The sequence below is a fragment of the Phaethon aethereus genome (genome assembly GCF_964289735.1).
Source record: "Phaethon aethereus genome assembly, chromosome: 5".
Classification (NCBI taxonomy): Eukaryota; Metazoa; Chordata; class Aves; order Phaethontiformes; family Phaethontidae; genus Phaethon; species Phaethon aethereus.
The window spans coordinates 22,540,245-22,612,333 of record NC_138579.1 but is presented as its reverse complement, the minus strand read 5'-3'; positions in this window follow the sequence as shown (position 1 = coordinate 22,612,333).

Genomic DNA, 72,089 nt, shown 5'->3' with positions numbered 1-72,089 from the left:
CAGAAATTTTATCTGTTATCTCATGGATGACAATGTGACATTGAGCTTTGTTCTCCACATATACTTTATATGGATATGTAGGGTTGCAATGGCTCCAGACCCAGAACTTAGGAAACACAGATCATGAGATGCATTCTCATGAAAAGACATCCTTTAGAAAAAGCTGGTAATACAGCATGTATAATTACTGCAATGATTTTTTTTAAATAAAGAAAATAAAAAAGATTTTTTTTAAATAAAAGAAATAATTATTTACACTTTTTTTTTTTAAAACTGATCCCTTTAGCAGAAACTCAGGAAGCAAACAGAGTCCAATGTCACCAATTAATATAAGTGCATTTGATATTGTTTATGCAGCTCAGTCCGTCCTTTGTTTTGCTCCTGAAAAGTTATGGGAAAAGTAGTTTTCTCCTTAACCCATTACAAGTGGTAAAGTAGCAGATGTTTCACAATTAAGTCAATTTTCAGAAATGCAGATGGACAGATAATGTAGATAAGTATATAATGTTTAGGTTATGAATGTAGTTTAAGCTTATGCGAAGTTGACCCATTCTTAATTAAATTACGAGAAAAAGACAAAATGTAACAAGCAATTTGAGATGGCACCTGACCTCTATTTCTGAATAAGTGCCCAAGTTGGTAATTAATTCTGTTTAAGTTCATAGACATGTAAACAAAAAGCTATTAATTAGGGAAAGAGAAGAGTAATTCCTCTTAATTAGAAGTAATTGACAGAGAATTGCCTGACCAAAATTAAGTTAATAATTTCTTGGTTTTGTTTTTTTTTTTAACTTCATGTTAAATAAAGCTTACTGCAAGACAGAAATTTAGTCTGGGCTTCTTTGTCTAGTGAATGATCCAAACCCTAGCAATGTCAGCAAGAGTTTTTGCACTTACATCATTACATTAGGCCATGGTCTCCCCAGAAGCAATGAGCCACAGCAACACTTGATTCCAGCACTTTCAAGTTACCTCTTTGAAGTGGCACCATAGATAAATTTAGACTGTTCTATCAATGTCTTGAATCTGAACTGTAACCTCAATTCAACTGAGTGAGCTTTTAAAAGACATTATTGTGATAGATGATTTTTATTTCTATGTTTGCTTGATAGTAGAAATGTAAAGAATATTAAGGTGCTTTAACTTTTCTTTGACATTCTATTGTTTGTTTTGCAGGATTTATTGTTTGATAAGTGGTGAGTCAATCTTGGGCAGTGCAGAAAGGAAGGCTTGTTTTATTTCTTGTTGTACATAAAGAAAGCACAACACCAAGATATATTATCCTTTGCTTCTCAAAATGCCTTGCTGATGCATGTTGGCACATGCATGACAGAAGCTTACGATGGTTATTTACTTCAGAGTTCCCAAAGTAGTAACTTAGTATGGATTCTTATACTTTTGCTAATACAGCTGAATCTGGATCCAAACCATGCTTCAGATCCTACTTTAACTAAAACCCAGCTTTAATAGGGTGTTCCACGATGCACTAAAATGTTCTAAAATACAGGACATGACCCATCCAATGCCTCTGTTCCCTAAATATTGACAACATTCCTGTGTTCAGACTAACATCAGACCCATGAATGACAGATATTATCTATAAGCTGACATGCTAATATTGCCTCTGAGTGAATAAAATAAAAATTTTCCTAAAGAAAAGATGCAATCGGAGCTGAGCTGGTTAAAATATACTAATGACTGTAAAACATTCTTTGTGAAAAGAAGAAAAATCACATATGGACGGACAACCAGGATGCCAATTTATAATCCAAAGAGATTCAAAGTAACAAAGACATAAGCTTACATCCCATCAAACGATGTTTTTAATGGCCAGGAATTATGTAAATAGGGTAAGACTTTAGCTAGAATTGATTAGTCATATAATAAAGCTATTTAAATCCTTTGGTACTTCCAGCAAATCTATAACTATTCAACCCTAGAAACACTTATATAATTGTCATTTTGGACAGTAGTCTTCTCTAGAGCTAGTACATTAGAAAGCAACAGATAAAAATGTCATTCCAGAGGCTTCCTATGCTCTGGAGAGGTTACGTTGTCCTAGAGTTCTTGTGAGTGACAATATCATGTATCATTTAAATTTTCTGTTGATGTCATATCTTCAGTGGACTCAACAACTGACATCATGATATTTGGTTGACAAGCACAAAAGGGAACCTTCAACTCCTAGGTCCTTGAGGTGTTCCCCTTGTAGTAGATTCACTGATTCAAGGACCGTCTACATGCTGAAATAAATATTCAAAAGATGTTCAGACTTTTCAGAGTCCAGTCCATTACAATAGCCAAGTCCTTTTCCACTAATCACACCAGCCGTACACTGAGAATCGCTGCAGTGAGGCAGGAGATTCCACTGACTGTGAAATGTGATTCTAAATCAAAACAAATCATCCATCAATTTTTTCTGAAGGAGAGTAAACCACAAGACTACTTTTTCAATCAAGTAGATTTAAATCCTAGGTCAGTGCTGACCTTTCTTTACCCATCTTTGTCACCACTGTAGGTGTAGGAAGAACTATTTTTTTCTCTTTTACCTAATAATATTATACTGATTTTACCCCATTTCTTTCACTAGGAATAATTACCATCATTATCTTCATCATCATCTATCTGGTCTTTGTACTGGGAATGTACCTATGAGTGACAGAGAGACAGGACACCTATCTCTAGGTAAAAAGTAGAAATTCATACCACTTTGTTGGCCATCCAAGTAACCACAGTAGAAGGCATTGGTGTCTCATAGTACTGTGTACCAAAAGTGTGTAAGTGTAATCCACTACCAACAACAGCAAAACTTAGATCTCTGAGGAGACTTTCAGAATTACATAATCTCCCACTACTTTCAGGAGAAACTGTGTATTGCATCTTCTTTCAACCTAGGGATTTGTTTACCTTTTTAAAAATATAGCTGTATTTTAGGTATGACAAAATGCTTAGATATCCCACCATGTCATGGCTAGTATGCTTAACTGACAGTTTGAAATAAATGAAGGCAGGCAAATCCTAACCTTTGATGTGAAATCTTAATCCTTTAAAATGAAGAAGATTTTGCTCTCTTCTGTTTTATTTTGCAATAGGTACAATAGGACAGAGAATTTATTCTTGATATGTTACTGATGTACTGTGAAGTCTTGGGTGAGTAAAAATTCCACAGAGCTGTAGTTTGTTCTTTATTAAGTAAAATAATATTGTAATGGAAAACATTTTCTTGGCTTAATAAAACTAGTGTTTTTAATGTTCTGTGAGATCTCTGGAGAAAATACCTAAAGCTGCAATTATATGCTTTTATTATCGCTGTAACACCTTATGTGTGTTTCATTCAGCAGTAAAAATGGTGTAATCTTTATTTTTCAAACTAACAAACCATATGTAACATAATGACAGATACTGTCAGAGAACTCTAAGGTAGACAAACAGACACAAAAGACAGACAGTTTAAAAGCACAGCTAGAGCAATGCAGTACAGTGCTATTGCTGAGCAGGATTCTAATTCTGAACGTAAGAACTGAAATGGCTGTGGTGGGCAGAAAAAAAAGATGGGCTCAGAAGTGACGTTGATTCACACCACCTTTGGCATTACAGTTTCAAGTACCCAAATGTGGCTAAACCAAAGACAAAACAAAAGCTAACTTTAAAATCAAGTCTCATCATGTTAAAATACGTACTGATTAAGTCTGTCTTCATTTTGCAAGGCAAAATCATTCCTAATATAAACCCCATCCTAATATAAACAGAGCTTATACCAGACGTGAGTTCAGCCCTGGATGTTAAAAAACTCTGAAGTACAACATGAAAAAGTCTTTCTAACAGGTAGCAATTTTATTCACATGCAGAAGGATGGGTAACAGACATCTGGCTTAGCAGGAGTGAGCAGCAGCAGTGGCAGCATGAGCAACAAGTTTTGTTATTATTAGCAATTCAATAAGGTATCAGATTGGTGTGGTATTTGAATCATTCACCAGGGTTTGCTCCAAGGCTAAAACTTTCTTTCTGAAAGTTCTGTAAAATTTCAGTCAAAACACTTTTCCTTTTCTCCATAGAACAAAATAAAGGGAAAAGAACAGAGAAAAACACATCAAAGGAGACTTTCCAAGAGTATTAAGATTTTCTGATGTTTAAAACATAATTGAAGTATTATTTACAATCTAGAAATTTGGTGCAGTCCCAAGTCTAATAGAAAATTCAGAAGTAGGTTGCTCTTGGATAGTTCTCTGACTTCTATGTACACGTGAAGCTTTAAGTGATTTGCATGCTTGGAAGAATCACCAGCTTTTCATCTTTGTTATTAACACTCCAGCAACCGTCTCATTAGAAACTCTTATTCTTTGATTACAATGCGTAGACTTACTCCAAATGGCTGTTTCTCCTTATGAAATGATCTTTCAATACTGAATCCTACTAAGACAGTCAATTACTAGCCATTCTCCCCTGTCAGAGCAATGAAGCATTTCTGTACTTAAGATATTCTTGTCTGCAACTTTAACTCTAAGTGCTCGCCTCACCTTCTGAAATTCCTTGCTTTATCAAATGATTTTGTTATATAAAGCCATTACTGGAGGAAAGACTCTTTCATTATTCATCACTTGCTAGCACCAAAAGTCTTGAAAGTATAATAGAAAACAGTCTCTGTTTCAGCATTCAGCAAGGCAGAGAAACCATTGTCTCTGTACATTGGGGGAGACACAGCCAGAGTGTATCCCATTTTAAGCATCCATGAATGCTCGCATGGTGTCATGGAAATTTGGGGACGGATGTGAATAGGTAGCCAGATAAATTGTGTCTCTGGAAACATAGTGTGCTGGCAGCCAAAATGGCTAAGAAGCTGGGGAAATTTTGGTACCATATTTCCAAAACATCAGTTCCTGTAACTCAGCTAGCACAAAACGAGTAGTCACGTGCCAGACTGAATTAGTAACAGTTTACTTACTTCACTTCAGCTGAACAAACTGGAAAATATAAAGTCACAATCTGCTCCACAACATTTTGATAACACAAAACCACATTTTAAATTGGGGGATTTTTTTTTCCTTTTCATTTTTTCTAAAAGGCCCCTTAAAAACTATCAACAAGGACCAAAGCCTATGCCCACTGATTTCAATAGTTCTGGCTGGAACCAGAGTTAATTATGTACTGTGTTCAGCTCTGGAGCCCTCAACACAGGAAAGGCATGGACCTCTTGCAGCGGGACCAGAGGAGGGCCACAAAAATCATCACTCTCCTATGAAGAATGGCTGAAAGAGGTGGGGTTATTTAGCCTGGAGAAGAGGAGAAGAGAAGGCTCTAGGGAGACCTTATTACAGATTTCCAGTACCTAAAGGGGGCTTATAAGAAAGATGGGGACAGACATTTTAGCACAGCTTGTTTCAATAGGACAAGGGGTAATGGTCTCAAACTAAAATAGGGTAGATTTACACTAGATAGAAGGAAGAAATTTTTCACAACGAAGGTGGTGAACTACCAGAAGAGGTTGCCCAGAGAGGTGGTAGATGGTCTATCCCTGGAAACATTCCAGGTTAGGTTGGGTGGGGCTCTTTGCAATATGATCTAGTTGAAGATGTCCCTGGTGCTTGCAGGGGGGTTGGACTAGATGACCTTTAAAGGTCTCTTCCAGCCCAAATTATTCTATGGTTCTATTTTATGAAATTGTGAATAAAGATGAAAGGAAAAAGGCCATTCTTGGTCCTCACTTTACATTTCTGATCTCTCTTGAATTTTTTGGGTAAAAATAAATGCCGTGATGCCATTAAAGTTCTAAATAATAGTTTATATTTGATTCACATTCACCATTTGAAGATTTTCACTGTACTAAAGAATGAAGAATTGAATTGGGGAAAAGAGGAGAGGAGGGAATTAAGAAGAAAGAAAATACTCTGATCCTGGAAAAAAAAAAAGAATTGACATAATCTACTATTATTTTTCAATTTGCATGCAAGTATAAGCATATTTTATGCAGTCTTTGACCTTAATACAGAAATAAAACAGCACCTGAACTATTTATATATTGACAGTTACATCTGTTCCCCATCTAAAAGGAAATATTATTGAATTAATTCAGCTTCCTGCATCTCAGCTACTTTTGCTTTCTCCTCCACCTCCAGGTACCAATACTTGTTACGAGGCTCTTTATAAGTTAGCTCCATTCATGCATAACATAGTATTACAACAAACAAGAAATATTTGCTTTCTAGTCACTGTATATTTACCATGCATGTGCTATGCAATACACTGTGACATACTTTAGCAAATTGCTGAATTTCACTCGTGTTCAGAAAATACTTGAATAACTCACATCTCTGTGATTCTCTCACTGCTATAATGGATTAATACATGGTATTCTTGGGAAAATATCCAGACATAATTTACACAGTTGTGTTCTGGTGGGGCTTTTACAGAAAACAAAGATATGCTGCAAGGAGTCATTGTAGTGATCTTGTCTTTGTAATGATGTATTTGGTTGAGAAATTAATATAGGTCTACTATCGTAGGTCCTCACTTTGCCTACCTCATATGTCTACCTCAAGAAATAGCTGCATAAATGGGAATAAAAGATTTAACAGTGTCTGCCCCAAAGAGCCTAAGAAAAGCGAAATAATAAAGGGGCATTGCAACTCAGGAATGAGGTAAATTGGCAGCTAGAAAATTAATTCATATTGCTATGCAGCTTGGCATATATGCAAAAAATGAATTTGGTCACTTTTTTGTAGTGCATCATGTAGTACAATAAATTGAGAATGAAGCTAAACAGAGAATCCACCTGGGATTTGTAGCTCTTCAGTTGCTTATCCAGCATATCAGCTGCTATTTCCACATTTTTTTTTTTGGCCATTTTTATTTTATTTTTAAATAGAAGAAATCAAAGTGCTCTTTTGATTTATCTTCCTTACAACAGGAGCTTTAGTTTCATTTCTAATCTCCTGACACTCATTTTTCTTAAGTTGCAGTTTCCTATTTGTACTCTACAGGCTGTACACAATAAGTACCTGTATAGAACAGGCTCTGGGAATTTTGCCATAACCAAATAAGTGAGGACAGAACTGCTGTCTCATCTTTCCACTCCCCATATTCAATTTCTTCTTTAAAATTAGTTACTAATACCTCAAACTGCATTAAAAAAAATCAATTCTAGCAAGTGGAGTAGCTTGCTTTAAAATGTCTGAGGAGAAAAATAAAAATAAGGGAATAAACCCATTGTATTTTCTTTAAGTGTGAGCTTCCAAGCAATTTCTTGTATGATGTTCCACAATATTGCTATTGGACATGCACTAATTAGACTAATTGTCATGTCATTTATCCACCTCCTTTCAGAAGTGAGAAACTCCCCTCTCAGCCCAAAATTTTTACAAAAACCTCAATATAAAAACAGGAGAGTGAAAATTATTGATTAGCTAAGCCACTGACTGTGGAATTCTCATCCTATGATTCAATTTAGCAGGGAACAATTGACGAGAATAAGGACTGCTAGCAGGAATAAAGATACGTAAGCATTACTGCACTGCAGTTAAAAGCAACACATGAGCAAGGGTTAAATTGCCGGCATCAACATAGCTCTTGCGGCAGGAAGTTCAACACAGCCTGAAAAACTTCTATTTAACAAACCCTATGCTTCAACAGATTTACGCTCTGCATTCAATACCAGACAGAGTTAGGTTAAAGCTCACTTTGATATACCTACGGCATTGCAGCCGTCCCTTTGTCTGCAGCTGAGGCATGCCTTGTGAGATGGAAAATCCCAGAGCACATGGTGTTATGAGGCAACAAATCACTTGAGGAACCTCCCTGTTGTACCTGTGCTTACATTACTAGTCCCATGCCAGCAAAAGGGAATGTTAGCACAATCGGTTTGTCAAAAAGAAATTATTTTTTCCATGTGGCTTTTATTTCACAGTGGGAGCCAATAAAGGAAGGAATATTGAATTCAGTATGTGTGCACTTTACCTTTAGCAATAATGCATCCTATATTCCAAAAAAAAGGAAAACATCATTACCGATTTATCTCACAAGTATGATACCAGTCTTCTTTTTGGTGACAAAGATGTTTTTCCACTGTTTCTAAAAAAAAAAAACAAAACCAAAACCGACTAACTTTTTCTTTTGGTGGCTCTCCGAGAATAAAATACTTTCAGGGTAAACACTTCTATTTTGGAGGTCATCTCCTCAGTGTAGTTCTGTGAAGTTACCTCAGGTTACAACACAGTTTTAATGGTACCACCTCTGAGTTACCAGTGAAAGACAGGAAACACAAAGAGAAGAAAATTTTGTTTAACGCCTTTAGAGTTCAGAAGCAGTGACAAATATCAGCCGCTGCATTACGAGAGAATACAAATGTACTTTTTTGTTAACCATGACTACAGCACGTATCGTAATAGTCAGAGACCTTGAATGAACGAGTCCTAGATTCAAAAAAAGGAAAAAAAAAAAGGGAGAAGAAAAAGGAGAAATATGGCTCAGTTGGAATCTCATAAGATTTTAACAGCTGGGTGAATTTCACACCCCTTTAAATATCACCTATGGGATGGGAAAACTGCTCATTTTCTTTGCCCTGCAGTCTGACAAGCACAAAAAGTGTTTCTTTTAAATGACTGCTTGGACAATTTGCATGATGGAGGTTGTAACTGCCTCTCTGAAACATAGTGAAGTACTTAAAATATTGCTTTAGGAGTAGGCACAGGAGAAAAACACAGGTTAAAAGAAAAAAAAAGAGAGAGAGAAAATGTGTTTCAAGCCTTCCTACATTTTTTTCTCTGCTCTAGAATTTGTTCTTTCATTATCAAAGGCATAACATTTCTGATCTGTTGCATTACACAAATATAGCCAGCCAAAAATGCATTTTACACAGTCTTGCAAAAACTGCCTTCACCAAACAATAGTAATGCAAAAGGCAGGAGGAGATCTGACATTTTCCTAAGGCAAATACTGCTTAATTGAAAACGTTTTAATGTTAAAAACAATAGAGATTATTACTCTCATCTACTGCTATATTTGATTGCAGTAAGCAGAAGTTTTGGTCAGATTCAGATAACATGAATTAATCAAAGAGAATGAAAACCAATTTGTCTAAATGACTAGGGGGTCATATTTTTAGGCAAGAAGAGACCCGGTCACTACAATATTTCCTGCTAGTGATTTCTGGACAATTTCAAAGTCATGCTGAGACTGGGATGCAGCAGAAGTGTCAGAAGTGGGAACAGTGCCAGTTTGAAATCTGGCTTGTGTGCTGTTAGGCACCAGGGATGTCCTTAGGCAAAGCAAGAAGTTGCCTAGAGCAACAGCGTGATGGGATTTTGATGGCAAAACCTGTACAAGTGGCAGAGCAGCTTCTGCAGACAGCAGCCTCCCAAGAATAGCAGTTCCCTGCCTCAGCAGTCCTTGGCCATGGCCCCTGCTTTTGCACATCCAACCCGTTCCTTTTTTCACCCCTAAAGCACTCTTGTTGGGGAGAAAATATATTTAAATAGCAATTTATCCCAGCAGAGGGGTAGAAGACAGGAGTGAGGCAGAGGGATTACAGTATGGTCCTAGACCCACTATCTACCTGCCTAAAAGCAGAGATGCTATCATATCTCAGCAAAGGGTAAAAGCTGGGGACACAGGCATAAAGTTTATGGCTGTTTATTGCAGGGGCTATGGAGCTTACCCTGTCTCAGGACACTGACTTGTTTGGGGAAAATTGTCCTTAAAGGAACTGCTTTGCTTTCACCATGTAATTTTCCACATCCACTTGTCTGACCTCGCCTTTGTGAAGGCAGACTTTGATTTAATCACCGGTCTGACTGGGATCTACCTTGTCTGCAGAGGTGGAAGCGAGGTCAGGATGTTGGTGAGGTGTGGCTATAAGCTGGAGAATGAGTATGTCCACCATGTGTTGACGAAGTACACGGGGAAGGTATGACAATAACATCTGATCCTTCTTTGAGAATTGGAAAGAAGCATCTGTGGGAGGAGAGAAAATGGGTTGAGCACAGAGAAGGGACCTTGATTTTGAGAAACTAAGAGCATGAAGAAATGGTTTATGTCAGTAAATATAATGTCCACTGCTGTCATAACACCAGGAAACTAATATTGTAATCCCTCCTCACAGGTCAAAACCAGGCAAACCTTTTTTTTTTTTTCTGTATCTGTTAAAAAAGAAAAAAGGTTCTGTATTTTGAGGAAGAAGATATGTAAAAATTCTGGATAACTTCTATCTGAATGGGTCTGTTGCACTGATATGAAGCATTACTTTTTTTTTTTTTAGCAGAACTTTAATCCATTGTTTTAATCAACTAACCATTGCTTATGTGGGTTGGTTCCAAAGCACATTTATGCTTTAAAAAACTTTTATATTTTATAATGGGATGTTGAAGCATAAAAATAAAAATAGAATAACCAGAATGCAATGTCAATGATTATTGAAAATTACTGTTTTCACCATTCATTTGCTGTGAATTCTATAGTACTAGAATTAACAACCATGACATAACAACCATGGACTGGATGTACATACATTTGAAAATTGCAACACAGGGAGCACCTTCAGAATGGTTAGTCAGGGGTTAATGTCTGTTACCAAGAAAACATTTAGGCATTTACTGTGTGAATTAGGTCCCTAGTTCCTGAGTGTCCTGAGCTGGGTCGTTCTGTCACCACACACTTCACATGCATTGACAGGATTAGCTTCTGCAGGGACCTGCGGTTACAGACTCCACTTACCTCTAACATACGCTGGTGCTCAGTATTGTTACTGGTTTGGGCATTGAATACACTACTGGTCAGAGCACTTGCGCAGCACAGAGAAGACCTGTGCATTCATTGGGAAGAAAGACACCTTGATGGTTAGGCTGATTCTTGAAAAATGCTGAAGGACTTTTGGAAATAAAGCTGCAAACAAAGGCTGTCACCTGGTAGCTAAATGCCCAAGTGTCCAAGCCATGGCCTCCCTTGCATTCCCCAATTGTGATTTATTGTTTTTCATCTTCAGTGAGAGCAGTAGTTGAACACTCCCCTCTTGCTCTCAGAATAAAATGTACTCAGTGGGAAAAAGTCTTCTGGGAGGATAGCTGGGAGTGCAAGCCCCGCCAAGCCAGGAGATGAACCTGATCTTCCTGCTCTCTGCACAAGTTACTTGGGCTGTCACATAAAAGTGGCCTTATTCATTCTATTGACAGTGTTTGGACAGTGAAGAGAGGCCTTCAAGCTGTAGATCCCAGCTGAGATGGAAATTCTTGCTCTATAACACTAACCTGTGTGCCTCAGGTCCAGACAGATTCCAAATACAACCCAGTGCATAGCCCAGGCAGCTAATTGTTAAATTTAAGCAGCTCCATGCTCAGATGTGCCACTTTTCTGCATTCCAGTCAGAAGTCATTCACCTCTGCTGGTGTGCTCAAACCACATTACTGAAACACAAGGCTGGGTTGTGTTTTAAAGGACTGAAAGTTTGTGTTACTCTGAAGATATTTTAGGCACTCGAGTCCTCTGTTGGATAGTGCAAAAACTACTATTTGACATGATCAGGAATTGTTAGCTCCAGGGCCTTTATTAAGAAAATTCATTGAAAAACACAAACTATACTCTCAACTCTCAAAAATAGACAATAACACATCCAAACATACCCACATCTCCTACTGAAGTTATTCTTCCAGAACTGGTGTCTTGCAAGAGATTTCAGTAATATCCTATTTCCTTTTTAAGTGTCTCTACTGGTAGGGTGCCATGACTCAAATGTTTAATTATTTAACCTGTTATGTAAATTATAACAACTTGTAGTTCTAGGTTACTACCAATAGATGGCAGTAGTAATTTGTGGATGCCCTTCTTTTAGGCATAGATCTACCTATTTTTTCTCTCATTTTGGTGTTTGGACAACATTTTTAAAATACGTGTACATATGTGTGCATTTCCAAGTAACTAAGTGGCTAATTAAAGATTTTCAGATTTCAAAACAAAATGTGGATTGAAAAAAAATTCAAAATTTTGCAGTTATTTTAGAGAGAATAACCACTTTCTTGCCAACAAAGAGTGCATAAATATTTCTGAGCTGCATCTAGTCTCACGTACATTTTCATGTTTCATTTCTAGAGCAAGAATCTGCAAGAACTGTGTAGTACACTGGGTTTTACATAGGCCAATACCAAAGAAGACTATTTGTTTATGAATAGTGATCTAGAATGTTAAAATCCATGTTTGCATGGAGTTCATGCCCCATTTTGAAGTGGAAAATTGTATGCAACGTTAAGTCCATAAAATATATGGAGCTTATGGGGAAATTTCAAAAAAAGACAGTCTATGAATCTAGGTTTGTACCTTTACAATATTGCACCATTTTCTACCCAATGTTACTGAAATAGAATGAGTTGTAGGCCTATATATTCTCCATTAGTGGGATTTGGGTTTATAGGACAATAATGCTGCTCTCCATTGTCTTTCTGTTTACAAAGGAATAAGCTATCTTTTCCTATGAGGGGACAGATTTCTGGTAACTAGAGAACACCTTTTCCATGTAATTGGGTGCAGATTTGTCTTTGTGTTCTCTCTTCTCATAACTGTGAATATTTTATCTAGTAATTATTGCTGTCTGAAACTTCAGCATCCATAACATCAATACCTTGTGAGACCCCTGTGAATGAGAGTTATATTTCTACTAGACAATCACTACTTACTGTAAACCCTAAGTTTTTCTCTGCACAAAGAAAGTCTCCTCATACTCTAAAGCAACCCTCACATTTTAGATAATATTTTCCAAGGCTGACCTTTACATGTGTTGCAAAACTGAAAAATAATTTGTGGATAGGTGTAGTTTAAATTAATTTAATTGTAGTTTTAATCTGCAAGCTGTTGGCAGCAATTGAGCTCTTAGATTAGCTATTTGGAGTACGACGGGAAGTTTAGGTGGAGTTACTTTCTAAGATCAAGAACCTGAAAAATTCTCTTGTGTTCATAAATCTTTCACTTCAGTATTTGTTTTGCTGTTAGGTTCCAGGAGTTTTCACTTCCTTCAATACCTTTATGTGTAACAGCTGGTGTTTGAATTTACAATTAGGAAGTGCTGTGCTGGAAAGTTGGCAAATTGTGAACAAGTGACGAAGAATGGAATTTCAAGATTTTGTTGCCTTTTTTTTTTATATTGATTATAGATTTAACATATAGAATATGAAAATGGGCAATAAAAGCCAAGCCACCCAGAAGACATTGAAAATTAAACAACCTCAGCTTGAAGCATGTATTCCAGCATCTGTTGAGTTTGATAACGAAAAAGCCCATTTCTGTTAAGATGTAAGTACAAATTTACATTAGTAATGAGACGCAGGGTGCAATACTGTGAGATTCAGATCCCTCTGTAATGACCAGGTTTCTATACCCAAAACTGAGAAAGCAACTCACCTTGTGCTGTTAAGAATGTTCTCCTGTGCCAGCATGAAGAACATGAAATACTTCAAAGTAAAAAAGTTTATCAGATTGACATTTACTTGTGATTTTTTTTTTGTTTGAATAACCATAGGATTTTTTTATTGGTGTTAATTAGCATATCTAATACTATGGTATTTTCAATCATAAATATTATAAAACCATGAAATAGGCATCTGAAAATCAGACTTTTTAAAGATCATGACTTTTTTTTTATTTCATTTCCACTTTTTTGCTTTCTAAAACAATGAGAGATGTAAAATTATTTTATAATTAAGGTAAAGCCTGCTAGATAGAAATCTAACAACTTTATTGTCATCAGAATCTTTCCAGTTTCTGCTACAGGTGTTGACAAACATATCTCCCTGGTGGAGTACAGCTTGTATTTTCTGTGAGTTTCAGCAACTGTATTTTGTCAGGACTGAGTCTTATGTACAAATGCAATAAATTCCAGATTCCAGTATTCTCACAACTTTTGGTCTTACTTGGCAGAGGGAAGGGAAACTCATTCAACCACGTACCTACCCCATTTGCCTTTCCATTACTTATTCCTTCTCAGTGCAGTACCTCCTCCTGAAAACGTGGGAGGACCTTGCAACTTCACTCCCCAGGCATCAAGAAAATGCTGTATCGTACCAGAAGGAACAGGAGGACAGAATAGGAAGGTAAAATTAAATGAGGGGGAGGATCTGCTTTGCAAATTTGATGTGAAAGTAGAGGGCTGAGACAGAACAGATGCAGCATCTGACAGTATATGATTGATTTGAAATTTGGGTGGGTAGAAGTAATCTCTGAGTAAGAAGTGAACATTTGTGTAAGTAAGACTTCTGACAGAGCCATAGGTATTGGGAAAATAGCAACATCAGTTATCAGACCAGCACGCTGGGGTGGGGGTACAAAAAATCTAGAAAATAATCCTTGCAGAAAAAGAAACCAACAAACCAGCAACCAGTTGCTGGAAACAGTTCTTTTAATAAAAGACTAATTCGATTCTACATGTGAGATCTCTTTAACATGATGACCTAGCATGCAATACAGGAATCAGTGACTACATAATGAAATAGATGCTACTTCTATAAAATATACGGTAGGGAAACTGGTTTATTTATTCTTGCTCACTTTTCGCTACTGTGATCAAACATGTGATCTAAAATTTTAGGGAACAGAAGATTAAATTAATGTAAAACTATAGTACCAATCTCTCTGTACCACTCAGATGCCTGATTGCTCTTGTTTATCAGACAAAAATTCTATTTGTGCAGTGCATTACTCCACAGAAGTGATGAAGAGACTGATGACCTGTAAAATATGCTGTCCTTTTTTCAGAAAGGAGGTGATAACAAGAGGAAATTACAGTAATAATAAAAAAGAAACAAGACTCTTTAAAACTTCATTAACCTAAGGTTTTTCGTGATGTTTCTGGTATGAGAAATCAGTTTTATTTAGACCAAAAGATTATTTTTAAAAGCTTTTAATCTGAAAATTTATCTTTTTCTTTAAATAACAAGAAAGAGGTAATCTTGCAGATAATGTAATTTCTTTCCTTTGATCTATTTGCCCAAACAGATTTATAAGTTGGATCTCACACTGCCAGTAACCCATCATAATAATTAAGAAATTACAATTTACCAGTCAGCAGTGAAATAAAAAATTAATGATGCTGTGACATGTATAAAAGGCGACATGTCACAGGAGTAGCTACACAGAGCAATTAGAACTACGGCAAGAATAATATACCAATATCAAATTATCTCATTGCCTTATATATTTTCACTTGCCTCCATCTTGATTTGTCCATCTATGTCCATGCACATTTCTCTGTTTCTCTTGTGAAAATAAGAGCAGGGAAATGAAATGTACCGCTATCAAAGCAAAAACCTCCTGTCACGCTTAACTCCATTATGTGCCTGTGTCCCAAGCCTGTTTTTGATCTTACCAGAGGGCAGCAATCTTGAATATCTTGCTGGACTTCTCATGGTGCACAGTCACCAACAACTTTAAGCTTGTGCAGACTATGTCAATGAATAAGACATATTTATACAACCAGATGATAAATGATCCACTGATATCCTGTTTTCCATTGACTGATAAAGTACATGGGCCCCCTAAAGGTTCAGGGAAGAAACGTTAAATAATGTGTGCTGCAAATGTGTCATTATCCAGAAAAAACGTTAAAAGAGCATTACAGCTGTTTCAGGAAATTCACAGTTCAGGGTGAAATGTACCATATGTCCATCAACACCTAGGCACTTCAGGGTGCATTAAAAAAAGCTATTTAGGTGGTTCCCCATTGTGACAATGCTTTTGAGAACATATGGTACTTTTCACCCTTGACTAAAATTTCTTTTCATTCATTGTTTTCTGTAGCCACCTAAAACATTCTTTGAATGTCATTTTTTGTTTCCAGATAAATATGTATATGTGAATGAACATGTGTGTGAGAAAGAGAGGGGAAGGCAGTTTCCTCTTAGAAGACTTCATATTCTTGGAGATTGAAAAATTCTGTGCCAAATTTGGAAATCCTCATTGCTTCATAGGCAGGGAAAAAGTGAGTTTCTGACAATATATTAAAGGGAACAAAAAAGTCTCAACCTTAAACCAGAAACTGAAAATAGGACAATAAGATCATAGAACCATAGAATCATAGAATCTTTAGGATGAAAGGGACCTTTTAAGGTCGTCTAGTCCAAGCCCACTACAAGGAGCAGGGACATCTGCAACTAGATCAGGTTGATCAGAGCCCCACCTAACCTGACCTGGAATGTTTCCAGCGATGGGGCATCTCCCAACGCTCAGGGTAACCCCTTCCAGTGGTTCACCACCCTCATTGTGAAAAATTTCTTCCTTCTATCTAGTCCAAATCTACCCTCTTTTAGTTTAAAACCATTACTCCTTGTCCTATCACTAAAGGCCCTGCTAAAAAGCCTGTCCCCATCTTTCTTGTATGCTCCCTTTAAGCACTGGAAGGCTGCAATAAGGTCTCCTGGAAGACTTCTCTTCTGGCTGAACAACCCCAACTCTTTCAGCCTTTCCTCATAGGAGAGGTGTTCCATCCCTCTGATCATTTTTGTGGCACTCCTCTGGACCTTCTCCAACAGGTCCATGTCTTTCCTGTGTTGAAGGATCCAGAGCTGGATGCAATACTGCAAGTGGGTCTCACCAGAGTGCAGTAGAGGGACAGAATCACCTCCCTCGACCTCCTGGCCACGCTTCTTTTGATGCAGCACAGGATGTGGTTGCCCTTCTGGTCTGCAAGCGCACATTGGTGGCTCATGTCCAGCTTTTCATCCACCAGTACCCCCAAGTCCTTCTCGGCAGGGCTACTCTCAAACCCTTCCTAGCCCAGTCTGTGTTCATATCAGATGTTGCCCTAACCCAGGTGCAGGACCCTGCACTTTGCCGTTTTGAACCTCATGAGGTTCACACGGGCCCATTCCTCAAGCCTGTCCAGGTCCCTCTGGGTCGCATCCGGTCCCTCAGGCATGTCAACTGCACCATTCAGCTTGGTCTTGTCTGCAAACTAGATGAGGGTACACACAATCCCACTATGTCATTGATGAAGATATTAAACAGTACTGTTAAACACTTTCTTATTCCCCTTTAGTTTGCCCAGCAGGTTTTGACTCAGCCATGCTTGTCTCTTGCCTTCCTTTCCTGATTTCTTACACCTGCGGATCAAGAGCTCTTGCGTGCTATGGAAAGCCTCCTTAAACATCTGCCAGCTCTGTTCTGCTCCCTCATCCTTAAGCACAGTTTCCCAGGGGGTTCTATTGACTAACTCCCTGAAGAGCTGGAAGCGTGCTTTCCTAAAATTCAGAGTCCTGACTTTACTCTTCACCTGCCCCATATTCCTCAGGACTGTGAACTCCACCAGTGCATGATCGCTGCAGTCCAGGCTGCCTCCAATCTTGATGTCACCAATTAGCTCACATGTTGGTGACCAACAGGTCCAGTATCACGTCCCTTCTGGTCAGGCTGTCTATTACCTGGCCTAAGAAGTTATCCTCCGTGAACTCCAGGAGTCTCCTGGATTGCCTACAGCTTGCCGTGCTACTTTTCCAGCAGACATTGGGGTGGTTGAAGTCCCCCAGCAGGCTGAGAGCCTGCGACCATGATACTTCCTGTAACTGGAGTAAGAAGGCTTTATCCACAGGCTCCCCTTGATCCGGTGGCCAGTAGTAGACACCTGCCATGAGGTTCCCTTTGTTGCCTTGCTCCCTGATTCTTACCCATGAGCTTTTGCCCTGCTCATGTCTATTCTTCAGAGACAGCTCTTTGCACTCTATCTATTTCTTGATGTAGAGGGAAATGCCTCTGCTCTTCCTTCCTCACCTGTCCCTTCTGAACAGCCTGCAGCCGTCGATAGCTGCATTCCAGTCATGGGATTCGTCCCATCATGTTTCTGTAATGTCAGCCAGGTCATAGCTTTCCAACAGCATGGTGGCTTCCAACTCCTCCTGTTTGTTGCCCATGCTGTGTGTGTTGGTGTAGAGGCACTTCAGCTGGCTGTTGGCTGTGTCACCCTCTTAGAGGAACACCTTTTAGTTCCGTTGAGGTCTTTCTCTGGTGCAGCTGGCTGACGGGCCTCACTAGCACCCCATCCCTCTGATCTTGCTGTGTCATACAACAGCTTGTTGTGGGTAAGCCTGATTTTATTCCCCTCTCATTCCAAGTCTAGTTGAAAGCCCTGTCAATGACCACCACTAGCTTGGGAACAAAGACTCTCTTCCCTCTTTGAAAAAGGTTAATTCCATTTGATGCCAGCAATCCAGGTGCCATGTAGGCCATCCTATTATTATAAATCTGAAATTGTGGTGGTGGCACCAGTCATGGAGCCATGTATTAATAGACTGGGCCCGTCTGTTCCTTCCTATGTTGCTGCCCGCAACTTGAAGGAGGGAGGAAAAAATAGCCTGTGCTCCAGATTCCCTTACCACCTGTCCCAAGGCCCTGAAGTCTCTTTTGATCTCTCTTGGGCTATGAGTTGCCGCTTCATCTCTGCCCACCTGGAAGAGCAATCTTGGGTTCATGACTGGAAGATGAGATAATAATAACTCCAATTATAGTAACAGCAACAGCAACAGCAATAGCAAAATAAATAGCAATAACAGTAATACTACATCAACCATGAGTATTTTTGCTAATGGACTGTAATGAATTACTTACATAAATTTATAGATAAACAGATAATTCTCTCTTTAGAATGTGCATTCCAGATGGATCATTTATCTCCTTACTCGAAGTATTCTTGATGCCTAATGTCCCAGTGAGGGGAATGACCTCTCAATTCTGTTTTCCTTTTTATTTTTCTAGAAAATGATAAACTGAATATGTGCTAGATCCTTGAAGCAAGTAAGTTCTTTGTGGAAAGTGCCAAAATTCTCTTCTATCTTAATGTTGTCCTTCTAGTAGATCTAGATGACCTGCTACACCACCTGGACACTCACAAGTTTATGGGGCTGGATGGGATTTACCCAAGAGTACTGAGGGAACCAGCGGAGGAGCTTGCCAAGCCAATCTCCGCTATGTATCAGCAGTCTTTGTTATCAGGGGAGGTCCCAAACAACTGGAGGCTTGCCAGTGTGATGCCCATCTGCAAGAAGGGTTGGAAGGAGGATCCAGGGAACTACAGGCCTGTCAGCCTGACGTCTGTACTGGGGAAGATCATGGAGCGGCTCATCTTGAGGGCCCTCACAGGGCATGTGCAGGACAACCAAGGGATCAGGCCCAGCTAGCATGGGTTCATGAAAGGCAGGTCCTGCTTGACCAACCAGATCTCCTTCTATGACCAAGTGACCCACCTAGTGGATGAGGGAAAAGCTGTAGATGTTGTCTACCTGGACTTTAGTAAAGCCTTTGACAGTGTCTCCCACAGCATTCTGTGGAGAAACCAGCGGCTCGTGGCTTAGACAGGTGTACTCTTTGCTGGGTAAAAAGCTGGCTGGACAGTATAGTCCAGAGAGCTGTGGTGAATGGAGTTAAATCCAGTTGGCGGCTGGTCACAAGTGGTGTTCCCCAGGGCTCAGTTTTGGGGCTGGTCTTGTTTAATTTCTTTATTGATGATCTGGATGAGGGGATCGAGTGCTCCCTCAGTAAGTTTGCAGATGACACAAAGCTGGGTGGGAGTGTTGATCTGCTTGAGGGCAGGATCCCTGTGGAGGGATCTGGACAGGCTGGGTTGATGGGCCGAGGTCAACTGTATGAGGTTCAACAAGGCCAAGTGCTGGGTCCTATATGGGTCACACCTACCCCTTGCAACGCCACAGGCTTGAGGAGGAGTGGCTGGAGAGCAGCCCAGCAGAAAAGGACCTGGGGGTGCTGGTTGACAGCCGGCTGAACATGAGCCAGCAGTGTGCCCAGGTGGCCAAGAAGACCAGCAGCATCCTGGCCTGTATCAGAAATAGTGTGGCCAGCAGGAGTAGGGAAGTGATTGTGCCCCTGTACTCGGCACTGGTGAGGCCACACCTTGAATCCTGTGTTCAGTTTTGGTCCCCTCACTACAAGAAGGACATTGAGGTGCTGGAGCGTGTCCAGAGAAGGGCAACGAAGATGGTGAGGGGTCTAGAGAACAAGTCTTATGAGGAGCAGCTGAGGGAACTGGGGTTGTTTAGCCTGGAGAAGAGGAGGTTGAGGGGAGACGTCATCACTCTCTATAACTACCTAAAAGGCGGTTGTGGTGAGGTGAGTGCTGGTCTCTTCTCCCAAGTAACAAGCAATAGAATAAGAGGAAATGGCCTCAAGTTGTGCTAGGGGATGTTTAGACTGGATATTAGGAAAAATTTCTTTACTGAAAGAGTGGTCAAACATTGGAACAGGCTGCCCAGGGAAGTGGTGGAGTCACCATCACTGGAGGTGTTCAAAAAGCGTGTGGACATGGCACTTCAGGACATAGTTTAGTGGCCACAGTGGTGTTGGGTCAACGGTTGGACTTGGTGATCTTAGAGGTTTTTTCCAACCTTACTGATTCTTTGATTCTATGATTCTAGTATATCTTGGAATAAGATGTTTATCTGCACCCTAAGACGGTGCATCAGGATACGTTGCAGATATTTATTACTGAAAAGTAAGGAAGAACTATTCTCTCCATATGAAGTTACAGAGAATCTGAGAAGCAGATTCAGAAAAGAGCAACGTATTGCAAGAGTGATTATTGCAGCACCCAGTCTCCAGACTTTCTAATTCCATGCATCTGTATGTTTGAGGTGTTTACTTCTTAGCTTCATGCCTAGAAGGAATTAAGCATCTGGGAGCTGGATACAGGAAAGCTATCCTAGTAATGTAGTCAGATGCCAAAGAAAGTCAAAAGGATGTCAGAAGACGATGCATTAAGCTCAACCGCTTTGAAGACCATGGTGGTTTATTCATTGCTATGAGAAGGTTCTTATCCCTCAAATGGGATATACAGACATCTGCCTGTTCGCAGGTTAAGTGCCAAAGGCAATGGAAATCTGGTATCCACTATTCATTATTTCATTGATTTCTTGTCCCAGGGAGTGAAAATTTGTTCTGTCAGAGGATTTGACTTTACTTCCATAGAAAAATATTAAATGTGATATAATTTCATAAATAGTGAATTTTCATTTTCCCCTGATGTATTTAATTCTGTTTTCATGAAATGACCAAGTATTTATGCTGGAGAGAAGAAAAGAATATGCATGAATTATTCATTAACTTGACTTTCAGACCAATTGCTCAGGGGAAAGACTTAGGTTCAAGTTCTTACTTCCAGAACAATATTAAAATAAAACATCTAAAGATTTAATAGCAGGCTGAGTGGTGGTAGCAGCCTAAACAATTACCCATTATTTGTGGAGATCTGTTCCGTGTAGTTTCTTCTATCCAGTTTCTGTCATTAATTGTTTTTCTTCTGAAGTCTCAGCACATTACTTTTAAGGCTCTTATTGTCATAAAAAGTAGAAGAAAATATACCACTCATCACCCAAACTCTTTTACAAAGTGAATTGACTTCCTTCTGTGCATCAGAGACAGGAATCATAAAAACCAGACTAGGGATACACTGAGTAAAAACTTCATTCTTTTGATTTGACAAAATACAGGAACATCAATTAATCACTTACTAGGGAAAATGGTACAATAAAGTTCAAAAAGGCACTCACAGAAATAAATAGTCTGGAACAAAATAGAAAATATACTGTAACTGAATCTGGAAAGAAACATGGTATGCATGAGAAATGGTTATTTTTTGAATCTTCTAACAAAAAAAAATCCAAGAAACAAAGAAGAATGATGAAGAAGAAATCATATTTATTCACAGAATCACAGAATCACTAGGTTGGAAAGGACCTTCAAGATCATCAAGTCCAACCATTAATCCAGCGCCACCATGTCCCCTAAACCTGAAGTGCCACATCCACCCATTTTTTGAACACTTCCAGAGATGGTGACTCCACCACCTCCCTGGGCAGCCTGTTCCAATGCCTGACCACCCTCTCAGTGAAGAAATTTTTCCTAATATCCAATCTAAACCTCCCCTGGCGCAACTTGAGGCCATTTCCTCTTGTCCTATCACTAGTTACTTGGGAGAAGAGGCCAACACTCTCGTCGCCACAACCCCCTTTCAGGTAGTTGTAGAGAGCGATAAGGTCTCCTCTCAGACTCCTCTTCTCCAGACTAAACAACCCCAGTTCCCTCAGCTGCTCCTCATAAGACTTGTGCTCCAGACCCCTCACCAGCTTTGTTGCCCTTCTCTGGACATGCTCCAGCACCTCAACATCCTTCTTGTAGTGAGGGGCCCAAAACTGAACACAGGATTCAAGGTGTGGCCTCACCAGTGCCGAGTACAGGGGCACTATCACTTCCCTACTCCTGCTGGCCACACTATTCCTGATACAGGCCAGGACGCTGTTGGCCTTCTTGGCCACCTGGGCACACTGCCGGCTCATGTTCAGCCGGCTGTCAACCAGCACCCCCAGGTCCCTTTCCACCGGGCTGCTCTCCAGCCACTCCTCCCCAAGCCTGTAGCGTTGCATGGGGTTGTTGTGGCCGAAGTGCAGGACCCTAATACATACTTCAACATACTTCGCAGGAGAGTTGCAGCAGCAAGAACTGCTGATCTACATCAGCTGCATACACATGTATCCTGTGCTTAGTTTGGTCTGAAATATAGTAAACAAAATTTACTGGATACTAGATATTTACTCCAAGCTGATTTAGCAAATTATAGCTAATGCTAGAACAGTAGACAGCTGGGGCCAATATCTTTCATATTCTCTGCTCCTGACATAAGCTGGGCAATGATTAGAAAGCACATTATGAAGAATATATTGTATCTGACCACTATTTGGATATACTGGGGACCATGGCTGAACTAAAGTTGGCAAACACTTTTAAGAAATGAGTCATTAATGAGCCATACCTAAGATACAGGAAACTGAATCTCCCCTACATATGAATGATTAAATCACCCACCGAAAATGGTATTAATGAGCTAAAAAATTGGCACTGTCGAAAAAACAAATCTAGTGATATATGGTAGCTCATGTAAAATTCATACCCCTCAAGGAAACTTTTCTCAGACTTTGAAAAGTCAAGCATCTTGGCCAAAGAACTGAACACACTCACAGCTGCTCTGTGTTTTCAAAGACCTATCTTTCCCAAATGTACCCTCTCTGCCTCTCTTCGTTAATCTGTTTGACAGATCCTATACACCAAGAAATTTTGTTTTAAAGGGTTTTGGAAGTTAAGAACTTGACAAAACCCCATTGGTAGTTCCATGAAAGGGGTTTTAGCTGATTCTCTATGAGGTGAGGATAAGGGCAAACTATGAGAAATATGTGTAGAATATCTTACGATGCCGACAACGAAATCCAAACTTATAAGGAAATGCGAAAGTGCTGAAGTCTATATTTCACTTCAAAAATAAAGTAGAAACAGGATTCTTTTTTTATCCTCATTCCTTCTTACAATCAAAGCTGGTTTCTGGGGTTTGGAAAGAGGAAGGAAGATACTAAGATGGATTTTCTGTGCCCACATGGGCCTGTCCTGTCCTTCTGTTCCCATTAGGAGATGAAGAATTTTCATGGAGGTTTTTAAAAAGCCCCCTTTAATCCATCTGTATTCTACTGATTGATGCTACATTTTGTTACCGACTTCAATGACCCTATATGAGAAAAGCCTTGTTTTTCACCTTCCCTTCCCTTCTCCGTCCCCGTCTCCTTCTCCATCCCTGTCCTCTTCCCCTGGGAAACCTCAGTACATCATGGTGGAAAATGTTTTTTCTCATCCAACAATTTCATCCAGGATTTAATTTTTCCAAGATTTAATTCACTGGATCAGAGAAAGTAACGTTGTCTATTTAAGCTTCTCTATTATTATATAAAATCCATATTCAAACTTATGACTTTTATTAGGGAAATTAGGGACTGTGATCTAAGTTTCCTACCACCTGAATATTCAAACTATCTTAATATTCTGAGGGGTGGACAAAAACATGATACATTCCATGTCGTCTTGGATCTGATAAATCATTTCCCAAGAAAGGTTCCATTGGAACTTTAGCTTTCAATAAATAAGTTGCATCTATTTGGGAAACAAAAAAAAAAAACCAAACCAAAAAAGTTTTGTTCTAATTCCAAACAACTATATTCATCCAGTTACTTTGGATTTATATCACTATAAATAAGAGCAGAATTTGTCCCACCAACATCATCAATGAGTTAAAAGTAAAATAAATACAAAAATAACACCAACAAAAATAATGTCAACAAATTAAACTAAAAAGTCTTCTGAGTTCTTATTTAAATTATGCATCAAATATATTGGTTTCCCTTCCTAACTCCAGAGAACCTGGTAATTTTTGTTCAGTTTTATATTTTCAATTTTCTGACTATTTAAAAGACCAGAATTCTTGGAAGTCTCTGAAGTTTCATTAAACACAGAGAACATATAATGTTATAACAGGCCAAAGAATAAATATATATTTTTTATATATATAAAAAAAATAATATAACAGGCCAGAGAATAAATAAATACTTAAATTAACTTAATCCAAGCTGTCAATAAAATCATCATTCCCTTTGTCTCCATAATGATCTGCTTCTATTTAGGAAATTATTTCATGTAAATAAATCATGCTAAATACAGAGTAGTCACTAGAAATTAAAGAAGCAGGATGAATCTTCTTTTCAAAATATGTGGGTAAACTGATTTAGATTAAACAATGCATTCATTTCAAAATTGTCAGACATTAACATCTGTAATCTGTACAGTGGATAAGAAGTTTATTTACTTTGCATTTAAATATTTCTGGAAATCCAGTACTGTAAATCTCCTTTAAAACTTTTCCCCTGCTTATAATATTGACCCTATTTCTTTGCATAAATCTAGTGGAGAAGGTTCTTCTTCCTTCCCCTCCTACCACCCTCCACAACAAATGTGGAATAAAAGACATAAAAAACCCCACGCAAGAGACAAAAGCAACGAAACATGAATAAGCAAAGCCCTAAGGCTATTCCAACTTCCACTAGTCTTCTAGGTGGAGGTTTTCAAAAGACACCAAGGCTGTTGACATGAAAATGTTATTAAAAGTCATTGAGGTTTGAGTACCTTTAGGCTTCTTTGAAAATACATCTTGATTTTTGCTTTAGTATCAAGATACAAGGAGAATTAAAGAAACGTACATTTCAGTGCCTAGACCTTGTGTTTGAACAGAGCACTACTCCTCTCCTCTGAGTGCAAATTCCCAGTAGCAAGCCTTCAGCCTGTATGCTTTATTGTAGTTAAAATACAGCCTCTCCCTTCATTTTAATGAAAATCAAAACTGAATCATATAAATTACCACAGCCTTCAGGAAAAAAAGCTCTTATAATCCCATTTAATACACTGGCTTGCAAGAGTGATTCCTAGAGTCGCTGTGTTTCTAACTCTTTCTTATATGTACATATCTTTCTGACTAATTTTCACAATAAACATATATTTTGCCATCCCCAATTTTTATTAATCCCCTCTTTTTTCTTGTTTCCTTTTCCCTTTGTCTTAGTGGTTAGCTCTTAGTATAGTTACTCAGAACAATACTAAGTAACCACAGTAAGAGAGCAGGCATCCTTTTCAGCCATATACATGCCTGTTTAATGTGCAAGTTCACACTAATTCCCTTGCCTGGGGTTTTATCTTCCTTTAGGGGGTAACAATTCCAGAGGCTTAACTCTGTCTGGGCTGCTGAAAGTTGAATCACATTGCTGGTGGCTTTGGTTGTGCTTTCCTCACTCACAGGCAAGCCTCTGGAATTAAACCACAGCCTCACTTGACAAAAGCAACGGGTTTCAAAAAGCAGCTGTTGATTTGAGGGAAACAGTGAGGTTTGGGTAGTAGCTGCTCTGTTTATTTTCTATATGTGGACTTCAGTGATTCTTTCCTGTAAGGACAGAAGTAGAGCAATAAAGAGCAAGGCTTGGACAAAACACTGAAGGACATCAATAAATTTCTGTTAACAGCTTTGCCCTTTGTACACATTTCTCTTTATTGACTTTTCCCTTTTTAACCTGCAGTTAAGCTATGTTTGATTGCCCATCTGTTGAGATTGCCCACCATTGAAGGATGAGACAAAATGTTTCTACTATTGTCAGAAAATATGGCACAGCAGATTGTCAGAAAGTAACTGGGAATTAATTTACTGTCCTTCATGCAAATACTCCATTTAGTAACAATGACTAAACTACTGAACTTGGGGTGCTTCTGACCACCTCATAGAGATATGCCTTCCAGATACGTTGTAACTCCTGACTATTCACCAGCCAGTCTCAACACCTTAGAGTATTAGGAGGGAAATCTATATTTAAAAGCTGATGACAGTCATTGTGCACTGGTTCTTCAAGTGAGAGCTATTCATGTTCCTGACCACAGGCTGGTAGACTGATACACCAGGGTTCGCTTCAGTTAAACTGAACATTGATAGCGAGACTGAATATACCTTACAGACATTGCCAATAAGTTATCAGAGCTTTGGTAAATCAACACAGCTCCGTTGCACCAGTTTATTTGAGTAGGAGTGTTAGTCTCCTATTTGTGTGCTGAACAGGAAGATTTCTGTCATGGATGTCAATAGAAAACTACTCTTTGTTTTGCTGGAACAGCTGATGTTTGGGTCATGGAATGCATTGTGTAGAAAGGAAATAGATGGTGCTAATGACATAAAGACCTGAGTATAATGAATTTTTACAAAGAGAAAAACATTAGATTCTTTATATTTTTAAAAAACTATAAATTAAGACTATATAGCTGCATGGAAAATAGGGGATTTTTTTTCCAAGTAATTTTTTTTTTTTGTCCTGAAGTTGTTTATTTATATGAAAAAGAGAAATGCATGAAAGAATCTGGTATTTCTTCCATGTATTGGTGTTTACATACAAGAAATGCATGGAAAATTTTCTGTGAAGAAAACAGCCAAACTAGTTTCTTTATTCCTTTTCACACATTGTGCAAACTTTTCTAATCTGCTTATCAATCAGCCATGCTGAAAAAGATTTCCTGGCTGTGTTTGGTGGCTTTTGTCTTTATTTTTATATTTCTGTGAACTCTTACTTTTTTTTTTTTTTTAATTTAAATAGACAGTGTAAGCATTCTCCATCAAACATCTTAGAACATACGATACAATTACTACTTGAGATTTCTCACATGCCTGGGTATTGGTTAACGGTGCCAACAGTTTCAGCCATGTGATTCTGTAAAGGAACTTGGTCGTTCCTCATACCTCAAACTGAAGACAGTGGCTATGATTGCTGAGTTCAACAGTGTTATTTAGCAGCTTCTAACCACAGCTAACACATATCATTTAGTCAAACACCATTTATCAGGATTAGAACAAAATAAATTACAAGGAAAATTCATGGCTGAAACTTTATGATCTGTATTATATAAGACCTTAGACCAGATAACTTTTAGTACCCTTTTGGCTCTAAAATCTACAGATTAGAAAGAATAGCTCTTTCAAAGTACTGAAACAACTCCTCCATTTTTCGTCCAAAGCCTCATTATCTGATGTGAAAAACTATTGCAAAAGGAGCAAAAAGTTGAAATAAAATTACTGTAATGTTACACCCTAAGTACTGTAACTATATATGAAAGTGTAAAATTAATGTATTGGGCATAGGTAGCAAGGTTTTGGTAGTGGGGAGGGGGAGAGAAAAGGGGATGAGGCTACTGGGGTGGCTTCTGTGAGAAGAGGACAACGTCTACCCTGTGCCAGACACAGCTTGCTCCAGCCAACTCCACAATCAACCCACCATAGAAGACAGGTGAGCCTATCAGCCAAGCTGGTGGCACCTCTGGGAAAATGTATTTAAGAAAGGGTAGAAAACACTGCACATAGAGAGGAGGAGGGAACAAAAAGAATGACAAACAATAGAGAAAATACCAAGCTCAGAGAAGGAGAAGGAGGTGCTCCACTGCAGAGTAGATACCTACTGCGGCCTGGGAGGACTCGTGCTGGAGAATTTAGGTATTCCTGAAGGAACTGTCGCCCATGGAGAGCCCACAACGGAGCAAAGGAAAAGTCTGAGAAGGAAGGAGCAGCAGAGAGAAACTACTATGTACTGACTGTAACACCCCCCCCACCAAACACACATCCCCACTGTGCTGCTCAGAGTGGCTCACTACTCCACAGCAGTGTGGAGGGAAGGACCTGGAAAGAATGGGAAGAAAGGTGTTGATTTAATGTTTATCTTCTTGCTTCTCTACCCAAATCAGCAATAAATTAAATTAACTTTCCCCAAGTTTAGTTTGTGTTGCCTGTGACAGTAAACTGTAAGCAATCTCCCTATCTTTATCTTGACCCACAAGCTTTCTCATCCTCTTTTCTCTCCATGTCCTGTTGAGGAAGGGGGGTGAGTGAGTGGCTGGGTGAACATTTGGCTGTTAGCTAAAGTTAAATGACCATACCTATGAATGACACTTAAAATCTCCATAATAAGGCTTTCAACTCTTAGCATATCAGAGGACTGAATCCATCAGTAAGTATTAAGCATCTAAGTAATTAGAGACAAAGTAATTGAATAACAGTCACTAAGTGGTATTAGTGAGTTTGACAAGATTACTAAATGGACTTTCAAAGATCCTACTGGATGCTCAATAACACTTGCAGAATATTACACTGTACAGGAGGAGCTCTATACAGGAAGAACCAAATGGCAGTAGAAATGGGATGGAATTAAATAATAAAAAGTGAAAGATCACCTGAAAAACCAAGACCTCAAAAAACTCTCTGGATATTATCAAGTGAAAGCTCCAAGGTTCAGGCAGATGTACAATACAGCTCTAAGGGTGAAGGATCTTGTTTGTGAGGAAAAAAAAAAGTTTTTCTGGAAAAACAAGTGGGAAAAAACCCCAACCTTTGCATACCTTTGCATAAGGTTAATATTTTTAGACTTACGTGACAAGAGGAGAATTGAGATTTTAGGATGTGTCTCCAAAAACGTGTGCATAGGTGCGTGCCCACACTATGCCAACCAGATGCTGTCCAGCCATGTTAGAGAAGTGTTATTCCCAAGACAATAAGATCAGCTGAAACAGTGAAGTTAACTGGCTTGGGCATTACATGTACACATGCAATTAGGCTGGAGCTTGCTTTTTATATGTGGTCAGGACACAGGCATAGCAAGCTGAAACATGTTTATCCACAAAGATACAGACATGAACACATGGGCATACACATAGTCAGTCATACATTTCTGTGCACAGACTCAGGAAGGTAATTTAAGAAGACATAAACTTGTGAATTTCAAACTTGATCCAGGTCACTCTTCCATTCTTCTCTTGCAATATGTTGTACTTAGCACTAGGGGGGAAAAACATCAGCCTAATATTTGTGTTATAGCTCTTGTTAAAAAGAATGCCATAGTTATTAATATGTAGATAGCTGTATGGGGAAGAACTAAAATTACAAGATTAAAATAATGTATTTTTATTTATTTTCCCAGCAGGATTTGTCAACTTGTTTTCCTTACAGAGGGATCAAGTAAAAATTCTGGTTACTGTGTTAAATTCAAGTTTTTTATTTTTCCCTTAAACTTTATTAACTTTTTTTAATGAATATGTGTGCACAAAAAATATGTAAGGGAGGCAGAATTATAATTATGCATCTACATATGCTAGGGCAGACAGTGTCACCTGGAGGACCTGTTCTCCAAGACTGTCTGAGAAGTTCTTTCCCTTTGTAGGTCTCTATACCTACCCAGTAGATACACAGAATGACCCAGCTCACAACATCAACCAGTTCCCTCAGGACTCTGGGATGCATCTGGTCAGGTCCCATACACTTATGTATGTTCAGGTTCCTCAGGTGTTCTCAAACTTGATCTTCTCATACGGTGGGAGGGACTTTGTTCCTCCAGTCCCCATCTTGCAGTCCATCCCCTCAAAAGGTGTGAGAAGAGAGATTGCCAGTGAAGATAGAGGCAAAGACGTTGCCGAGCACCTCAGCCTTCTCTTCGTCCACTGTTACCAGTCTGCCAGTCTTGCTCATCAAGGAGGGCACACTTTGTTTGACCTTCCATTTCTGGCTGATGTACCTATAGAAACCCTCCTTATTATTCTTTGCATCCCTTGCCAAGTTCAGCTCTAGCTGCGCTTTGGCCCTCCTGACCTCATCCCTACAAAACTGGGCAGCATCCTTGTACTCATCCCAGGATACCTGTCCCTGCTTCCATTGCCTGTGCACTTTCTTATGCCCCTTTAGTTTGTCCAGCAGGTCTTGACTCAGCCATGCTTGTCCCTTGTCTTCCTTTCCTGATTTCTTACACCTGTGGATCAAGAGCTCTTGAGCTCTATGGAAAGCGTCCTTAAACATCTGCCAGCTCTGTTCTGCTCCCTTGTCCCTAAGCACAGTTTCCCAGGGGGTTCTATTGACTAACTCCCTGAAGAGCTGGAAGCGTGCTTTCCTAAAATTCAGAGTCCTGACTTTACTCTTCACCTGCCCCATATTCCTCAGAACTGTGAACTCCACCAGTGCATGATCGCTGCAGTCCAGGCTGCCTCCAATCTTGATGTCACCAACAGGTGACCAACAGGTCCAGTATCATGTCCCTTCTGGTCGGGCTGTCTATTACCTGGCCTAAGAAGTTATCCTCCGTGAACTCCAGGAGTCTCCTGGATTGCCTACAGCTTGCCGTGCTACTTTTCCAGCAGACATTGGGGTGGTTGAAGTCCCCCAGCAGGCTGAGAGCCTGCGACCATGATACTTCCTGTAGCTGGAGTAAGAAGGCTTTATCCACAGGCTCCCCTTGATCCGGTGACCAGTAGTAGACACCCGCCATGAGGTTCCCTTTGTTGCCTTGCTCCCTGATTCTTACCCATGAGCTTTTGCCCTGCTCATGTCTATTCTTCAGAGACAGCTCTTTGCACTCTATCTATTTCTTGATGTAGAGGGAAATGCCTCTGCTCTTCCTTCCTCACCTGTCCCTTCTGAACAGCCTGCAGCCATCGATAGCTGCATTCCAGTCATGGGATTCGTCCCATCATGTTTCCGTAATGTCAGCCAGGTCATAGCTTTCCAACAGCATGGTGGCTTCCAACTCCTCCTGTTTGTTGCCCATGCTGTGTGTGTTGGTGTAGAGGCACTTCAGCTGGCTGTTGGCTGTGTCACCCTCTTAGAGGAACACCTTTTAGTTCCGTTGAGGTCTTTCTCTGGTGCAGCAGTCTGAGTCTTGCTAGCACCCCGTCCCTCTGGATGTGACCATCCAACCAATTCATCCACACAACAGTCCACCCATCAAATCCATGTCTCTCTAATTTAGAGAGAAGGATGTTGTGGGGCACCGTGTCAAAGGATTTACAATGTTTCATATGCTTACATATGCTTTATATGCCGTCTCTCTGAATATTTTTATGCATACACCATGCTAGTTAAATCTCAGTGAGTGTCAACATAGCTCCACTAAAGTGTCTAGGGAATTGCCTGCTTTCACATAACCTTGTTTATGGCAATACCTATGAAGGTATACTTTTCTGAATCACTTTGATTCAGTAATCAGGACAAGCTAGAAATAAAATCAATATTTTCTGAAAACTTTATAATGATTCTCCATTCTGACAGCATTGTATATTGTAGGAGAACATTTTGCTCACAATATTTACATCAATGTTGTTTTAGATCCAGATAAATGCAGTGAGATGAAGAGGAAATAGCTTAAAACTTATTGGAATATTTTTCTCCACCTTATATATCTGCTCTATCTTAAAACCTGCACACACACATAAGCATGTGTACAAAATAAGTCCCATTTATATCTAGAAGAATAGAATCAACTTTTGATCATAAATCATGGGTGTTTTGTCTTTGACCTTGCTCTCCTGCACCCTGTCCAATAATCTCAGCTGGATCATATTTAATAAGATTCCAAACTTGTTATAATTTTTCTCATGCCTTCATTGTTTCATTAAAATATATCCACCCAAACCAGACTGTTGCTTTGTTTTTCTCTTACTGTCCCTCCACCCTTTAAAAGTGGATGACATGAGAAAGAAGAATGTAACACTGCGTTTTTGCTATTTCACCCTTGACCACTGACAATTTTAAGGTCAATGCACCATTACAAACAGCGAACAGTAACATATAAGAATATAGGGAGCTGAAGGTATTTAATGGTAAAGAACTTTTACTGACATTCCCTGTTTGCTGCCAAAAAACCCCATCTAATTATTGTTATTGCTATTCTCAAAATTTCAGTGGCACATCTTATAAAATATTGAAATATTTTTAAAAATGAAGACTAAATTTTCTGTCTCTTGTAACTAATCCAGTTCAGCATAGATATGTGTGTGTGTGTAAATATAAGTACGCCTGAGTATAATATAGGCATATATGAATATGCATGCATAGCCTCACATACAAACACTCACTCATATGGAATATCATTGCCAGGATGGATCCATGCATGTCAATATGACACTAAGGCACTCCAAAGTGATAAATCAACCTTTCAACAGAGGGATATAATATGAGAAAAACTAGATTTTTCTGCTTTTTATACCAGGATTCCTAAATGTTCATATGAGTTCTCCTACGAATTAAACTAATAGAATTTAGAGTATACTGTGAAGATTTTTGAAACAAAAAATTAAGTATTTTTTCTGTCTTATTTGTTTGAAGAATGAGATCTGAAGGGTACCATACTGTATTGGAGTACCTACAGACAAGTTTTGCCAAGTGTGGCTTTATTCATCTGGCATGATAAATTGTTGAAGACATAGCATAGCATAGCATAGACCATTTCAGTTGGAAGAGACCTACAAACGTTCGTCTAGTCCAACTGCCTGATCACTTGAGGGACAAAAGTTAAAGCATGTCGTTAAGTGCATTATCCAAATGCTTGTTAAACACTGACAGGCTTGTGACATCGACCATATCTCTAGGAAGCCCGTTTCACTGTTTGACCACTCTCTCAGTAAAGAAATGCTTCCTAATGTCCAGTCTAAACCTCACCTGGAACAGGTTTAAACCATTACCCCACATCCTAAACTAAATTAGCATTGCTGGGGGAGGGGAACCTCCATCCATCCCACTCCTACCAGTTTGATGCCACTGCCAACAATAGATGCCCAGAGCCTGGAGGAAGATCACAGGTCAGCAGAAGAGCACTCGAAGAGCAGCACAAAGGAATTCCAGCCACTCCAGCCCGTAAGTCAGCGTCATCAGGGGTCCAACTTAAATGCCTCTATGGCAACGCATGTAGCATGGAGAATAAACAAGAGGAGTTGGAGGTGTGCGCATGCCTGCAGGGCTGTGATCTTATTGGCATCACAGAGACACGGTGAGATGGCTCCTGTGACTAGAGCATTGCAATGGAAGGATACAGGCTTTTTAGAAAAGACAGGTAAAGAAGATGAGGACATGGTGTCACTTCCTATGTCCCGTGACCAGCTGGAGTGTATGGAGCTGTGCCTGGAGATGGATGAGGAACTGACTGAGAGCTTATGGGTCATGATTAAAGGGAGGGCAGAGACAGGTGACAGACAGGGGGTCTGCTACAGGCCACCTAACCAGGAAGACTGAGACAATGAGGCCCTCTATAGAAAAATAGGAGCATCCTCACGTTCACAAGCCCTGATCTTCATGGGCAACTTGAACCACCCCAACATCTGTTGGAAGGACAGCACAGGAGGGCATAAGCAATCCAGGAGGTTCCTGGAATATGTTGATGATAACTTCCTTCCTCAAGTGATAGAGGAGCCAATGAGAAGGAGTGTTATACTGGACCTGGTTCTCAGCCACAAGGAGGGGCTGGTGCGGAATGTGAAGCTCAAGGACAGCCTTGGCTGCAGTGACCATGAAATGGTGGAGTTCAAGATCCTTAGGGCAGTAAGGAGGGTGCATAGCAAGCTCACTACCCTGGACTTCAGGAGAGCAGACTTTGGCCTCTTCAGGGCTCTGCTTGGTAGAGTACCATGGGATAAAGCCCTGGAGGGAAGAGGGGCCCAAGAAAGCTGGTTAATATTCAACGATCACCTCCTCCAAGCTCAGGAGTGATGCATTGCAACAAAGAGGAAGTCAGGCAAAAACTCCAGGAGGCCTGCATGGATGAACAAGATGCTCCTGGACAAACTCAAATACAAAAAGGAAACCTACAGAGGGTATATTTCTCTGTATTCCTGGGAAGAATACAGAGAAATTGTCTGAGCAGCCAGGGTATTAGATATCTAATAATGGAAAGTCACTGTTCCCACACGTGTGGTCCTCTGACTCTGGGGACCGGGCAGCCCAAGGTCTATCAATATTATTAGAGACTGAGGCAAAAAACTCATTGAATGCCTTTGCTTTTTCTTCATCCCTATTAGACAGATGACCATCTTCAACAAGTATCAGTCCAATGTTTTCTTTAGACCTCTTCTTTAACATACTTAAAAAAGCCCTTCTTGTTATCTGACATAACATTGACCAGTTTCAACTATAATTGAGCTTTGGCCTTTCATGTCTTCTCCTTGCATAAATGAACCACAGTCCTGTAATCTCCCTGCAAAGCTTGACCTCACTTCTAGAGACCATACAATTTATTTTTACTCTTGAGCAAAATGAGGAGTTCTGGTCTTCTGCCCCCCTTGTTTGACTGACGACAGTGGAATTTCCTGTTCCTGTGCTTCAAAAACGTGGTTCAGAAAGACTGACCAGCACTTGTGGACTCCTAAGCCCTCAAAAGCAGATTCCCAGGGTACTCTGCTAAATAGTTTCCTGAATAGCTTAGTTTGCTCTCCTGAAGTCCAGGGTAGCAACACTGCTGTTCTTTTTTCTTATTACACTGAAAATTTTAAACTCAACCATTTTATGATTACTGTGGCCAAGACAGCCACCTACCATCAGATCCCCCATGAGTCCTTCTCTATTCACAAATAACAAGTCTAGAAGGCCATCTTTCCTAGTTGGCTCACCAAGTACCTGTGACAAGAAGTTCTGTCTTACAGACTTCAAGAATTTCCAAGACCTGCTTATCAGAGCAGTATGATGCTCCCACTTGATGTCTGGGAAGTTGGAATCTGCCATAAGGACAAGACAAGGATCCAGAACTTTCTTCTAACTGCCTATAGAATAACTAACTCATCAGTGTTTCCATCCTGGCTGAGTGATCAGTAGTAGACACTCACTACAACATCTCCTTTGTTTTCCATCCCCCTAATCCTCACCCAGAGGCTCTCAACCACATCATTATTAACTATAAGGACGGTACAATCAAACCTCTCCCTTACATATAGTGCGACACCTCCACCTCGCCTGCCCCGCCTACGCCTTCAGAACAGCCTGTCTCCAAACAAAGCCATGTTTTTGTGTTGTTAAGATAGAATGGCTATTCTATCTACTGGCTGTTCCATCTTGCTGACTTTAGGGGGACCAGTAAATAAATGAGTCACTCTTGGTAGTGTAATTATATTAATATTACATGTTTCAGATTCTGTGTTACGTAGAAATCTGGATGGTCTTCAATGTCCTTAAATAAAAGTAGATAATCATTTACAAGATCACTTATCATAGATCTGTACAAATTAATGTACTTCTCATATATGCACTTACTTAGTTCTGTTCCCCCAAGTTTAGTTTGCAAGCTTCTGAGAATGACACTGCAAATGTTTTTAGTGTTTACTGTATAACAATGACACTACATGGTCCAAAATCACTTTCATATAACAAGTACACAAATACTTCCAAGATTTTTTATTTCTGCAATTGGCACAACCCCTCATAGAGTCCACTGTGGCTGTTATGCTGGGAATCTGTAGGCTTTCTGAACTTAACCTGGTTTTGTTGAGAAAACCTTAATTTAGGATTTATATGTGAAAGTTCCAGGCTTTTTTTTTTTTTTTTCATCTTTACTATTTACATGTGATATTACTTTTCAAGCTCACACAAATACAACTTTATGATACGCCATAAAGACACACTGAAGACTTTAGTTTTAATAGGTTTCTCAAAGAAAATAAATTTTAATTGTACTATCTGTCTTACTGTGGAGTTAAAACACCCATGAAAAAGTGAACTGAATATATGCTTGAGAGTCCAAAATAAATGTAAGCGAAGGAAAAAGTCACATCTAAACTCTAACTAAATAGTAAGAGGTTTAATATTACCTGTCAGTAATAATGTTCTAAAATGTTTTACAAATATTAATGACCTCATAAGATTTTCAAAGACCTTCTGGATTGTATAATACCTTTCTTTCAGTTGTTGTAAAGTTCGATGAGAAGACAGTAGCAGTTTTAAAAGAAATGAACTATTTTCCAGCCTCTATATTTTGAAGCTCTGATAGTCTTCTTGCCATCTTGTTTTAGACCAATTATTTCTCTCTATAACAAGGTGAAAAGACTCAGTGACACAGTGGTTTCCTAGTCATAAAAAGACTCACAGACACTGTAGTGTCCTAGCCATAAAATAACCACTAAATCAGAACATGTTACAGTGTCATTCTCAACAGTCTGCAGACAGAACTTTGAAGGACAGAAATAAACTTTATATTTAGTCCCAGTGTTCTGAACCATTAAACTCGTGGGCAAATTATTTTCTCTCTCAAATGTCTGTTTGGCTCTAGTTGAGGCACAGGTTTATTGTTGACCTTTTTATTGTTTCCTTTTTCCTCATTTCAAATAAGATATCATTGTGAAAAAACAAAAGATGATGAAGAAAAAAGAAAAAACTCTACATTATTGCAGGACAAAACATAGCTGGCAGATCCACCTACAGTGATCCACTACACATCAAAGCTTATTAAATTTTCTATCCAGATTATAAAAGCCTGTTTAACAAAGTGGATTATCAGCCAATATTTGTCAGACTCACTCAATACACAGAGAGTGAGTGCAGCTGTGATATATAAGTATATATATCAGCTGGTGGCTGTGTTGAATCTTACACTACTACTTATTTATAAGTATCAGATCAGAGAACTTTTGTATGCACCAATAGACTGAAAAAATACTTTGCAGTACACAATTTTATAGTAAATAAGAAAATTTTCACTCTAAGACCAAAATTTAGAGCATATGCTAACATCTTCAGTAAGTCCTTCTGGCCAACAGAGAGCACAGATTTGAAAGTCCCACACCAGCCTTGACTGTTAATTCAATGGCCATGATCAGTCCCCTCCAAAGTATTTGCTTCTCAAGATTTCCTTGGCCATAGGTTTGGTTGGGTTCACATGTCCAGAAAGTGTCCACAAAATTCTCACAGCTCTTAGTTGAGGGACGACTCAGCTCCTCAACTACTCTTAAATCAGTCTGTTAGGTAGTTCCTCTAGAAAGGACTAGGAAACATGGGGTTTTAAAATGCTAATAAAATAAATTTATCATAAGCTTATTGTTAAAAGTCACAGAGAAAAATGTGCTATGTATTGACATGGGAAAATGACATGAAAATTAATGAACTCACATTATTTTACAAGTGTTTTTCAGGTGATGTTTTTTGTTTTATTTATTTTGGTTTCTAAGCAAGTAAGAAGGTTGGGGTACAAACAGGCTTGTCACAGATGGCAGGAGAAAAAATCTGTTTTCAGAAATATTTCAACCACATGACAAAGGCATATTATCTGCATGTAAAGGCTTCTAAATTGTAAAATAATTATAGAGCTTAACATTAATTTTTACCGTTTTCATGACATTGATTGTGGCTTTGTAGTTTCCTTGATTCTTCTGGACAAATCTCACCTTACATTTAAAAGCTGCTTATGTGATATTTACACATTTCAGATTCACTTTGCCCTGTGTTCTCTCTATAAAAAGAAGACAATTATTAACAAATTCTAAAATGATTACTTGACTGAAATGAGCAGTCAGTAAAAATAATTGTCTGATATGAAACTATTACATAGACTTGTAAAATGCTTATTCAGTTGCTGAGATGGCAGATAATAAGGATGGATCAGAGAAATACTGTGAACACAGACAATCACAACAAAACAGACTGTGGATTCAAAGAGCTGACCCACATGAAAAGTTTAGTCTAGTTTTAAAAACTACCTGACTAGGTGATTGGACTAATAATTATAAGGTCAGAAAAATGATTAAATACTTAAATTATTTGTGAAGTTTTTACTTCAAGATCTCAAAGAAGCTATAGTAGTATATTAAATCATATGTAAAATCCCTTATATCATCCTGAATATTAGCTGTTCCATGAACTGCTGTAATGTAGATATCGATCACTGAGGTCAGTGCCTTACCACCATAGGCAAGATGTGTGCTCTCTTAAAAACTTTTTGAACTCCCTCTAAAGCAGGTCATTGACCACACATGCAAATGCTTTAGTGTGATGTTACTTTCTTCAGCATGTACTTTGAATAAGGACAGTAACATCTAATGGCAATCAGTTACAATTACATCCACCTCATATTTGGTTATACACAAAGCCAGAATAACTACAATGCCTATGTCTACAGCAACATACTTGAGACAGGTGAAGTGCATAATGAAGTCTTTCCCTTCCCTAACATTCCTGTTCTAACAGTTGAACTTCAGACATCACTGAAGCTCCAGTTCTTTTGCTCCATCTTACTTATTCCTTCAATCTTAAGGTTTTTCACACATTCATACTCCCGACTGACCCGAATACACTGCATGCAGTTTGATCAGTTTGTCAGATTTCAGTGGCTAGCACAGAGATATCTAGTTTTTTTGTTCTTGGGTTGAAAGCAAATGTTCCTGGGGACTATTGTCTTTATCAACAGGTCGTTGTGCTAGAAATGTCTCGCCAAAGAAAAAGCAATTTTTTTATGCTGTGACCTACACATGGATGACTTCAGTATTCTTCACTTTGGAAACCCATTCTTTTATAGGTAATTGAATATGTTCCTCTCATTCATGAGCTTTGGGCACTGTTTATAAAACATACATGCTATAAATATATCAAATAAAATATAAATATATCAAATTAAAATTCATCCATCTCTCCACTTAATCTAATTATTAGATATTTTTCTTTCTTCTACCTATATTTGTATCTCTTTTTCAGATTAATACGTTAGAATTATGGGACTATTTAAGCATCAAAAAAAGCATTTTGCTTTTCAAATAGAGGAGATGATTCTCTGGAATTTGCAACTATTCATTGGGGTAATTTATCAGTGTTAATGGATACTATTAAGTTGAGGCCTGAAATTTAGATCATGTAAACCAAAGAATTGTTGGAAATATAATAAAAAAAGAAATTATTCCCTATGCTGACATAACTACAATTTTGCAGATAATTCCAGTATTTTGGTACTGAATAGGATTTGGGATGTAGTTTAAGAAACAGTGTCAGAGAAAACTACATCTGCTTAGTGACTTCTCACAAATCCATGTGGCCCCTTGTACTGGTGCGTTTCCTTTTAGTCTTCACACTTAAATATGTTCAATAGCTTTGTGGCTTGTGAATGTCCTCTGACTTCTGTCTTTTTCTGAGTGCAAAACATTTTTTCAAAATCTGCTAATTTTTTTTAGACAGCATATCCTAAAGCCTTTATAGAAAACCTGTCGTGGTTAAAGCAACCTTATGAGCATTAGTATCATGCTGACCTTATTATGGCTTAAAATGCATGGCAAGAACAGCCCACAGTGGAATGTCATCAAATTGATTCAAGTTCTGTTATATCTTTCTAACAGCTTTCTGACTACATTTAAGCATTTCTTCTTTTCAAGACAGATGAACACAGCCAAAATCCAATTTCCATCCATGGATTAAAGAAAGCCTAATTAAAAGTGGTTATTGCTGATATAATTTTTATGTTGAAAGTATGTAATACTTACCAAATTGTTCACAGCTCTTGAGATTCTGGCTGGGTGCTAGTATAATGTTAACTTAAATGGTTAGCCTGTTAATCACCAGATGTGACAAATAACATTTAAATTTCTTAGTGTATTATCAGTGCTATGACCTAGTATTTTATTCTGTGGTTTTGTCTACTTAAGTTACTTAATTATACTAGAGTCCTGCAAGAATACACAAATGCGTAACTAAAAGAAAATTTTCCATTCTTTCAGGAGAATGGTTGCTAAGGACGCAGTGATTTTTATATGGACTTAATACATTACTTGAGTGGTTTTGTTTTTTTGGGGGTGGGTGGGTATTTTTTACTTGATTACTTATTTGATTTTCAGCTGTTTACTAACGCTGATGACACTGAGAGTTGTTGATGGTCACCATTTCTGAAAACCAGGTCAGGCATATTCAAATCCTTAAATCTCGATTTAGGTGTCTAATGCTGACTGTTAATCGACTCTTGAAAAAATATATTGACTTTTGAAATTTCCTGCCTGATTTTTTTAAAGCTCAGAACTCTTAAGAGGAAAAGAAGAAAATTGTGGTAGCTTAGTAAAGGACATGGGAAGGTTGCCATCAACATACAACCTTGCCAAGAGCTTGTTAATACTTTTTTTTTTCTTCCTTGACACCGCAGATGGTAGACCTAACCTTTTCTGTGTTTTCCAGCAGTGCCCTAACTTTGTTATAGATTAAAGCAAATCACCAGTGCTCTGAAATTTGAGGCCTTCACATTCCAGATGCATATGAGGAATCTGTTACTTCAGTCTGTATCTCAGACAAATGCCTGGTAGTGTGTTAATTAAAAAAAGTAGCAAAGTTTCTGTTGGACTCACTGGAAAAGGGCTAGGTCCTTTAACACTTTGTCACCAGTCTGCAAAGTTGAGAAACACCTTTGTTTTTACTCTGCCCTTAGAGCAAAAAGTGTGTTGAGTTCATGAGCAAATCCATATTCATTCTGACCAAGGAAATGGGGAATGAGCACTTCATCTGTGATCTCATTGATTGAGAATGGAAGAGCCAGCTGGGTTAGCAAAGTAATTGATTGGAACGCTGCAAGCGTACATTTTGTTATGTAGGTCAGTAAAGACAGGAGTGTTATCACTCATTTTGTTTGCTTAGGCATAATACAATCTTTAAGTGGCATCGAGTAGTGGAAAGGGTTTGTAGCACTCAAACCCATTTATAGATTCTATTCTTGTCCAAGATAACAGTAGCTCCAACCACCAGCCTGCCCAGATGACTATTATTAATTAATACTGCTGGCATTGCCATTCAGTATTTTGTCTCCCCATGACTTTTGGTATTAAATGCAATCTCCTCAGTACCTAATAGTCCTTTTGAGTTTGGCTTTTTATATCCAGCATATGCACTGTATTATTGCTACTTAGCCTTCTCTAAAGAAAAAGAAAACAGTAAAGTTAGCACACCAGATAAAATAAAGCATAATGCTGCTGATTATTAAGACATGGCTCAATGTACCACAGATTGAAACTTTTTCACTCCAGGTTTTTGAAAATGGCTTGGTAACTCTTGACTGAAGAACACTCCTTGAATTACTGGAAGATATACAGCATGACCTAAGGTTTTATCCGATATTTGCTTGCTGTTATACATCAAGGAGAATGTATTACCAAGTAGAGGAAGTCTGTCTCCACTCTATTCTGTGATTTGGCCATTTAAAGCATGGGCTAGCATTGACTATTCCCCCAGCTTGAGGAAAATCCAGTGTAGACCAGTTCCCATTGTGTTGTTAACTTTGAGAATTAGCAGTCTAAGAAACGCAAAGTTCCCTCCTTCTCTTTCAAGATTTTTAATGTTAATGTATCTGTTCCTCTATTAAAGACTTATAATTATGAAGTACCAACATTACCTTCTTATGAGTTACATGCTAAAAGTATGACACGACATTCACCTGGGTTTAGAATGATCCCCATGCTCCACTGTCATCTAGAAGATGCAGGATTATGTTCGTATCAATCCTGATAATTAAGCTGGATTCTACACAAGAGGAGACAAACTGGCTAATGCTTGTCAGAGCTTATTCCGTTTAATATAGTTTCCTGAAACGATCACACTTTGTATCACACACTTTGTGTATCCCTTTGCTGTTCCTGCAGTGCTTCATTTCATGCCAGTTTTATTAAACTTGTTTAATGCACTGTTTTCACATCAGTCACTTGAGTACAGAGAGGGCATTGATCTACAATATTACACTTGTAGTTTTTTTACCCAAGAAGTTGTTTAGTGAAGTGCAGATGATAGAAGGTAACTGACTGTCTTTTCTTGCAAGTTTGCCCCAGGTTTGTGCCATACATGTCTATAGTTAAGTCACCAATAATTGTACAATGCTAAATATCAGTTTTATTCCTTATTATCATAATTTAGGTTATCCAATACCTATAACATTAACCAAAGGCATGCCTGCACTGTAAGCTGAAGAAGACTAGCAAGAAGAAATAAAATCACCAGGCTGAAATGGGTGGATGGGTAGGTTATTGCATCCAATCCTTATGACAGAATGGAATGTGATCCTGCTTTCTAAACCATGGAAAAGGCTTAGATTTTATGCATGTTTTCCCTTGCTTTGTTTTCTGATTGAAACTCCCACTCAGAGGGCTGACTATCTGAAGCTGCGGCCAGCTACTGGCTCTCCAGTCATATGGAGTTCATAAGCAATTCAAATACAGGCTCTTTTCTAGACCTACATTCCTGGGTGTGGGACTAAACAAGATTGCTGATGACAGGCTTTGGTAGCTTTTCTGAAATTTAGCCAAAAGCCAGCCCTCAAGTCTCAGGATCCCTGCAGAACTACCATCTCCAGTCTCCTCTGTAATATAACACTCATGTCTCTCCAAGGAATGCAATATGTATCTCTCAATTATGTAACAATTTTGATATGCAAGTACAGAGTGAGGGAAGTTGGCTGCTTCTGTTACAGACTTTCTAGCTGCTTCACTTCGGTGATGTTTCTTAAGTGGAGCAGACTGGTATTCTTAGTCTGAGTGTTTAAATGAAGCCATTGAACTACAATCTTCTCCCTTCCTAATGTATGATTATAACAGCTCCATATTGGCAAGAAAATATCAGTAAACACTTTAGACCTGATACTAAGATAAGTTTCTGTCTTCTTATCGACTTGTTTCCATCTAGAGAGATATTCTCTCTCTCTCTGTCCTCTCTCCTCTTCCCCCTTTCTCCCCTCTCCTCTCCTCTTCCCTCATTCCTGCCACACCTCCTCCCTGGTAATACTAAATGAGATGTTCTTTTTGCAAGTATAAAGATTAAACAAAGCTTTGATGAGTCAATTTTTCATTATCATTAAGACAAGCCTTTGATCTTAGCCAACGTGTGATCTCTCAGAGTCTCTCTCTGTATTCCACAGATAGACTCCACCCATTTCTTGAGAATCTTCATTATCTCCACATGAAGCCAGTTTTGATATGGCCAGTGCATGAAATTATGGACTGTATATACATAGGTGGCTCACTAGGACAGTGAAGTAATGGGAGACGATTAAGTAATAACACAGTTTGTCAGATGTGTAAATTATTGTAAACCATAAATCTCATGCAGTACTCATTCTGTAAGAGAAAAAGCATTCCAATACCATCATGTGGATATATGACTGCCAGAGACCTCCTAGGTCACCAAGTCCTATCTTCTGTTAGCAAAGACACCTATTTTATGCATTCCTTTCTGTAAAAATCATACAAGAAGTTGCTTTCTAGATAAGTTCACTAAGTGTAATCTGTAGAAAAAATGAGTCAAATCCAAATAATATATAGTTTACTGTTGCTCTAAAGCATTCTTATACACCAGGTTTTAGAGTCAGACTAGTGAAAGGAGACTACAGAAATCGTGAGTGAAAAAGTATCTTTATAAACCAGGTATTGTAAAGCTGTGCATTAAACACTTTCAAACTTTTTGAATTATATATTCCCTCAGGGGGAAAGAATTTCAAAGTCAGATATGAAGTTTAAAGTTGCATAAGTACCACTGAATTTGATGTGAGTGAAGATATGATGCATGAAGTTTTCAAAATACACCTGTTTAAATTAATTATAGGTGTTTCTGTGATGTGCTCTTTTGCTTACTTTAATCTTCATATCAGACATCATGCTCATAAGCATTAGTTTTCCTTGTTTGAAACAAAAGCTGGGGTTTTTGCTCTGTTATCATAAGAATTATGATTCTCCAGAATTTTTATTTCGAAATGATCTTTCTTTTCTAGTTTTGGCATCACTATGTGCACTATCTTCTTTATAATTCAAATATTTATAAAAACAAAAAGGTACTTGTGAAGAAAGAAAACAAACCTATTTTTGCTTGTTAAAATTTACTTGCTGGTACAATCACCAACAAGAAGAATCCTAAAATTACATTACCTCCATTTCATTCTATTTTCTTAAGAATGTGCTGCACCAAGCGCAGCAAATCTGAGTAAAGGACCAGACAGATCATGAAGGAGACAGCTAACATAGCAACTTGAGAAAGTCAAAACATTAAATTTTAATTAACTTTCTTTTTTATTTTATTTATTTTCTTAATGAGATCCTACTTTCATTTACTGCAGGGTACAGGTATCCCACATTAGGAACTCTGGAATTAATGTTTTAACAAAATACAGCTGTTGTTACAGCCATTTCGCTTCTGCTTTTTGATAGTGCAGGGAGTGGAGCACAGGCAACATGTTTGATCTTAAACACTCAAAAGCTCCATTACTGGTGTTGTGGTTGGAGGTTCTCCTCACTTCTTTGTTTTCTTGTTGTTGTCAAATGATGTAAATTACTGTTCAAACTCACAGTGTCTATTCCAGCTTGTCTGAATGTCTGAACACATCGAGGATGCCAGAAGGGAAAGATGGAAACCATGTATTTGATGACTGTGAGTGCATGAGGCTTAGTATATGGAAAAGTTTATGTTTCCCTCTTCCTCTGTGCATTGCAGAGAATTTGCACTTACTATTTCACAGAAAGAGTAAGCAAAATATTGGAAATTTACAATCTGATCAAACAGGAACAGCTATTTTTAACTATGTACCTATCATTCAGGTTGTCCATCCAATTATAAAGTTCAACACAACGCTACAGTACATTATAGAAAAAAAAGCTTTGTCCTGGACTGTTGAGCTTGAGGGGTCATTTGAAACCTGTTATTGCCAAAGTGACACCCTAATCATTTGATGTTAGTGGCAGACTCCTAAGAACTCTGTTTCTAATATTCTTTCTGTTTAGAAGGATACTGCATAGCAACTAGTAAGCCCAGAAAGTAATTGTGGAAGTAGAAAAAGATGTGTTATCTCTCTTTTCTATTTCCAGAAGTTACCTACTGGTTTATTGCATCAAGTCAGTATTACAGTGTAAAAATATTTCAATATTTGTTATTAAAAACAACCACGGTTTTCTTTTTGAAACCTAATTTATACATCACATATTCTCATTTTTATCATCAATGATATACAATGTAATGCAAATGTCTTATTTATGATTCTCTTTCCTTCTTTCCTCTTGCAAATTTCTCCTTAGCACAGCGTGTTTTACTGAGGTTCTATGCTTGACACAGGATACAGATGGTAGGAAGAGTGACAGTTTTAATACAAACTAGGATTTGATTATCATGCAGTATAGCTCCAGCCTTACATTGAAGTGCATGTATAATATATATATATACTTTGTATAATGCAAAACCTAAACTTTTACCAACTGAGCTTTATAGTATGTATTTTTAATTATACATACATTTGCCATTTGCAGTATTTGCAAGGTCCAGTCATAAGCCATGTATTGAAACTGCATTTATAAAAAAGCCAGAAAATAAATATGTCTAAGCCTGATGAGAAATTATGTCAAGACATGGACAGACATATATGACCTTTTGTACAACCAACACTATAATCAGTAGGGTGATAATATAAATGCACGATTTTTCATACTCGCATATTTACTTGACTAAAGACTGTCATAAACAAACAAACAAAAAGATTACTTTCACAGACCTATTGTTTTCTATTGTGTGTTTCTTAATAAAAAACAAAAAGCCCTAGAACACTGATCTCTATGAAGATTTCTTATTAATTTTTGAAATCCAAACTCTGCAGCTTAAAAAAAGTGGGCTGTAAAAGAGATCAGTCTGCATGCCTGACATGTTAGTTCTGAAGTAGTGTAAAATGTTCAACTCCAGCAGAAGAATTTTAATTTTATTTCAACCATTCTTTTCAAGGGTAACATGTCAGAGCTTAGCACTTTGCTTTGGATTCAGTTCAGTTGGCTCACAGCCACCTTAAGTCCAGCTTTCCAATCAGTTGTGATCTAATGCATGAGAAGGAGTTATGCAGTTCAAGATGAAATAAAATCTATAACCCTACCACTGGTCAGAATTTTGATTTAGTCAGTATGTTGAAATATATTATTTATCCTGAAAATTCTGTGAACAAAGAAATAGTACAGATTTCCTAGTTAATAAAATACAAGATGGATTGTTTCAAACACTATTTATTCACCTAGCCAATCAAATTGTTTCAGCCATTGTTGTATGAGAATTTTCTGTAAAAATTCAATTCGTAGTAATATCTAAAAAAAAAAAATAAATTATTCACTTTAGATCAGAGTATTTTGTTATGCTTCATGACGTGTAAAACATGTAAAAGCTTTGCTCACTAAAGTCACCTAGAAAAATGACACATAGACTAAGACATATTCATATTTGAGAAGGTGCATTATTGCAAGAGATTCTGTCAGTGTATTTGTGACTGAATTTTAGGCTGAGAAGTCAATATGACTTCTGAAGCAACGTCAGAAATATTTTTTATAGATGTCAGTGAATAAGCATATAAAGGAACTTTGTGGACTCTCCCTTTTGTGAGGAAACAGAATATAATAAAATCTATAAAAACATAATATCAAGTTAATAGAACAAAGATATAAATCCATTTACAGACAACAATTAGTTCTTATTGGAAATCAGACAGCAAGTGCTTCATTTTCATTCTTTAACATAGGCTATTTTTAAAATGCTGAAACCGGTTTCTTCACAGGTAGTCTTTAAAGAAAACCCTGTTGTTACTGAGAAATCTTATTTAAATAATGTGATAAATGCTAATTCATTGCACATTTCCTTGAAAAGCATTGTCTAGAAGAGAAGAAAAATAAGAGAAACAAGAAAGGAAAAAAAAGATAATCTTGCTTCTCCTGCTTTATTGTTTCTACCATACCACTTATTATCAATTTTTATCCTCAGACTGTTCTCACGTAAGTACTCTTACAATCAATGTTTAAGAAAGAAACCTAAGGTGGTCTCCTTTACAGCCATAAACAGTCCTCTTAGCTGTAGGACCAGTGTACAAAAAGGACTACATGAACAAGTGTATCTCAAGCAATTACCTTGTCCTTCCTTTTTCTTACTGATTTTAATAGCCAAAAAAACCTCTATCAGAACTGAATAGTCCACAGTCATGCCACGATAGTTCGGACTTTGCTGCCATACTATCACCATATATGTGTTAAGTACTTTGCTGCTGCACTCTTTACTCTATCCTCTGTTAAAATTCATCTGTCATTTTTCTGAAATCTAAGGTTTCAGTGCCTGGCCGGCACAGCTACATAGGCCACCTGTTGCAATTAAGCAGAGAAAAGGTCTGTATCAAGGCACTAAAATGCGTGTCCAAGCACTTTGTCTAGACTTGGACTGAGAGTTGAAAACCTTAAGAAGTCTGAAGACATCTGCACAGCTACCTGAAAGGTTATCTGAAGGGTTCTAAAGCTCCTAAATTTAAAAATGAGAAGGGAAATGTCAAAGAACAGGAGATACAGTGACGAGCAAGATAAATAATAGAGTAAGCAAAATATTGCATATTAATCACTTTTCTGTGGCTTATATTCACATTAAAGCAATAGATATTTTTCATTCTTAAACAAAAAAAGTAGGAGGCAATGTCACTTCTTAAACAATTGAAATTTCAGGCAGAAGAATTTTCTCTTACCATAGACTTGGTATTTGGGAAGGATTTTCCTGAAGAGATCTAAGGCAACTGATCAAGGTTTTTGCACTAAGTACACTAGTTTTTTCCACTATGCTACATTTATACATATTCATACCAAAAGGTTAAATTTTCATTTGGCATTTTAAAAAATTATACATTTTTGGACTGTATTAAAAAATACTATTTCATTAAAAATATATATCCAAAATTCTTTTTCAAGGATAAAATATCTTCCAACAGTGAAACAATATTCATTTATTCATTTTTAAGTGCCTGAAAAAACTGGAGAAAAATAGATAACAAGCTGATTAAAAATTATACATATTCCTTTTTAAAAAAAATTTTTGCCAATGAAATACAGCTTTCAAAAAGCTCTGTTCTTTATTCTCATGTGAGTGTACTATACAAAGCATTCTCCAGTCTGTCAATAATGGAATGGTGGTATCTAGTATGTGGTATGTTGTACCACCATCTTGTTGTCTGAACACTTGCAAAATTTCTCTGAGCCAGACTTCTCTCATGCAATTTCAAGCTTAATTTAACTCATCTTGCAAACAGACATAATAGAAGAATGCCATATCCCATAGCAAAGAGAGATGAGCACATGTTGTGTGACTGTGTGTTTACCTAAGTAAATTCACTGTGGCTCTGTGGCCCCTATTTTAAATACAAATTATTCCAGACAGTTGTAATTAGGTCATGGATGATGACCTATTTTAAATTTTCGTTTTCCTTCTTCTCAAATCCAGTAAGGCAACATCAACACTAACCAGTGGACCTCGCTTTTCTGCACTACAGTTAACTATGTTACGCTTGTCTCAATATTTAATTTTTATTTGCTTCCTCAGCTCTCCTCTCTCAGTATTTACCTACAGCCTTTCCTTGAAACTACATCTTTCTTTATTTAAGAATCTTCCAGAGATTCTTAGGCTTCCAGGTAAGCAACACTGAATAATTTTTTAAGCATCCAAATCTTCAGTAAGTCTCAGGAACAAAGACTGTGTGTGCAATGACCTGTTTGCAATGTGTATTGAGTATTGAAACATTGCTGCAAGTCTAACTCCCAGACTTTAAAATTAGTTGTGTTGGTGGGTGGGTATTTTTGCGATGAATACAAGAAAAGTTCCCTGAAGCTGATCTTAAAGATGCTACTGCATAGAACACATCTCACATACTGTCTAGTTGCTGGTTTGTCCCCTTTCAGATAGAATATAAGAAAATCTGTGTTCTTAGGCTGGAGATTTATATTCTGTCCTTTGATTTATACTTACTCACTGATTTTGTATTCTTTTTTTCCAATCTAACAGCACTTATTTGTCAGGAGGAAAAAATATAAGAGAAGGGATCAATTATAATGTGAAGCACACATGGAATTGTAAATAAAAACTAATTGCATAAATAAAATGCATTACAAAAATATTTATGTTCTAATACACTGTGGAACCAGAAATGCCACGTTTTGTAAAAATCCTCCTACCTATTCGCTTTTCCTTTCTGAAATAAAACATTTATTTCAGACCAGAGATAAACTCTCTGATGTAGCTCCACCCCTGATTTAGGAGCTTTGCAGAATCTCAAAACAATTAGTACTTAAGTGTCCTCATGATAGGAATTTTATTTATTTATTTATTGATATCTCAAACTCACACTTCTAATGAAGACTGAGGATATAAACCATAAGGCTTGACTTTGCCAGGCACAAGTGAGAAATGTTTCCCATATGTGTTCACAAGTTGAGAAATGGACATAAGAACGGAAACAGCAGAGGATACTGAAGCTGGCGGGATCAAGCAGCTGTGTCTCAGCTAGACTTTTTCTGACTCGTTTCAGGTATGGAACCAAAAGGGTAAGCTATATTACAAAAATGATGCTTACTCTTCTGTTCTCATTTGCATCTACTTTCCATAGTTTTTTTATCCTTCCTAAGAGAGCACCTTAAGGTGCTGCTGATTTCAGATGTCTCCTCCATGAGTTAACATTCAGTTTTTCCATCTGTAGTTGAATTAGTGGGTATGTCTATTTAAAAATACTGTGCACTGGAAAAGTTAATTCTGTGCAAAGATATGAGCATATTTTCCTCGCAGTTGTAATCTGTCTTTCTGGCACTTTGTCAGCTTGTTATGAGAGCAATGGGGCAGATTTTACCGAGCATAGGCACTGTGGTGACTTTACTTTTCTCTCTGCATGCTTTGTGTGTAGTCAGTTGACTTTTTAGGGAACATACATAGTCCTTTATGCAGAAGGCTGGAATATTGTTTTAAAAATATTGGTTTTCATAATATGACTTTCCCCAAGTCCATGACCCTGTTTCCTTTGGAGGGTACTGAATGTAGAAGACACCTGAAAATGAAATGGAAGGATGTACTTAAGGGATGGGAGAGGGAAGTGCACATTATGATGGAATGTTTTCAACATTTTACAAGCTAACATGGTTTCTACTAACAGGTTTCTCTTTTGAAATGCTTTCTGTCAAGAGTCAATACCAATTGGTCAGAGGGCTGGTTTTATACCAATAATAGTGTTGGAAACAATTACATGTTGCATTGGCAATGCATGAATCCAACAATGGGACATAGTATATTTCTCCTCCTAAGTAGCTTTTATGACATAAAAAAAAAGGTAAAAGGGATTTTCCAACTGCTTCAGGAAAAAAAAAATAGAGTCCTTCTGCCTCAGAAACTTAATTTAATTTGGATTAATTTAATTTGTATAACTTGAACACCCTGGACCTGACTGTTAAAAATTAGAAAAATAATCTGTATGTTTTTTCTTGGAACTTCAAAATTATCTGATCATTATTTTTATATATTGTGGACACAAAAAAATGCCCATTGAAAATGGTGGAAGAATTTACTCTCTAACAGAAGAATGAGCTTGAACTGCCTCAGATAGAAGGCTGGACTAGCTCGTCTTCAGATCAGGCGACTCAAATAACATTTAATACCTGTAATTCTATGCAGTAGCCACACTTCTATTTTCAAGAATATGAACATCAGAAAGAATTGGATTGTAATTCTCACCTTTGCTGCAAGGTCAGTGTCTGACTCCTGAGTAGTGATGGCTGACATTGAAAACTTTGTAAATACAGTTGTTCAGATGTTCAGTAAAATTGCCCAAATTAATTGAACTTGAAATGCTTGACTGCAAAACATTCAAATGCAAAATGGCATCTTAAAGAAAGATGATCTTCATTTTTCCTAGTATTTGTATCTCTTCAATATTTGCATATTTATTCTTATAATCTCCACAGTTACCAACAGGTTATGCACTGAAACAAAAAATACCAGGGGAATGTTAGGAAAAAAAAAGAAAAAAAATAGTTACAACTTACAGATCCTTGTTGTAAAATATTCCAGTATATGTTATCTGCAGGTGAATAAATATATTGGCATTGGGGATCTTATTTCTCACCAGGATTATAGTTCTAATTCTTACATACCACCTAAACTCATTTTTGTTTCTGTGAAATTATTTTTTTAAGATTACAGCTTGATGCCTTTTTCAAAACAACATTTTCACATCTTTTGATACCTTTTTATCAGAAATTTTCATGTTCATAAATCTTTAACAAACTTGTGTCAAAACAAAAATCTACCTTACAAGAGATTTTTCCTTGTTCTTCATGTTATGATTGTCATGCTACTTTTATTTAGTTTACTACGTGTAACTTTTTCTTCAACAAAGAATAGCTGTGATGTAAGAAAAGTACAGAAATTGGAAACTAGGAGAAACTTGAAGGCAGGAAAAGGGAAAAAGCATAATCTATAAAACAGGAGAAGAAAACACAAACAACATAAGGGAGATTTTGAAGAGATTGGATAGAAGTTTGAATTTGTAGTACCTTTCTAGTTTCCATGGAGACAGCTTTTAAATGTCACAAATTGTGAATTGTGCTTTTACTGTGGGATTATGCAGAAGGTTAATGTGATTAATAAGGGAGAAGCAATGTGATTTTTTTAAAATACTAAAGAAAATGAAGATAATTACTCATTAGGAAAAGGGAATATTGCTTACATAATTTAAAATGCTCAGCATGTTTTAACTTCATTGCAGATTGAGATTGAAACACACTTCCATGCTCCATGGCATTTTCATGTTTAAATTAAAACATTTCCAGAAAAAAAAAAGTGATTTTCTCAAATAAATTGTTTTACTCTGAAATAAAATTTTTCATAGACTTTCTAATCTGAAAACAATCAATCCCCAAACAATGATGCCAGCTATGGACCTCACAAATGGGTAAAACTAAATTACAGGATGTATCTTTGAAAATTATCTGTGATCTTGACAGAATTCTCTGAGTGTTATGTATTCTGTAGCCCTAAGAATGTATTTGTGAAAAAAGACTAGTGTATGTGAGAGCAATACATTCTTTCTAGATTATCTGCTTCACTGTGTAAGCTTGTTCTTTATTAAGAGTTCCTTTTCTTATCTTGGATTTAATAAAAATATAACACAGCAATATAGAGATTACAGTAACATGTATGAAGTTCCAGAATGGAACCCAGCCTGTTCTCAGTAACTGTTTCTGTGATTCCTTATGAATGGACTGCCTTGCCTGTACCCTTCCCTAAGTTTTTTTTATTTTATTTTAGGTGCTGTCCTATACTATGTTCTTATACACTAGTATTGATTCCCATGGCCTTCTCTTAGAGCTCAAAAGTTTCTGTATGACCTAGCTGCTGTCAAAACAACAGTAAATAAACCAGACTGTTTAGGATGATCCTTGTAAGATCAGTCACTTCAATGAATAATTCAAAAACTTAACATTTTTTTCAGTATGGATCTGAAAAAAATACAAATCTCGGTGCAACAGCTTGTGGGACTCTGCTAATGGCAACAGTTCTCTACTACAAAAAGGGATTTTGTGTATAAGATTCCTGAATTAGAGAGAGAGAATGAACATCAGGAGTGGGGGGAAATAGTGGTGGCAGAAGAACATATGATCTTCCTTGGAGACAAGGCTGGTATTAAAAGGTATTTCCATTATAATGAATCTAAATGACAAAGAATCATATAACATCTAACTGTATAAAAACAGGTTATAGAAAATAAAAATTTTCATATTTAGGTTTTACAGTGCAGACCAATGCAATATATAGAACTACCTCACAGAGAAAGAATGGAGATTGATAAAGGAATAGTTTTGTTAACAAGGGAAAAACCTAAACCACATAATGTTTAGAAAGTATGGAGACCAGCCTGGGCCCTGCAAGCAGCTAAGTGGGCAAAAGGGAGATTGCCCAAGGGGCAGATTGTGAGGGATCAGAAAATGTCTATGTCACTGCTATGACATTTGCTTAAGCGGAGTCCTCAAAATTGATCACTGCTGATCAATTGATCAGGCAAGTTTTGAGGTGTGTAAATAGCAGCCGCAGGTGGTTGCCACCCCAGTTTATGCTGCTTCCCCTTCGGTAGGAGTTTGCTCCCCCAGGGCTCTCTCCACTTACTGTCTGCAGATCCTGTGAGAGATAGCTGTGTATTGCTGTATCTAGGATACAAAGACCAAGGAACAGAAACATAAGTCATTAAACAGTTCATTTTGCAGAGCTGTTAACCAATATGACCACTGGTATCTAGTTCCAATATATGAGACTGCAAATTGAAAAGGTACAAATTTCTTCTAAGTTCATAGGGTAGCGATGGATGCACTGAATATTAGAAGGAACTTACTTGCAAATAGGAAATTCTGAACTACCCAATAAGAGATATTATCTCTTCTATATTAATACTAGTAAGGAAGCAGGAGTTAAGTTTATAAAGGTAAGATGATGCGAGGCAAGGCAAAGCAAGGAAGAAAAAGAAACAAGCCAAGTCCTCTAGCTATGCATCTAGATAATAGGCATGTGCCAAAGCTGATTCAGTGTCCTTCTCGGAATATGTATCTGCTTGTAAATTTGTTACTGGAAAGAAATTTAGCCAGGATAACATTTTAAAACAGGCTCTTTGCAAGTAATTATTGATTATTGCACAATAATAATATATCCCAAAGCTCACATATTTCTCATAAAAACAAGTCATAAAAAGCGTAAGTTGAAAATCAGCTAAAGTCATCTCTGTCTAACAGAAGGCAAGTATTTATACCTAAATTCACTTGTTTATTTATCAAAACAGAGAAAAAGAGCACATTTGTACTTGTAGCAAAGAGCTTATCTGTCAAAAGAACAGCTGGCTATTTTTTAATGACTAAAATTCGAGCTCCACTTATATAAAGTCTCTGTTTTGTTCTATGACTAGCTGATTAAGTAAATGTAGGCAGAATGATTAACTGATTAATCAATTATTTGATTATTTAAGCCTCTTTCCAGATATTTATTTTTATACTTATCTCTATGGAATAATCATTTACTTTCACATTTCAATGCATTCATTAGCAATGAAAATTAATTGAATCTTTTAGAGTATTTTTACTTTATCTCTCTACCATGAGTTCACTGAGACATGTTTTCAGATCTAACCATAAGTAGAAAGGATGAGTTATCTTAGTAAAAAAAAGGGTCATAGAAAATATAGCTGCATATTTCGATATCCAAATATCATAACAAAGTCACATAAACATTCAGACATGTGCCTAAGAGCCAGTACTAGTGTGCATAACTATATGGGGAAAGATGCTGCTGGACATGCCGATGGCAAGAATGAAAAGGTCCTCAGTGTGTTGGCAGCATCTTCTGGTTTCTCAGAGAGTTTATGTAGATAAAGAGCACACTGACTCTTGTTGATATGTTGGACTCCTCCTGAAGAAATAGTTTCAGGATTTGGTTTCACATCTTCTCATCTCTCATTTCATTCTTACCATTCTTTGAACGGTAAACTGAATATGGCCCAAAGCTACCTAGAATGGAATTATATCCCAGTTCTGTCCAAATCAACAGTGAGAAACAGGAAGTATATGGAGGTTTAGAATTGACAGAAGTTAACAGAGTACTCTAAATTTTAATTAAACCAATCAACTTATTAAGACATCCATGGAGATGACTCAGAATGTTGTAGAACCTGGATTTTTGAATAATACTTATTATTTTTCTGTATACAGAATTGAATTTAAAGGTATGCAGATATACTCTTGGGTGGAGGTGAATGATTATGTGTCATCACAGGAAGAGATAGACCTGCTGAATATCCAACTAATCAAGAGCAGATGTTCTACCTGCACCAGGTGTTACTTCTCAGTGATTAATAACAGGAAGGAGAAACTATGGGACAGTTTGCTTCCTACTGTGTGTACTTAGGTAGTGCTTCAGCCAATACAAAGTGCTTTAAGCTTTGAACCAACAGTAGGTAGTATATACTTAACATGACTACTGTATGTATTTTCTAAATGCTGTAGAATTTTAGACCATATTATTACTAAAATTTTCATCAAGGATGGAGGAGTGAGTCCAAGAAAAATCAGGATGATGCTTTAATAAAATAAAAAACCCTTTTTATTATTTTAATAAAATTAAAAAAAAAAAAAAAAAAGAACATGCTGAATATTCCCAAGGAGTCTGTAACTGTAGAAAATAAAGGTGTTTGACCCAGGCAATTGTCTGCTTCCGCTTTCTATGCTAAAGAAAAAAAAAAAGTCCAAATCAGCCAGCTGTGATTCATTTCTATAACACAGCTAAAAAGAAGAGAAAGGCCATTTTTCTTTCTGGTACACATCCACAGAAAGAAGAAATAGAAAGGTAAATTTAGCAAGAAGCAAGTTCACACAATTTCAGAGCTTATCTTCAGAGCATATTTGAAACAAGAAGGTGTTTTCTGTCAGTCCTTTCTGTTCTCCCTTCCTCTTGATTTCCTACATCAGAAATACTGAATGAGTGGTTCAGGTACTGTACGAGTACCACATGGTCATTCAGATGTATTAGGGACTTACATGGTGATGGTTCCATTGCATTTTTGTGTGTAAAAAACCCTGCAAGACAACAAATGGTTGCACTGTTTACTCCAATTCTTATTGGTTTCTGTGCATTACATATGAAGAAGGTACTCTGCAAAATTGTTAACTGGCATTATTTCCCTGATTTGACCCTTCAGCAAAATGCTTTCTGGCAGTACTACAAAACGACAACAAAGAAACACTAATTTGTTGTGAAGCCAGATTCTTCAGCAGTTCATATTACTCCCTAACTAACATTTGAGCTTTGCTGCAGGCTAAGCATTTGTTTATCGCTCTTACTTCATTTGAAAGGAGTGTCAGCATATAAAACATTGAGTTCTACAATGGGATATTGTGAAATACTGAGGACTACAAGACTATTTGGTATGGCAGTGCATAACAGTCTAGGAAAATTTAATAAAATGAAGAAATGACTGTGTCACTCGCTCTATTTACTTGTCTGAGCAACAAAAAGTTTTCTGAAGAAAAGGCATCAATGAGAGAAGTCTTCTGAATACAGCCAGCAGTTGCAGTTCAGTAATTGCTGCTGGTGCTTGGTTACTGCTGATCATTTATTGATCCACATATTTTTTATCAAACTGTTTTTCTTATAAATACCAAAACTATAGTCGTTATAAACAATAGAAAAATAAATAAGCTACCAAACTAAAAGACAAAGCTTTGATTTATTAGGTAAAACTAATAGTAAAATAGTAGTAATAGTAAAATAGTAGTAATAGTAAAACAATCAATTGATCCATTCTTTCTTTCATTTAGAAAGAAACTAACATTTAATAGGGGGGGGATTTCTCAAACTCCCGTCATTTTACCTGTTGCCATTGAGGTTACTGACAAGGCTATCTGAGAATTCAACAGAAACTTCATTAGACCAGTACTGAGGCCTTTGAAAGTCCCATTCATATGCAACACAGGAACAGAAAGAAGTCGCAAAGGAATACAAACTATGATAATTTATAGTATAAAAAAGGAGAAAGAATTGCAGGGTTCCCTCCATCTGATATTTGTGTTGAATTTTAAACCGTAGGCATATAGGTGTTGAAGCCAATGGGAACTTCTTTACTGACTGCAAAAAGAATTTGGATGATCCTGTTTTAAAAACAATCTGGCTGATTTTGGCTGATTTTGTATCTCTCTCAGACTGGGTGATATTTTTGTTTTTTGCATTACAAGCAGAAACTGTCCCATCAAAGAAAACAATTGCATGCAACATTATGTCAAAGAGGTAAATTTATTTCAGAGGCAACATTTTCTAGTGGTCCAAAGAAAGGAAGAGAGGAGAAAGCTATTAAGTTCTTATCTACTTTATACTTCATTCAGTGGAGTCTGTCACTGGGAAAGTTGTGAACAAAGGCACAGTTGCCACTTGGTTTCTTATCACTGCATTTTTAGAATAGCTATATCTACCTGTCTGTATCAATACAGAGATACAATCCACCCATCATGTAAAAATTACCACAGTTCCACATTATAATATAGAAATTTTATGTGAAAACAAATTAAAAAACTCCATGATTCAGCCACAGTTTAACTATTAGAATGTGTTGATAAATAATGGAAAAGCTACTTCCAAACTTTGGGGTTTTCCCAGTAGATGATCATAGCTGATGTTAGGTGGGCTACGTGGCACAAATTCTATATATGGAAATATAGTATGGATGTAAATGTCATAAAATGTTTTGACATTTTTTTGATGATGATGGGATAACAAGGACCCTTGTATGGTTCCCATCAAAACCAAAGGAACATTTGTCTATGACTTTCATAAAAATCTTAATAATAACCAGTGGTGTTAATGGCTCTTTCATAAAGTACCACGGTGTTTTAGGCTGTGGTAATCAGAATAATCTGTTGAAGTTTGGTAACCTATTAATCTTCCAAGAGAGGCTCAATAAGCACAGAAAATCAAACAGAAATGCAACCCACCAAATCTTACAAATCCACACATCTGCAAAAGCACCTTACATGTTGTAAAGGGCAGATGGAGGGAAATTCACATCTCTGTTCTGCCTTGTGTGATTCAGAAACACACTGAAGCACATTCACAGGCTAAATCCTTCCTACTCCCCCAAAGCCTATCCAGAAGTACGCACCTGTCTATATGTTTCATTAATATTACTTCGATTTTTAAAACAGAAGTGGAACCAGGGCTAAAGAAAATCCATCCTGAAAGAAAAATCTGTGCCTTCAGTAAATTTTAAATATAAATGCTTTTGTTACAGAAAACACCCACTGAATATCCTGAGAGATATTCCCAACTCAGATAAATCATGTCAGTTCAAATGTAGAGTAAATGAATCCTATCACATTTTTCCACATTTCACATTGGAATACTGAAATCAAGACATAGCTAATGATGTAATTCCACAAGGGCACAAAGATGGCACTTTCTCTTAAGCACCCTATCCTCTCCTTTTACTGCAGATGGTACAGCAAAGACAGTTAAGTGTGAAAAGCAGAAGAATGCCACATGGCAAAAAGCTGTTGAAAAAATTTTGTAATTACAGTTAGAAGGATCTTGTGGAAGCTGGAATTCTGATGACTGGTTCAGATAAAATTCTTCATAATTGGTACTTGTTATTGACCAAATCTTTCTGTCAGATTTCTGGTCTCATATATGCTGCTGGTTGTTATTTAATAAAAAGGCACCTTGGAGAACTGAGTTTCATCAATTGTGCCTGCAGGGCTCTGATTCATGATATGAGTCATCCAAATATTAGTTTGTGTTAATTGTGATAATTGTATATCATCATCTGAGACAGAAAGAAGAGCAAAAAGAAAAAAAAAAGAAGACTTTTTTTTCTTACAGCAGACAAATGTAATAATTTTACAATGGGTGTATACACTATTGTAAAAATCATACGCCTGTATATAACTGAGAACAAGAAGGCTTTTCCATGTGTGGCTATTTGGAAGATCAATCTGGCAACACATTTCTTATAAATGAATTAAAAAAAAAATAGTATCTTGTATCTCAGTCAAAAACAAAATGAGGTCTTTGTGAGGTTTAAATATATGGATCATGTGCAAGGGTGTGGGAGAAGCACAGACTGAGGAAATGTCAGAAAACATATGTAGTATAAACAGCATAATTTAATGCTATAAAAGCATAAGGGTGAGAATTCTACCTGGTGTACAAAAATTCAAAAACACTTAGAAATTAAATACTGCAAATAAATATATAAAGTAATATTTTACTATGACTTTTTTTTTTACAAATTAACAGCTCTTGCTTTGTATAAATATAGATTGATATAAATGTTATTACAGCACATATGTATATGCTATATAAAGCTACAATATTAAGGTAGGTGTACATAAATACATCCACATAGCCATAAAAGCAAGTCACTATTTTGAATCTCTCCCCATTTTTCTTCCACAAGGATTTATGTTCAGTCTCTGTGTTATTCATCCCTTTGTCCTCTGTACCATCAAAAATGATAAGGCAGAATAATTTCTCCTTTTAAAATTCAATCTATTATCCTACAGACCATCATTCTGTGAGAACTAAGTTTTCATGCTGATAAACTTATAGCCATTCCAAACTCAATGTTTGAGTTAATGTTAGTATCTGAAATGCAAACAACTTTATTTGAAGTTGGATTTTTCAAACATAGCAAGCTTTTTATCCTGCAGCCATTGCTATTTTTTGGGGACATTGATACTGGACTTGATATGTTGTTCTTAAACACTCAGTGGGACTACAGCGTTGACCAGGAACTTAAAATCATCCATCATGAAAGGAAGCCATACATACGCAGAAAAGGTCTGCACAAAATTTTAGGGTATAGTCATCTGGTCACTCTTCTTGTGACAACTCAAACATTTTACTAATGTATTTCACACTTAGCAGTTTTTTGCTTTATTCAGTAATAATGATATTTCATTCTACCACTATAATAGCTATTTCAGTGGTTAGATTTTTGACCTATATAGGGTTGTATGTCCCTTCCTATCATTCGCCCAAGCTCATTTAGCATAGTCATCTGAAACAACCCTGAAAAATTTTGTATTCACATACAAAGAGTGATTCAGTTTTATAGGAAAGGGCAATGCTACCTTAGGCACATGAAATAAACAGTTTTCATTAGAAAATGAGCATTCAAAAACCAGCCAGCCAGCATGTTATAAATCTATGAAAGCTTGTAGTAGTAACTAGGAAGCGCATAAGTTCAGGGCAGAACTGTAAAGTGGTTTACTTCTGTTTCTGACTATCATGAAATCGATATTTCTATTTCACTTGAAGGGCTGGTGATTAGACATGAAGGGGAAGGCTGGTGCCTAGGAGCTTGGTGACATCTCTCATGAATCAGAATAAAAATTAAAATAGAACAGGGAAAGGTAAAATTAAGAAAAGAAAAAAAAAAAGCAAGCAAGCTAGGATTCAGAATTACTAACAAATTATTTGATTCCAGGAATACTACAAATTCTTCTCCACATCACTTGAGAACAGAGGGACATAGTGAGCAGGAATTTGTGATACATGTGAAATATCACATAGACTGTTTGCTGAAGACAAGTATTAACTTTACTATGCTAGATACAACGTAGTCTTGAGTTTCTCTTACAAAAAGAATTTCAGGATTCTACTGCCTTTTTTTTTTTTTTCAGGGTAGGTTTTCTTTAAGATTTTATTTAATCGATGTAAGATGGGAGATCACCTACAGAATGAAGAAAGTATTAACTAGCATCTCTAATAATGAATATGCTATACTGTCAGGTTTTTTAGGAGTCCTCCCTAAACCACAAAATTTTGGGGGAAAATATGTTGGGTTTATCCTAACTTTAGGCCAAATGGCAGAACTGCGTGACTTTTTTCAGAAGAAACATTTTTCGCTAAAGAAGTGGATTATGGTGTTACCAAAATATTCATGTAGAATTCATCAAATTTACAGAGAGAAGCTAGATGACCTGTCAAAGGCCTTTCATCTTCCTTGTTTTATGAATTCTAGTAATGATTTCAATTGAGAAAAAGAAAAACCGGCAAAAAATTTCAAGCTGTTGGAAAGATTACTTTTGATTCTTGTATTCTTACAGTTTGACATGTACTTCAATTTATTAAAAAGAAAAAAACCAAACACCTAGAGCATGACATAATGTTTGCTGGATCAGAAAATATTTTTTCTTCTTTGCCACTAAGATGAAAGAAAATTAAAATAACACTAAGGAATGATTGGCTTGTAATTTCTAGTTTCTTTTAGCATTATGAATATAATTAAAAAACAGCAGTCTCCAAACAATTTGCTTTATGATATCATTCAAAGATATAGCTTGGTGTTGTATATTGGACCAGTTGACTGTCCATTGAAATGAAGATGTTTCAGTGCTGAGTACCTCCAAGAGTTGCTTTGGTGTCCTCCACCCTCTCTGCCTCCCACCCCCACAAATTCTTATTGTCTCTTACTAACATTGCATGGACTTTTCTTGTCATCTCTTTTTAAAAATTATTTGTATCTCATTATTTCAATAGCTGCAGAGCCAATCTTTATTACATTCTGAATAGTATATTCAGCCACAAGTTGTTTAACAAATTATGACGGGAGCATTTGTAAAATAGGGTTCTGTTCAGCTGGATAAAAATATCAGCATTTAATCCAAAAATATTTACCTTGCAATTTAATAAAGTTGATGTTTCTTTAATGAGGTTTCTAGGAATTTTATTTTGTGGCTAATGGGACTGGAAAGGACCATCAATCATTAAATATACTTAGCTACTCTTGTCACAGTAGCCACGTCTTACCATCTATTTCATAAAATAGGTTTTTGTCATTGATAAAATCTGAAAACCAGCAAATTCCCTTACCATCATGCAAGAAAATGCAGAACAAGATGCACCATGAATAAAAGGAATATATTTCTGTAAAAGATACTGTCCTTTCTACCATGAGAACATTTCAGTACATATATAAAGACCTCATTATGAAAAAAGAAAGTTTAATTGGTCTAACATATTTTTTTTCTAAATAAGTTGGTCTGTATCCAGGGAATTTCTCCAAGAAAGAAATAAGAAACAAATAAACAAAAGCAATCAAGAAAACTCGTGTCAGATTCCAGTGCATAAACCACATTATTCTTAATTGAAGAAATAAGAAGGCACATTAGAGACCTCAGCAAGGTGTGTGGTTATAGACATCCAATGGGAAAAAATCCAAGTTTCTGAGGAAAAATGAGTAAGTAAGTGCTCAGTCAGTTTTGAATCAGTTTTCTCTGTTTATCAAGAGAACAGAAAATGAACACAGGTGCATAAACATAGTTTTTATTCCAAGTTCTGTGGTGTTTTCTGTTTCTTTTTCTTTTTTCTTTTTGAAGTTTAGTTTATATTATTCACTTTTTATCAGGCTGTGGTAATTTCAAGCAGAAAACAGAAAGCAAAGATGTTCACATAGTATGAGTTCTGTTTGGACAGCAAACATATTGTGACTAAAAAAGATTTTAAAAAGATTTCACATCTTGACTTTAACGTGACTTTTCCCTGAATAAAGAAAATTTAAAAGAAAAAATCCAAAGATTTGGCCCAACATTACCTTATGTCTCTGCAGTGAACAATTATTCATAAATAATGTGGAAGTTAAATAACAGAATATTTTAATCACGGATTACAGATGGAGAATGTTATTTTCCTTTATATTTCTAAACAACTTGAAGCAATCTTGGCATTATCCTGAATCTGGATTTTTAAGACATAAGAAATTTTTCATTCTATATAAGCTGGTAAGACCTTCAGGTCTGGCTTTGGAAAAAATTATTCCAGCTTTTTTGCAGATGTCAGCACTGCTTTGAGTTGGTTTCTACCTTCAGTGCAGTCTTCTTTCTCCAAGCCCACCTCTAACAAGCACACCTCTAATTAGCACACCACTAATTTGCTCCGCACTTGTGTTTCTGAGGGCATTCTCGTCTCTCTGAACTCTTCTTGTCCATCCCTTTTGTCTTTAGCTTCCTTGTGAATATGTGGAAAGGGAAAATTTTGCCTCAGTACATTAGAAAATTGGTAGGGATGAAAAGATTAATTACTGACAGCAGTGGTATGAACAAATAAGAATTTCTCTGTGTCTTGTGCTCAAACTATAGTTTCCAGTATCAGGCCTCCAACAGAGAGAGCACAAGGCCTCACAAGATAAAATTAGACCTGATTTGGAGAAAGTTAGGTTCAGATCTTAAAGCCTCCTAGAACTTTAAAAAAGGCTTATGTATAAGCAATTTTGCAGTGTCATATTAACTCTGTGAAGTTAGCCAGTGTCAGGTTACTCTGTGAAGTTGTCCGTAGGAACTTTGTCAATCATTCCAAACAAAGATTTAGGGGCTTATTTTGTGGAGTGCAATAACAATGGCTGAGAATTAAAAATCTCTGTAATTGTGATGAATGGAGATGCCTGGTTACATTCCCCTCTGTTTCCTTAGTTTGTTTTTGCGCTGTTTATTCTCTATTTTGTTTCTCTCAATCTCTCAAGCAAAAACCCCAATGTACTTTCAGCAACATAAAAGCCAACAAGGAGAGTCATGGAGCATTACCAGACAGGGCATGTAGGAGTTATGATTTATTTCACTTTATCTTTTACTTCAATTAGTAAATACAGCTCCTGTGAATATCTCTGGAATCTGGGATAGACTCAGGAATCCAGCAGGAAGTTCAGTTGTTTAGGAAAAAAAGATGGGAAAACTTTGTTTTAAAATATAACTTCAGAGTGTTAAGAGATTTAGTTGTGCATAAAGACAGTAAAGAGTTAAAGCAGTAGGAAAAAAAGGAGAATGGCAACAAGACAGAACAAGTAAAGCCTTAGGTGAGATAATTTTCTTATTGTTTACCTCCATCAGCTAACACAACCCACTTACACTAGAATGACAACACATCTGCAAACAGTTGGGATGCAAATGCATTTTTTAATAACATGTGCTATTAGAAAAAGAAAGCTATATTCATTGTACTGACCTGGCCCAAGGTGTGGCACACGAACAAAGTTTCTACTGTACAGCTTATGGGAAATAAAAAAGTCCTTTTCAGGCCCTACATTATTGTCACTAATATTCTTTTCTTACTGATAGCACTTAAGCACTATGCTTGCATTTTTTTTTATTCCTTCTATGGCTCAGTCATAGCCTATCCAAACTATATAAAAGCCTCAAAGGGATTTGCTATAGTGGGAAGTAATAACAATTTATTACCAATTACGTAGCAGACGGTCCTGAGCTGAGAAGGAAAATACATCAGGCAGTGTGGCAGTTTTCTGGACTTCTCCTTTTCTAGTAGATGATGCTCTTGATTTCTTTTATATTGTCCCTGAAGAGAATGGAAGCAGTGAATCTGTAGACAAGAAAAGATATTTTATCTTGCCAACAGCTATCTTCCTCCTTGTAAAATCATTTTCCCAGTCAGCTTTTCTTATATTTGTGTCTCTAATATGTATCAAGGACAGAAAGAAAGGCTTTTAACCAGATCACCAATCAATTCTAGCACTTTTTCTTAGTCCTTATCAAAGGATGCAGATTTGATTTTCAGTGCTCCTGAGTTGTTTATTTTACTCATTGAAAAGCCACCGAATAGATGGAGCTGTAATACTTTTTAACTGCTTAGGAATAAAGCAGTTTAGAGGAAAGTCAATGTTACTCTGAACACCTTTGTGGGAAGTTTGCTTGCCCTGAGTCTCCTCACACTGCTTAGCTATGCCCAGCAGCACACCTACGGCTCGCACTGTCAACCTGACCTCCCCAGCCATTTCAGTGGGACTTTTCCACCAGATGTGTTTCGAGTACTACAGCGGTGTGAAGGAAGTGAAGAAACATAAGGAACTGCAGAGTGAGGCATGACCAAACAAATACAGATGTCATTATGCATATTTTGGCATTTGATACTATGACTTTTCCTAAGCCAGTGGTATGTTGTTTTTTTATTCAAGCCTTTGTTCCTCTTCGACTTGATAGGCAGCAACAAGGGCTGGGCTGAAATTAAAAGTCACTACAAAAATCACTTGCTTAAAGCTCTGGCAAAATCCTCTGAACTTGGGGAAATGATATTAAAATTCAGGCTTCCAGTGAACTAATTTTCCCCTCTCTCAGCCAGGATACAAGTAGTTTATTAAACAATATTGAATTAAGAGGGAGAAAAAAGCTCTAACCAGAAACCTAAATAGAGAACACCTGATTTCCACAACAGAGCTAAACCAAATTATAGTCTCCACCTCCAGGAAGCCACTGCAGGGCCAGCTGGTTGCTTTCTTCCTCTTGAAATAGCCTTTCTTCACTCATGTTTTTAAGTCTTGTTGGTACTAAAGTCTGAATTAAGTTGATGTGGTATAGTGCTCTGACCTGTTTTTGTTAGCTGCTCCTCACTCCATTGGCCTGTCCCTCTAGCCATGCCTACCACCAAAGGCCAGTGAATAACTCCAACGGATCTGCCCACAGTTTTTGTTAATTCAGCTCTTGAAAAAGAGTGTATCACATGGTGAAATGAGCAATTGCTCAGCTCACAAGAGATTGAACTGTTTCATATGTTACTGCTCGCGGGATACTCTTGCACTAGGTTTCTTAATATTTTCTTATTTTAGGCCTGAACATTTTAACATAATGCAAAAAACCTTTGGTTTGGATTAAGGAAACTTCTCACCCCAGGAACATTTTGGCAGCGCCAGCCTAGATTTCTACATACGTTCAAAACTACAAACTTATATCTACTAAAAGGTATAATTTCCTATTTAACACCAATGTCTCTTAAACATGCATAACACATGCAAATATGATCCAAGACTTCCCTTCTGTGCTACTGAATATCAACATATTTCCCCTCATAACTGGCATTTTTGAGAGTTTTGAAGTTTTTACTTTTGTCGTACGTGTCAGGTACCATGGTTGCCTGCTAGTTCTTCAGAACATTAAGCCTAAATATCTTCATGCCTGTATGTATGACAGATCTGTTATCATCAAACTACAAACATCATAAAACTTGTGTTACTTTTATTTTACTGTGTTTTTGAAGGATTAAGTGGCTTGCCAAAAGATTGAAGAGAAACTCTGATGGATACCAGTGTGCTGCTGAATCTCAGTTTATAACACAGTGGAAAATCAACTCAGACATTCATTCCTCACCTCTCAAGGTAAGGAATCGCAATTTCTGATTGCTTTTAGAGGAAGTAACAAATTAATATAAAATTAATAAAAAATAAAATTAATATAAAAATAGATGGCAATATACATATTATATAATACATTTTAGGTCATATTTGCTCATATTTGGCATACTGGAGTGGAAAGCTTCACTCCTGTTGACTCATTGTTGACTCGTCACACTGGTTACACAGTTGTTCATTTTTTGATTTAGGCATGTGTTCATTACTCAGAGGGTTTACTTCAGTTTTGCACATGCCTCTGTAGTGAAGCAATCCAGTAACATCAACATATTCTGTTCAGTGATCTGTAACACTTGAGCTTATTACTATTTTGATTTGTACTTTCTGATTACTTGTATATTGGTACTTCAGATGTTAATCGAGATTCTTGATCGCTTTCTAGCTTTCATTGCTAGCTCACCATCATTTCTGCATGGGGCACTGAATTCCTGTACTAGCTGAGTGTTTGGTGTTTCCACAGTGTATTTCATTCTGATGCTCTAATATTTCTGCATGAAAAGAATATTCTTACTCAGTGGTAGCAGCAGTTGAATAATCCTTCTGTCTGTCATTCAGCACAGTGGGTCACCACTATTTTGTTTGTCTCCCATTGTTTCTGTTGAATGTACCTATATATTTTCCTCTAGAAACTGAATATTGTGGGGCTTTAGAAGGTCCTCAGCGAGAAGTTTGTTGTGGTTTAACCCCAGCTAAGTGGGGCTAAGTGGCAACTAAGCACCACACAGCTGCTCGCTCACTCCCCTGCAGTGGGATGGGGGAGAGAATCAGAAGACTAAAAAAGAGAAAACTTGTGGGTTGAGATAAAGACAGTTTAATAGGTAAAGCAATAGCCACGCACACATGCAGAGCAAAACAAGGAATTCATTCACTACTTCCCATCAGCAAGCAGGTGTTCAGTCATCTCCAGGAAAGCAGGGCTCCATCAGTTGTGGTGGTCACTCAGGACAGAAGGGGTGGTGTGTTGCATGGAGTTACTGGGCACCAAAGCCAGCTCAGGTCGGGTCACTGCTACACTTGCATTGCTTCTTGTAAGACTTCTCCTCCATTCGTTCCTGCTATAGTAGTTCCTATAACATGCAACTCAAATCATGGGTTACAACAATTTAAAGGTATTTCCATTACATTCTCCACCTTGGTCCTTTTGGGCCAGACCATCAGATTAAACATTGCAATGAACTCCTCCCCTTGTCCCAGCTTTTGTCCTGCTGGGGGACTTAACCACCCCTGACATCTGCAGGAAAAGTAGCACGGCAACCTGTAGGCAACCCAGGAGACTCCTGGAGTTCATGGAGGGTAACTTCTTAAGCCAGGTAATAGAGAGTCTGACCAGAAGGGACGTAATACTGGACCTGTTGGTCACCAACATGTGAGCTAATTGGTGACATCAAGATTGGAGGCAGCCTGGGCTGCAGCGATCATGCACTGGTGGAGTTCATGGTCCTGAGGGATACGGGGCAGGTGAAGAGTAAAGTCAGGACCCTGACTTTTAGGAAAGCACGCTTCCAGCTCTTCAGGGAGTTAGTCAATAGAACCCCCTGGGAAACTGTGCTTAGGGATGAAGGAGCAGAACAGAGCTGGCAGATCTTTAAGGACGCTTTCCATAGAGTGCAAGAGCTCTTCATCCCCGGGTGTCTTCTAGTTGAAGACGTTCCTGTGTATTGCAGGGGGGGTTGGACTTGGTTGTCCCTTCGAACATAAACTATTCTGTGATTATATAACTAAAAACATACCTGAATTATCAACACTGTTTTCAGCACAAATCCAAAACAAAGCCCCATAGTAGCTACTAGGAGGAAAATTAACTCTATCCCAGCTGAAACCAGGACAAAGTTTGGACATGATCCCTTAAGATCAAGAGGGACAAAAATAGAAACCATTTGTCAAGCCAGAGATTTTTTCTCACAGAACATGTGTGACATCAGAGCAATTAATACCTGAAGTTTCTACCTGACGGCTCTATCAACCAATAGCTTACTAGGTCAGATCCTCACAGTAGGTGACCAGGAACTAGGCCTTCCATTTTGCAGGCTCATTTCTGCTGCAGAGGTGAATATGGATATAGTATTTTCTGCTTCTTTTAGCTACCTATTCTCTTGGCAGTAGGCTTTGTTTTGCTATTAATTCATCACCTCTCTATTTTATACGTGTGACCTGCCTGCAGTTCTCTTCAGCATCAAAGGCTCAACAGCTTCAGATACATTTTTGCTAGTAAGACCTTTTCTGCTTCTCACATGCCATATAATTTACTCTGAGTAGGTCAAGAAGAGGTTGGAGCTCAGTATCCTTTTCCTCTGTGTCTCTCATTTGATTATCTTGTTTATTTTCTTTTTTTTTTTTTTTATTTCCAACCTGTTAAAGATATGATCAAGGCCAAGGACTTATTTCACAAAGGTAATAAAGAATAAAAGTTTAACAATTAACATTTTGGTTATTACTGTCATTGAACATATTCAAACGATTTTTAAACTCTGTGATTTTTTGATAACTGCGGTGTCATTTCTATCTAGTTATTCCTATGTTGCATCCACTTCAGATTAATTTTTCTGAATATGTTTTAAATACAAAAATCTATTTAAAAACCTTTTTTAACAATATTTTATTCCAAATGCCAATGATTTTTTTTTTTTTAAATCACTAGAAAATTTTCACTGGCTGGGAAATTCCTGTGATTTGAAAATACATATATGAATGCAAAATTCTTTGGTATTTCATCCCATTGATTATTTTATGACAGTGACATCTGGCCATGATTTATCTGAGAGAATCAGGAGAGGTCTGAAGTCTGCGTGGATTCCTGAAGAGCTGGTATATCATGTGGGATGTATAAGCCTGTAGCTGGAGAACCATTCAGATTTGTCTACAGGGGCATGTTAGAGTCTGCAGCAGACAGAAGCCCATCTGCACACTACTGAGTGCTGCATTTTAGAATCCCAAGCTGTTACAGCATCTACTTGCTCTCCTAAATCTGAAAAAGATAATGGTGAGTAAAAGTCTTGGTTTAGATCCTATTTCATTTTATGAAAGTGGTCTTTTTTATGATCCTCTGTGGAATTAATATCATGCCTGCCTATGTTCCAGCAACTGAACATATTACTATTTAATCTCAAAGTACATTCACATCACATTCTCATTTACTGCATAATAACAGATCTATACCAAATGAGTCTCTAAGCCTTTCTGTATCTGCTCTCAGACATTATCGTTTTAGTCAGCCAATATGTACTGCAGAAACATTTGAAAACCATAAGCACTTTTATTTCTGTTTCCTAATAATTGATGTAATTAATTATAATTATAATGTAGACAACTTTTTTTCACAGTTTTCCACTAAAATCCTAAGCAGTATTTATTACCTTAGACAGTTTTTTATTTGGAAATTATATGCTACGTACCTGATATGCGTAAACAGATACTGTGTCAATACACTGCATGGTATCAGGGATGTTCTATATTTGCTCAGTTTTAATACAGGTCTTTAATGAATTTAGACCCCAGTTAGGCTGGGTACTCTTCTAGTCCTGAGAGATTTCATCTTTAAAGTCCACAGCTCAACATGAATGAAATAATGATGTAAAATAGGGAGTAGAACTGGTGGTACCTGTCCTTCAAAGAGGCTTAATGCTGGCTTTGAATTTGACTTGCTGTCCTGGTTTCGGCTGGGATGAGTTGGATTTTTGCTTCCTAATAGCTGGTATAGTGCTGTGCTTTGGAGTTGGTATGAGAATGTTGTTGATAACACACTGATGTTTCAGTTGCGGCTAAGTAGTTGTAGTGCTTATGCTGAGTAAGTCAAGGACTTTTCAGATTCCCATGCTCTGCCAGTGAGGAGGTGCACAAGAAGCTGTGATGGGACACAGCCAGGACAGCTGACCCAGACTGGCCAAAGGGATATTCTGTATCATGTAACGTCATGCCCAGTACATAAACTGGAGTTGGCTGGGGGGCGGGAATTGCTGCTCAGGGATGCTATCGATCGCCAGGTGGTGAGCAATCGCTGTATTGGGCATCACTTGTTCTTGTACATTCCTTTGTCGGTATTATTATTGTTGTTATCATTGTTGTTTCCTCCTCTCTTGCTGTCCCATCAAACTGGTTTTATCTCAACCCACGAGTTTTTTTCTGATTCTCTCCCCCATCCCACTATGGTGGGGGGAGTGAGCGAGCGGCTGCATGGTGCCTAGTTGCTGGCTGGGGCTAAACCACGACACTTGCATTAAGGTGGGGATCTAAACCCATGTGATCAGTAGAACTCTGAAGCCACTTTGAAATATTAGTTAATCACAGACACAATATTTAATTGATTGTTTTTTATAACAGAGATTGAGTGACACAGATGTAAGGATAACTTGGGGAGACTAAATTGAAGGGAAAAGAACCCTTATTGTTTCGTAGATATTAAAGATACTATGTGAGTAAAAGAAAATATTGTCAAAATATTTTCTATTTTTGCTCCAAGATGAAAATAAGGACTATATGAAAATGATGTCTCAGAAAAGATCAGAGATAAAGATACTTGCTTCTGATGTGAAAGAATCTGGTTCAGATCCACTGTGAATTAAGAACAGGAAGAGCTTGAACCTCAATTTTCCTATTTCCTTAACATTCAGCTTTTCTGTAAGAGTGTCTTAGTACACAGTTATTTTTAAAGTTTGATCAGAAACTTCAGTTTTGTGTTTATGCATTTTGTCCAAAAACTAAGTTTTGACTCAAAAAACTATTTCTCAACAAAAGTCTTGTAAAACCAGGTAAGTTTCAGATTCAGCCTTGATATTCTTGTGGTGAAGTATAGAGGAAAGGAAAGGGAAAAAAAAAAAAAGCAAACAATCTAAAAAACAACAAGCAAAGATATTTTCTTTCTTCTTCGTACAAACACAAAGTATCTATCAGCATTACCTAGTATCTCCAGCTTGTCAGAAGTTAACAACCACATTTCCCAAAAAATCTTCTCTATGATCTAGAAAGGAAATGATTCTTTTAAGCCAAAACAAGACTATGCATGTATCAAACTTGAAATCAACTGATCTGAATAAGTTTGATGCATTAAGTATTAATTTCTGAAGAGACAGTATTATACTGAAGAATACAGAGGGTGCTAACAGTAAATTTGCTTGTTATTTTTTCTGTCCAAAAATGTCATCTATTAAAATTATTGGTTTGCTCCAGGAAAAAAACAGTGCTTTGACTGCAGTATGTCTCTTACAGACAGACAGAAAGTTTGGTTTAGGCAGAGGATGTTCATTATTTAATAATTAATAATTAATTCATTAAGTAATAAGCTGTCCATGAGTTCTGACAAATAGTATTTGGATATATTTGCTCCTATGCATAATATTAACAATATTTTTGGGAGAAATTATGTCCAAAGTCTATTCAGTGTAGGTTTGCTATGGTCTTTTTTGGGTCTAACATTTCATACATTAGTACTTAGCTATAGTTCATACTTACTATGAACTATATTCAGTTTAGTTGTTTTTTTTTTTAATCACTCTAGTCTCCTGCACCTTTCTACATGGCCAGAAATATAGCACATCTTAAATACAAAGTAATTGAAAATGGAAATAATAGGTATAACAACACTACTGTGAGTAACTGAACAGGGTGTCTGCATAAATACAGCACTCCAAATGGAACAACTAATGATAGCTGGACAGGTAATATAACATATTTGGATATATATTATATTACCTTAAATATCAGCCCTTAGAAGAAATACAATATTCTCCCTTGCTCTGAAGCTACCTGAGGTAGCATCTTTTCACTTCATCACTGGCTTGCTTCAATATCATAAGATAGTTGCTGTTCTATCTGCAGTTTTACCATGTACTGAAACTTTATTTCCTAACACTTAATAAACATTTCCTAACATTTTAAATTCTTGTTTTATCTTTCATCTAATTTACACTGATGAGGATATGCTAACAAATGTATCAGAGTAGTTAAGGAGATGAATGGCCAAGTTATCTCTACAAATACTTGAGAAAGATACTTTTTTAAATGGATCTGTTTAATGAGCGTGTTGTTATGAACTTGCCTTGCCTCTGAAAAAGGGTTTTTTCCCAGCATTTCTTCCAGCTTTTCTCACACACTGAGCAAAGTGGTCATGAAGAAACGCTGATGAAATGCTTGATGGTGGAAACTTCTAAATTGAGGACATTCAGAAAAGTATATTAACGTGGACTGTAATTGCCAGATAACTTGAGTGGGGATGTCAGACTGATTTTGTTAGCATGTTGACATAAGGACCATACTATTTAATTTCATAAAACCCAGTGATAGTAGCCAACCTTCTGGTATTTAAGTGAAGTTTTTAAAACTTGGTGGGAAATTTGGTTGCTGACAACAGTAAATGAGTAACAGCACATAATTTGTGCTCGAAGAGTAGAAACAAGTGTTATTCAAGCTTTCCCCATGCATTGTTATTAACTATTACATGACTAACTTTGATCAAAACAATCTAATTACTTCAGGTTAGGGTCGTAT